Raw genomic sequence first — 72,089 nt, 5'->3', positions numbered from 1 at the left:
AAGGACTGATGCTGAGGCTGAAACTCCAATACTTCAGCCACCTGATGCAAAGAGCTGACTCACTGGAAAAGACTCTAACGCCTGAAAGATTGAAGACAGGAAGACAAGGAGGCCACAGAGCATGAGATGGTTGGATGGCATCATTGACTCAATGGACATGAGATTGAACAAACTTTTGGGGGATAGTGAGGGACAGGGAAGCCTAGGGTGCTGCAGTCCAAGGGGTCACAAAGAGTCGGACATGACTGAGCAATTGAACAACAAACAGATGAGGAAACTAAACTCAGAGGTCAAGCCAAGAAGTCCAAATCCACACAGCTCAAAAGTGGCAGAGCCACTATCTGAACTGAATTCTGGCTTCACACCTGTATTCCTTTCACAACATCTTTATTAATATTTTCCCAAGAATTCAATATATTATATCATATACACCCACTTTTATTTTAAATCAAGAGATGGATGGATGGTGAAAGAGGAGCATGGAACTATTTTTTGGTTGGGAAAAATAGAAAGAAAAAGCATTCAGGTAATTTTTCAAGCACAAACAAAACCTCTACAGCAAAGCCTAAATTAGAAGCCAAGTATCAACAGAAATACTCTTCAAGTTAAAAACACTTAATTTGTACCATTTGTACCCCAACTGACACAGAAAATACTATTTTCCTCCTTATTCTATTCATTCACAGGGCCCCTCAACAAACAGTAGCCATACTAACCAGGACTAATGGTCCCTCTCATGGGGGTTGGATAAAGAATATTGGATCCAGCTTATTCTATACCACTTTGCTTTCCCATGGAGAGATCATTCATCCACTATAAGTTCCTTATCTTCCCCATCACTCACCACAAAAATCACACATACATTCACGCACTCATACAAATCTTCCTCATCTCCACTGAGTTAGTTCTATCTCTGGATATTCTACCTCAAGAAATCTCTTAAACATACATTTTCTGCAAGTCTTCTTTTTCTTCATCTGCCAGGGTGATTTGTAAGTAAAAAATGACTCAAAATATTGTTGACAAATGTTAAGAAGAATCTCAGTGAAGCACCTCTGTCACATAGAAGAAATGTCATGTGTTAAAGGATCAGAGATACAAGCTATTTCTACTTTTTAAAAAGCTTTTTATCAGTAATGTAACTGTATTGCTTTCTATTTTTTTATACAGAAGTAAATATTTCAGTCATGACAAGGTCTTACGGACTAGCCTAGTAACCTAATTTCTGTACTGACCCAGAGAATCAACTAATCAACCTACAAATTAACTTTCACCTTAAAATATTTTTTCAAAGTTGGGAATAACTAGATAGTAGCTGGACCTTACTTTCCAAAATAAAAACCAACTGACAACATGGAAAAAAATTATGAATTTCGTGGACATACAGCTATTGAAAGAAAACTTGGTATATTAAAAATATAAATATCATATTTGTGAAAATGAGAGATGACAACTAGGGATGCCAAATCCCTCTTTCCTGATTAGCCCCTTTCTGCTTCGATATTCTACGCTCACTTGAAACATAACCTCTAAATCAAAATCATCACTTTTGCCCTTAAAGCGGCTCACTGTCCAAAGTTCCTAATTCTGTTCCCTACTCCAGGTTTAAAGACTTAGTGTCTACCGTAACACTTCCTCTTTCCTGCCAAGTGCAAATTGGAGTGAGTGCTAAGGTACAGAGATCAATAAGTTTTACGCCCTGTTCTTTTTTTATATATAAAATTTTACAAAATTATTTATTTTTGTCTGTGCTGGGTCTTCGATGCTGCGTGGGCTTTTCTCTAGCTGTGGAGAGTGGGGGCTACTCTTTAGTTGCGGTGCGAAGGCATCTCATTGTGGAGCACAGGCTCTAGAGTGACCAGGCTTCAGTACTTGTGGCACATGGGCTCAGTAGTTGTGGCTCCGTATAAAGCACACGCTCTGTAGTCGCGGTGCGTGAGCTTAACTGCTCCAAGGTATGTGGGATCTTCCCAGACCAGGGAATGAATCTGTGTCTCCGGCAATGGCGGGTGGATTCTTTACCAATGAGCCAGGGAGGAAGCTCTATTCTTACAGAACTTTAAAAATCTACACTAGAAAGCAGGGAAAGCAACATACAAATAACCATAATACAGATATCCTACCATGAAAAACACACAAAAGGGAAAAATCACGTGAGGTAGGGGATCAAAACAGATTTTTATGAAGACAGCAGTTGACATATGCTTGGAAGATGGGTAGGACACTGACCGACAGGAATTGCTAAGCACTGAGAGAGCATCACACTGAGAATAAACAACATAAACAAAGACTTAGAGATGAGTAAAGAGACTACAGATTATATTTAGGAAACGGAAAAGTAATACAGAGGGGCTGGAAGGTAGATCCATGTAGGGAAAAGCAGGATCAAAAGTTGGAAAGATAAGCCAGAGGCATGTTGCGAAGATTAAGGGCCTTCTGTGCTATGGTAGATGGAGGGTCACTGAGGGTTTCTGGTCCAAACATACGCAGTGGTTAAAAGCCAGGACTCTGGAGCTAGATTCAAATCTCAGCTTTCCCACTTAGCAGCTGTGTGACCCTGGGCAACTTACTTAATTTCTTTGTATCTCTGTGGGGCTAATAGCAGCACTTAGGCATGTTGTGAGGATTAAATTGGTTCACACATGTAAAAAATGTCTAGAAAAGTAGCTGTCATAAAGCAAGCACTTATAAATATTTGCAACTATTTAACATCATGAGAAATGCTGGGCTGGAAGAAGCACAAGCTGGAATCAAGATTGCTGGGAGAAATATCAATAACCTCAGATATGCAGATGACACCACCCTTATGGCAGAAAGTGAAGAGGAACTAAAAAGCCTCTTGATGAAAGTGAAAGAGGAGAGTGAAAAAGTTGGCTTAATGCTCAACATTCAGAAAACTAAGATCACGGCATCTGGTCCCATCACTTTATGGGATATAGATGGGGAAACAGTGGAAACAGTGTCAGACTTTATTTTGGGGGGTTCCAAAATCACTGCAGATGGTGACTGCAGCCATGAAATTAAAAGATACTTACTCCTTGGAAGGAAAGTTATGACCAACCTAGATAGCATATTAAAAAGCAGAGACATTATTTTGCCAACAAAGGTTCGTCTAGTCAAGGCTATGGTTTTTCCAGTGGTCATGTATGAATGTGAGAGTTGGACTGTGAAGAAAGCTGAACACAGAAGAATTGATGCTTTTGAACTGTGGTGTTGGAGAAGACTCTTGAGAGTGCCTTGGACTGCAAGGAGATCCAACCAGTCCATCCTAAAGGAGATCAGTCCTGGGTGTTCATTCGAAGGACTGATGATGAAGCTGAAACTCCAATACTTTGGCCACCTCCTGTGAAGAGTTGACTCATTTGATAAGACCCTGATGCTGGGAGGGATTGGGGGCAGGAGGAGAAGGGTATGACAGAGGATGAGATGGCTGGATGGCATCACTGACTCTATGGACATGAGTCTGAGTAAACTCCAGGATTTGGTGATGGACCGGGGGGCCTGGAGTGCTGCAGTTCATAGGGGTGCAGAGTCGGACACGACTGAGCGACTAAACTGAACTGAATATTACCATCCTATCCTTCAGAAAGATAAATTTAGCAGTGATGTATAGAGATGAACTGAAATGAATCTTCCCATACACTTTAGAGGTTCCTCAAAGATAAAATACTTTTTCATTCACTTAAAAGAAATCCCTCAGAATATTTAGTACAGTTCCTTACAGACCACACATATCTTAATAAGCATTTACTGTGAGACTGTCTGTAATAAAGTACAGTGGTATAGGAAATATCTATGTGAAGATTTAAGAAATATTCACAGTAAATGAAAGATTTATTAAAATGGATGGTACTTTATAAGTGAACTGGTCATAAATGAAATGGCCTTGGAGATCTTTGCCTTACTTTGCACATGTCATATTTTTGAAAAAAAATTTCTGTATTATAGCTGAAAGTGGACCCAATAATGTTCCAGGTAAATAACTTACTGTGAATATACCACAAATGGGGAGACCCAATGAAATTCCCCTCTCCCATTTTCTTACTTGATCCAACCAACTGCATTTTCTTTACTTTTTTTAATCTCTAATGATAGCAGTATACGGTCTCTGTTGAACAGATCTATATTAAAAGTCAACAGCTGCCTTTTTGCTCAATATACACAACAGCAAGTGTCAAAATACCAAATGTGACCTTTTATTTATAGCAAAGCTAGTAAAAAGAGACCTACAAAAAGTGCAGTCTTTTCATCTCAATTAAAAAGAAAAAAAAGCAATTTAAAGAACTGTCAGTTTGCTTAAAAACTGAAGTCATAAACTGAAATGTCATGTAAGTAAACTATATATTCTGGTTTATACATACTCATAAGTACATGTAAGTATCACTGATAGCAACACCCAAATCTTTATGCTTCTTTGTCAACTCTAAAGCAATAAATCCCAAAGGACCATTTCATTCTACTTGCCCATGGCATATCCAGTAAGGATATTCAATTTAGCTGGGATTTACAGCTAATGAGAGAATACATAATAAATTTTAGAGAGGTATGTTATTGAAAAGTGATTTTGATCCAAATACTTAGTTTTGGGTACTTTGATTTTCAAGGATCCTTAGGTTCCCTCATTCTCTTATCTAACCTCTCTACTATTTCAACAATATGCTTGCTAAATATTGGGTGTCCCTGATGGCTCAGACTGTAAAGAATCTGCATGCAATGCAGAAGACCCAAGTTCGATCCCTGGGTCGGGAAGATCCCCCAGAGGGAGTGGCTATACACTCCAGTATTCTTGCCTGGAGAATTTCATGGACAGAGAAGTTGGTGGACTACAGTCCATGGGGTCACAGAGTCAGACTCGACTGAGCAACTAACAGTTTCATTTTTTTACCTTGATTTTCAAGGATCCTTAGGTTCCTTCATGCTCTTAGTTAACCTCTCTATTTCAATAAGGTTGTGTTAGTTAGCTATTTCAACAATAGCTTTGCAAAATATTACCTTTTCATCAGTCTACAGTCAATAAAGAATAAAATAATGTTACCACTACCCATAATCTATTGTTACCAAGTGGACCATGCTTTTTAAGTATCAAACTTATCAGCAGTTACTTGCTAGCTGGGCAAAGAATTCTAGAAAGTACCTGGAAAAACATGTGTAACTTCAGAGCTTGACAATAAAACATTCTGACAACCAAAAAAACATGGATGCTATGTTTATGTGAATAATCATAAATAAGTAAAAAACATGAATGCTATGTTTATGTGAATAATCATAAATAAGGAAAGTTGTAGACAGGAAATTTATGCCTATATATTATCACCGCTGTCACTGTACAGCCTAATTTCTTGGGTTATTCAGAGGATATAAAACAGGGTCACTATGTAAACAATTATCCATTCAAGTTGCATGATTAAGCTATTTATAACTCAATAACAATAATTTCATGAACAGCAATACTTTATTACATGTCTAAATTTCCCCTGTAAGATTATGAAATATAGCCCACTGCTTAAGTATGCACTGAAATGGGGTATGGAAAAATTCATAAACTCACAGGTACACTGAAGAAGCTAATGACAACTAGAAGAAATTCTATTTCATAAACAAAAACTGAAGAATTTTCAGTTGCACTACTTGCCAGGTTTCTATCAAGAAACTATCTCATATATCTCAAACTTATTTTCAGCCTTTGAGGTGAGACTAATTGACTGTACTCTAACTGAAAGCTTTACAGATCACTATAGTCCTTTAAAAATAATTTGGGAAATATATGATTTTCACAATTCACTGCAGATACTACTCTTTAATATATCTATCGTTCAGTCACTCAGCAAACCAGTCAATCTTTAATATATAGGTGAATAGAAAGTTGGGGTCTGAACCAGCCCAGCAATTGGAAGTTCTACAACAGGTATTAACCACATCTGAATGATATAACTTGGATTAATAAAAAATCGTCAACTACAACTTGTCTAAGATCACTTATATGGCTAGCAAATTGTGGGACTGGGATTTGACTACATGTTGATCTAACCCAAACCCTGTGTGCTCTTTCCACTATGGTAGGCTGTCTTTCACTTAGAAAACCTCTTTAGTCTGTTTCAGAAACATATAAACTCATGCATTCCTTGGTTTTGGTACTTACATATATCCCATGAAGTTTACATCAGAACTGCAATTGACTTCACAGTCTGTATTCCTGGAAAGCTCCCTTCCCCAAGCTGGATTTCAGAAATATTCACCAGACACAGTATTGCCTTAAATCTCTTTTTAGAACAAGATAGGACACAGGTAAATAAATAAAACAGATAATACAAAAGGGAAACATTTTTAAATTAGGATGTTTTGACCTTTCATATAACAGTGACTAACACTTGAGCATTTGCTATATATTAGGCCATGTGCTAATTCTTCATATGCCATATTTTCTCACAACCATCCTTTGAGATAAATATACTATTCCCAATTTTATAGCTGAGAAATCAAATTACATGCCCCAAACCATAAAATTCATAAAAAGGGAGTTAAAAAATCAAATCTAGATTGACTCAAATCTCATGGGATATTTTACTACACTGCAACTCCAATACAAACTCCACATTTATGAGGAAAGGGGTTAACAACAGAACTATTTTAGGTTTATACTAAGCTGAACAGTGGAGGACTGATGTATATTACTCTTACTATGCCAGCTGTGAAAGGGATTCTGGCAGCCAAGTGAGGAAGAACTCAACAAGTCTGGTCAGTCTAATAAATGCAATGGCTCGCATCACTCTGTAATACCTTTTTCAGAATTTCCTTCCTCTTAGATTTTTCCACTCTCTCATGACTTCTGTCTATGTTCTTGGTCCCAAATTTCCCCCCATCAAATCTTTTAGGTCAACTAGCTTACATCCTTCATCCTGAAGTGCCTACATCTCTGTTGATAATAGTAAAAAGAGGGGCTTTTTGGAACTAAGGTTGTAAAATAAATAAATGCTTTTTGTTCAGGAAATCTCATCTCATATTGGAAAATCTGGACTATGATGTGAAATTCACAGTATTATAAATTATTTCAAGTTTCAAGTATGACCTGTGAACACTGTAAAAAGACTGGCCTTTGAATTTTTATTCAAAGTTGTTATTTGATATGCTGAAATAAATAATACTGATGATGTTACTTTTTAAAAAGCCAAGGAAAAAATTTTATACCACTTTACCATTATGAAGAAGTGGTATTCTTGGAAGGCAAAGAAATTAACTGGCCCCAATATCCATCAACTGATGAATGGATAAATAAATGGGGATACACCACACAGTTTGGCAATAAGAGGAAATGAACTACTGGTATTTGCTATAATATGGATGAACATTGAAAATATTATGCTAGGTGAAATAAGCCAATCACAAAAGACCACACATTGCATGATTCCATTTATATGAAATGTCTAGAATAAGCAAGTCTACAAAGACAGAAAGCAGTCTGCCTAAGAACCAGGAAGTTGGGGGGTGATGGCGAAGGGATCTGGGGTTTCTTTTTGGAGAACTGAGAATGTTCTAAATTGACTGTGGTTATACAAACCACTTCATTGTACACTTTAAATAGGTGCATCTTAAGGTTAATGAAACTATATCTCAAAAAAGCTGTTTTAAAAAAGAAATTTACTGGAAAAAGACTCAAAAGGCCATTGAAGAAGTTTTGTTAATGCTTTTTTAAGTTAAAGAAGAGCACAATCTCAAGATTTTTGCTCTCTGAGGTAAGCCAGTTCTGTCCTTCTCAACAAGTCATGTCCAAAATGATTAACACGACAAAGTTCTAGATAGTTTAGTTTGTTTAACAAATGATGTTACAAAGCTCCTTCACACCAAACCAACTCTGATTACTGAAGCTGTCACAGTTCAGGAGAAGGGCTTAGCATTTAATAATTTTCTACTATTTAATATACAGATGTGCTTCGGAAGCTTGTAATTTAAATGTTTTAAACCAAAGGCTACCAACTTATAGGCTAGGATCTCCCTAAAGATCTTGAACTCTTATGTGACAGATGTCAAGCCCACAGTGTCCATCTGAGGTTTGCCAGGATTTTTTGTGGAGAGCGTAGTGGGTAACAGAATGGGAAATGAAACCCCTCCTCATCTTTTTCAATCATCTGCCAGTCTTCGTACTTGAGAAAAAAGAAAATCCTTCCTTGCAAAAGGCTAGCCATCTCCTAGGTTTCAACCAGCTAAGGCTTTCTTCCCACTTCTGATGTTTTTATCCATGAGGGGTGGGGTGGAGGTACCGCTGTTAAGAATATCTAAGTTTATCTGTGTCCCCTCACTCAATCTTTCTCAGGTCAGGAGGAATGTCATTTGACTGGCAGTTTAAGATAAAAAACTGGGCATAAGTGGTCCAACTTTTTGCCCTTGGGAGCAAGTTGCCTAAAGGGAGCACTCATCTCTTTCGTTCTTTCCCACTGGAAGTCCTACAGAGCAGGTCCCCCAATCCTGCCTGGGACTGGAGAATTAAGTCTGTTCAATTTTAAGGCCCAGTAAGAGGAAGCTGGAGAAGGGAAAGGCTACCCACTCCAGTATTCTGGCCTAGAGAATTCCACGGGGTCACAAAGTCCATGGGGTCACAAAGAGTCGGACATGACTGAGTGACTTTCACTTTCAAGAGGAAGTTACTTGTCCAAGGATATAAGTCACATTTTCCAATATCCTCTTTATCAATATTAAATAATATTTTGGCTCCTAAATATCTTACTCTTTTTTTCTCAATTAGTTCACAACATAAATAGAGACGAGGATGATAACGAGACTCCTTAAAAACTCTCACATCCAATCTAATTTTAAAAAGAACAAGAGTAAAGATATTTTCAGGAACAAATACACTATGACAGACTATAATCTGAATAAGAGAACCAATTCTAGAGAAAAAAAATTTTGCTTAGATATAAGGAAGAAGAAAAAAAAAAAAAAAAGATATAAGGAAGAGGTTCAAGTTCCATAATGTGCTGGAAGACTCCTGGGAAACACTTGGAAATCTTCAGAAGAACACTAAGTAAATCCATCTAGGATGATACAGGATGGTAATAATCTTCAATGGTTGGGCTGAGCCACTGGCTCAGCTGTAAAAAATCTGCCTACAAAGCAGGAAACACAGGGTTGATCCCTGGGTCAGGAAGATCCCCTGGAGGAGGGCATGGCAACCCACTCCAGTATTCTCGCCTGGAGAGGAGCCTGGCAGGCTACAATCCATAGATACAAAGAGTTGGTCACGACTGAAGCGACTGAGCATGCACAATCCTAAATGGTCACTGAAATCTGTGCCATAAAGGGATGATGCCTCAATAAAAGGATCTCTAGATCACTTATATTTATCAGGAGCATCTTTGTTGATCTTGTTAAAAATCTTTCTTTTTCACTAAAGATTTGTCTCTTGAGGGATGAGAAAACAGTAACTGTGAGGTTAAGGTATTTGTACAAAGTGCAGGACATCCCTTTAATCCTGAAACCCAAATCTCCTTTACCTCTTCTGTTCTGGCAAAAATTTAAGCCACTGATGTGTGCACAAATTCCTACATAGGTAATACTTCAATGAAGAGTGTTCCTGAAGGGAGACTTTGCAACCCTGAAATTCAAATCTCATGTGCAAAGCACCAACCTATAGGGGAAAATGTAGAAATGACTATTTAACATTGGCCAAATACAAGAACCCTAGGGAATCAAATCAAGTCATAGATGTCAAAGTGCTTCAAAAACTATAAAGCACTACATAAAATATTGTCTTGATATTGAGTTCCAGTAACTAGTAGAAATTTGACCCTAGTATAGCAGAATTAATGTAATTCTGCCATTATATTTACCTATCATTTAATACTTTTAATTACATTAATAGAAACTCCTAAGGGTCCTTACTAAAGTATCCCCCCCAATGTATATTCCCCATACAAATGACATCTATTTCTGTTACACTCTAGAGTTCACTGGTGGTCCAGTGGTTAGGGATTGGGGTTTTTCACTGCCATGGGCCTGGGTTCAATCTCTGGTTAGGGAAGTAAGGTCCTGCAAGCCACTTGTCTTATGGCACAGCCAAAAAAAAAAGGGGGGGGGTGGTAGTCATCATATCTTTAAAAGTTTGTGCATAATCCACAAGCTATTAGAACAAATTCAGGAAATGCTATCATACACAGATGAAAATTAAAGGAATACAGTTTCTCTGTATTTGGGCCAATACTATAAAAACATATTAAAAACTGCCAGTATGACTTCCCAAGTGGCTCAGTGGTAAAGAATCTGTCTGCCAATGCAGGAGACACTGGTTCAGTCCCTAGGTTGGGAAGATCCCCTGGAGGAGGAAATGGCAACCCACTCCAGTATCCTTGCCAGGACAATCCCATGGACAAGAGGAGCCTGGCATGCTAGAGTCCATGGGTTTGCAGAGTCAGACATGATTGAGCATGCCAAAGCAGGGGACATGGGTTTGATTCTTGCTCCAAGAAGATTCTACATGCTGTGGGGCAACCAAGCCTGTAAGCCACAACTACTAAAGCCCACATGCTCTAGACCCCAGGCTCTGCAACAAGAGAAGCCACCCCAATGAGCAGCCCACGCACCGCAAGAAGAGTATCGAGCTGAAGAGGAGCCTCTGCTCACTGCAACTAGAGAAAGCCTGTGTGCACCAATGAAGAACCAGCACAGCCAAAAAAAAAAAAAAAAGTCTTAAAAAATGGTAAATTAAAAAAAAACACACAAAACTTCCAGCATGAAACATGGCTTATAATCTTACAGTAATATAGTTTATTAGTTGGGATTTAAGGAAGTTATTTTACTCAGCTTTTTGTTTTGGGATATTTCATTTCCTTTTGGGATATTTCATTTCCTTTCAGAAGCTGAGGAGTACAGAGACTAGAAGTTGGAGATGAGAGACTAAAAGAGGAGAAACAGTGATGGAGAAGTCCAAAGCCAAAAAGGAAGACAAATTTATCTGACTTGTGCTAAGCCTTGATGTTTCCTCACTTCCAAGCATCTAATGAGATTGTGTCAGTTCTCAGTAGTAAGTTCTGAGCTTCAGTTTCAAAACTGGGATTTTGACACCTGTTATAAACTTGAATAGCAATACAACGATATCTAACTTTCAATGAGCACTTACTATGTATCAGGCATTGTTCTAAATGTTTTACATGGATTAACTGAATCATTACAATAACTCACTGAGATGTTATCTCTATTTTACAGAAGGGAAACTTTGGAGAAAGGCCAGGCAGATTAACCAAAGTAACAGAGCTACTAAGTGCTAAAGTTTGGATTTGAATCCTAAACTTTCCCTAACTAGTTTATGGCAGTGGTTTTCAAACTCCATTCTGAGGAACCTTTCAGCTCCAGGAATTCTATTTTCAAAATATACTTTGTTCACTTAAAAAGCTGCAGTAAAAAACATCGCAATCAAGACTTTTGTACAATGTATAATGCACCAAAGGGAATCAACAACACATTAACTTTTTGCTGCCAGGTAAAGTCACTGTTTTTGCAGATCTTAGCATAAAGCCAATCCTGCCACCTTTGAAATCTTAACTGAACTTCCTGTAAATGTTTCATTGATTTGGAAAGTGTAACTCTGCACTGATTTTTTTTTTTTTTTTTTTTTTAACTCAAGACTAGATCTGTCTGTTCAGGTAAAAAGTACAGTGAGCATACAAGCTCAAACACTAGGCAAGATTCAGGTACATCTTACCACAATGCAAAGGTACAAGAGTGAACAAAGAAACATACTACTTCATTCATTTTAAGTTTTGGGGAGCTCACTGTCTGACATATTTAACCTTAAGAAATACAGCTTAGGGAATTCCCTGGTGGTCCAGTGGTTAGGGCTCCATGCTCTCACTGCCAAGGGCCCTGGTTCAGTCTCTGACTGGAAAGTAAAATCCCACAAGGCATGGCCAGAAAAAAAAAAAAAAAGGAAAGAAATACCGGGTAGATATGATTTTGAAAACATCTCCAGTGTTCTTAGTATCTCCTCTTATTCCTCTTGCTAAACACAGAATATTTAACTGAAAGGTATCTTGAGATGGCAAGGGAAACTGTTCGAAATAAAAGAAAAAATCACCTACTCCACCCCCACTTCAGCCACACATCACCGGACCCTGTGCCCCCAGCCCCCTGCCTTTCCACTCTGCTGTATCAATAACTCTCAGCGAAGTCTTCAACTCGACGGGTCTACGTCAACTATTCCACTGACCATATGCCATCTGGTACTCAAAGACTAAAATATATATATATATATATAACAGCTTTCTTTTTCACTTTTACTCTTCATCCAGCTGAGATTTAATGAGCTATCATTACAATATTTTGACCAATGCCCTAAACACTTTTGCTTCTCTGTTATTTTCTTGCATGTATCTGGCAAACCACAACTCTGAATGAAGCTGTCTATTGGCTTTCATCACACACTGGTGCCAGAGTAGCTGAGCACCACCAAAGGGTCAACAAAGCATAGATCGCTTATCACACTTTCTGTTCATGACCACTGGCTTCAGTGAAGTTTCCACGCTGCTAGATAATCCTATGGTCTCCAGCTGTCTCTCACAACTATTATTTCAAACATTTTCTACTTCTTTCAAACCTTGGTCTTCTGTCCCTCCCATCTCCAAGGCAACTCACAGCTGATGACTTTGCCTAATTTGAAGGAGCTGTATTCATCTTATTCTTGTCTTCTTTCAAATATAATAGAGTATAACATCTTCTCAGGAATGTTATGAGATTACTCATCTCTCTCTCCTCCCTCTCTAAGCTGTTCCCTTTCCATGGACATTCAGTCTATTTTATATACTGGGATTCCACTTGAAACTTCTTTACAAAAGGAGTCACTGCACACAGTCAGATTAAAAACAAGTCAGGAACTGGATGTCACACACACAACTAGTAACACTGACATTACTAACATTTCAGAAACAAAGCCTGCAGTTTCACCAAATTTGAAATCATTCTGGTATTTTCTTTATATGCTTTACAGTTTTAAAAAAACAGATATAATTAACATATAAGAGTGTATATGTTTAAGGTGCACAAAGTGTTTATTTGATACATTTATAAACTGCAACATCACCACTGTAGCAATAGCTAACACTGCTACAGGGTCACATAATAATCATATATGTTTTACAATTAAGAGCTCTGCTATGACTATATAGGCAAGAAAAGGAGCAGAAATTTTTCGAGTGTTATTTTAATAACCAGTAAACCTGACAGCATGATTTTGTGTTACTAGGTCTAGATGGGGGAAAGAAAGGCGGAGGAAGCAACAAATGTCCCAGCCACGGCTTTTTTTAAGAGCTAAAAATACTGCAGGATAAATACAGAATCATAAGCAATACTTAAGAAGTAAGTCTGACAGCACAGTGATACATGCTTACAACAAAATATTCATGGAGGGAGTCTGATAGTCCCAGCTCTCATTATTCGCTTCACCTGCACTGAACAAGCAGTTAGAAAAAAAGTTCATTCCTTTACTCCATCAGCTCTCCTGGCAGTTGTTACATTAATTAAAGTTTTGGTTTTACAGGTCTGGGTGAGTGTGAGTGTGAGTGAGTGTGTGTATGTGTGTGTGTGGGAGGGGTGTAGTTGGTGGCCCAAGCCAGGAAAAAGGCTGCAAAGGCATTCACCTGGGATACCCTTCAGAAAGATGCCCACCTCTTTCCTGAGGGCACCACCTCGTCGCTGCTGCCCACAGTTCGGTGGTGTTACAGCACGCACTGTTTGCTACTGGGCTGCCTACAACTCTAATGCGTTACTTAATTTTCTAACTACTATTAGGATCTCGAAAGCGTTTTGTGATGCGCTGGAATGAAAGATGCTCCATAAAATGAAGTTTATTATTAGGATTATTACAGCTCCGGGGCCTAATATAAAGCAAAATTATAACCACATAGACTTCAAAGGGAAAATAAGAAGCCACATGTATCTCAAACACTGCCAAGTGGGCAGGGGCTGGGCAGGGGCGCGGGTCCGAGGCTCTCATCCGGCGCCCCCCACCGCCACCAGCTCTCGCGGCACCATTAACCCGGTCCTGCCCGGACCTCTATCCCGGACGCCGCTTCTTAGGGTGGGGAAACGAGGGTCAGCGGTCGGCCCCGACTCCTTTCGGCCTCTCGTCGCCCGTCAGCTCTATGGGGACTCTCACACCCCACAGGCTGCCTCGCTCCGGGCCCCAGTCTCACCGCCTGGTTTCTAATTCCTTCACAGGCGCCTCAGTTTCTTCCAAATCGGTTTCCTCCTGTCTCCCACCTTGACTTTTTTTTTTTTTGAAATCCAGGACGACACTCTTTCCTCCCTCCGCTGTCCCTCAGGTTGGCGGCTGTCTCCCTTCACCCTCTCTCCCGGTCCAGGACCACCAGCCCGGTCCAGATCTTCTCGGCCACTTCGCATTCAGCCCGCGGTGCCGCTCCCCTCCGTCCGGGGGTCTGGCTCGCGACCCGCGTGTCCCCTTCGCCAGCCCCTCGGCCAGGCAGCCCGGGTCGCCTCACCGCCCCCTTCTTCTCAGGCTGGCCGCCGCCGCCGCCGCGCATCCTCCAGCCCCGTCTTCTCCTGAGCCGGGTCTCCCCTCCCCTCCCTTCGCCCTCAGCCAATCCCCCGCCCGGCCCCGCGCGCCTGCCGCTCGCTCACCCGCGGACTCCCCGGTGTTGATCCAGTCCGGGTTGGCGATGCTGGCGATGGCGAAGATATCGGCGGCCAGAAAGAGACATCCTGAGATGATGGTCAGTTTATCCATCTCCCCGCCCCGCTCCCCCCACCCCCCGAGCCCCGGGCAGGCCGCGGCCTCACGCCTCCCGCCCCATGGGCCGCCGCCGGGGCCAGAAGACCCCACGCCGCCGCCTCGCTCCCCCTCGGCCCCCTGCGCGCCGCTCGCGCCCTCCGCGCGCCCGGGACTAGCAGCCGCGGCGCGGCCCGCACAGCCGGAACCGCCGCCCGCCCCGGAACTGCTCCGCCCGCCCGCCCCTCACCCGGAAGCGAAGCCGGGGCGCTGGCGCGGCCGGCTCCGGCTCTCGGCCCCTGACGACCCCGTTCCGTCCTCTCGGTCCAGCCCAGGCTGGCAGCCCCAGTCCTTCCTCCCGCCCGCCTCAGGCCTTGCTCCGCCCGGCTTCTTCTCGGTCGCCCGCCTCGCTGCCCTGGACTGGGCAGGAGCCGCTCTTCTTCCGGCAGGAGGTGGCCTCGCGACCGCCGAGGGAGCCAGTGACAAGCACTTGTCACCTTGTATTATCGTTGCTTCTGCCGTATCCGTCAGCCCGGGACTGCCCCATTTAGGGAATGATTAGGGACTCCTGCTTGCAGCAGGCACTGTAGGTGCTGGGGGTGCCGGAGTGGACAGGAGAAACAAGTTTCCTGCTCTCAGAAAGCTTACCTTCTAGTGGGGGAAGAGACAGAAACTTTGTTAAAAATTCATCTTTAATGCTAGGTGTTAATCTGTTAATTAAATTGGGGGTAGATCTGATGAGAGGTCTAGGGGGTGGCGGTTTTATGATACTTAGCATGACTAGGGAAGGTTTCACTGAGAACGCCACGTTCATAAAGACCTCATGCGTGAAGATCTGGGCAAGACTGTTCCAGACAGAGAGAAAAGGAAGTGCAAAGAAGGTTAGGGAAGCGGGCAAGGAAGAGGTTGGGCTGTTCAAGGAACTGCAAAACGGCCCGTGTGGCTAGAGAAAAAGAGAGGTAGGCAGAGATCAAATGTAGGACTTCGAGAGCCGTGATAAAGAGTTTGAATTTTGTTCTAAATGCAACAGGAAAGCACGGGAGGGTTTAAAGCAAGAGGGTGACAGGTCTTATTTAGTCTGTAAAGAGAGTATAGACTGTAGGTGGGGAGGGGAAAGAACAAAAGCAGGGATACCAGTTAAGAGGCACAGTAGTCCAGGAGAGAGAGAAATGTAGCTTTAGCTAGGATAAGAGTAGTGAAGATGGGGGACAATGGGCAGATAGGGTTGTTTTGTAGGCAGAGGAAAGGGCGTGCTGATAAATGGGAGGGTGGGGGCAGTTGAAAGAAAGAGAGGATTCAGGGAATGACTCCTAAATTTTTGGCCTGAGTAACTGGGTGTTTGATGATACTGTTTACTGAGGTGGGATGTGGGGAGGGGCTTAAGTTGGATGGAGAAACAGAAAAAGAGACGGTTGGCAGAATTTGTTAGCAACACATATGGTCTACCACATACGATTTTGTTATCAAGCGGAGGTTTCCTTTTCTTCCATGACTCATGTACTAAATCATCATTAACCCTGACGTTGAGTCCAGCTCTTTCTTTCCCAGATAGTTCCCCATGCAGTGGACAAGAAATGAGATGCTCATTTTCTCCATAAAGGCCACCTAGGTCATCTCTAGAAAGAACTAGAAGAGTGATATCTGTCTCTATTTTTGGAATGCCTACATGTCCACAGAACTCAGCAGGTTTCAAATTCCACCAGTCCAACAGCCTTGCAGAAATGCACAGAGTTATCAGTATCACCACATAGATTGGGTAAGGAAGTTCAATTGCTTGCCGATAGACTTTCCTGTCCAAACATTGGTCTCTTATGGGGGAGGTGGGGAAGGGTAGGGTTTTTATTATTATTATTAAATCATATGTTTTTCCTCTGCCACAGAAATTGACACAAGCTGATTTATATGTTCCAGGGATTTAGACATAATGCATATCACATTACTGCAGGAATTTTTCACTGTTTGTTATTGTTTAAACATTGGAGAACTTTGGCGGAGTCATTTTCTTGGCTTCTTTCTGGTGTTTCTGCTGCCAAGTAATAGAAGAAACTCCAACTGTACAGTTCTAAATTCTCAAACAATGTCCACGGATGTTCACCATTGGGCCAGTTGAGAATCTTAGGGTGAAATATTGGAACACTTGCCTATTCTGACTCCCAACTAAGTGGAATTATGACTTGATTCTTGTGTTTAAAAAATACAAGTATAAATTCCTTCTTCTACCCAGGCATCCCTTCCTGTCCCTCCTACCTTTGCCCCTTCATGAGAGGTCTGAATCTAAGCCTAAAACACAAAAACAACTATTACAAAGTTAAAAGAATTTAAAAGTTTTTTTCTACCAGATTAATACCTGCACATCACTACAGACAACAGCCACCTATCCTATTCCTTACCAATCAGGATGTGGGATGAGAGGGGTGGGCAGGAACCAAATACTCTGTTTACAGATTTCCTATTAGTCCCAATAATTTGGGGCTGGTTTTAGCCCCCAGTTTGATTCTTGCTTGCCAATGTAGTGTTTCAGAGTCCCAAGACTCTCAGGACAGGACAGATCAGTCTGTTCTCTATATCTCAGTCTAGATTTTCGTAGAGGCAAACACTCGGGGTTAGGGAGACATGGTGTAATGGAGTAAAAAAGAATACAGAACCATATTTCAGTCCCACCCATGCTACTAACTTGAACCTGGGAAAGTCACATCACCTCTCTGGGCCTCTGTCTTCTATCTGACTAATAGACTCCCAGAGTCAGGCACTCTGTTTCAGTGATAGAACCTCCCCATCCTCTCACCTCTATGCAGAGCAGCTAGAACTTTTGTATCCAGAGAGAAGATGAGCCATGAGTCTCCAAAAGACAGAAAATCCTTAAGGACCCAGGAAAACAGAAGGTGCCCAGGAGGGAGCTATGCTAGCAGCCCAAAATCACAAATAGTCATTCTGTGGTTTTTAAAGGGCTCTGGACATAGCAGGCCTTGTCGTGATCGATGTTAGTCTTCAGCCCAGCAGAGGCTGAATCCAGAGGAGCCCTCAAGGAAAGCTGTGGAAGGGACAGTGCAATCACTCTTCTCTTTAAGGAGGATCTTTGGCCTGACAGGGTAAAGAACGCACTGCCTCCCTGGGGATCAGGTTTACCATGCAGGCTAACGATGTGGTGAAAGCACCATACATGTTCATCTGGGGTTTCTGGGATTAGATGAAATGAAAGAGCTAAATCCAGAGGCTAGTAACTTGTGCGGGAGGTTCAAATATCATTTAGTCTCTTGGATTGGGTTCTGTGGAAGCTGACTTAGAGACAGATTATTGATTACAGTGCAAGAAGTTTACTGATTTAATGATGACAGTGCAAGAAGTTTAGGGAGTGCTCTTAGGATCAACTCCTGTGGAGGAAGGGAAGGAAACAGGACTGGGCAGAGGAAGCAGTTTGACTCTGATACAGTCACAGGAGGCTTTGAGCCCACAGGGAGCTCTGAAGTGGTGACGGCTGTTCTGAGTTGTTCTGAGCTGGGGTTAAAGGGCCAACAAAGCCTTGATATCTCTGCTTGGACTAGTCATTGGATGCTAGTCACGGGGCATGACCTTGGATAATGTGGCTCTTCAGCCAAAGACAATTCCTTGAGAGGGCTGACAGCTGAGAGCTGTCAACCTACAACCTTCCCAGTAACTGGGGCATCAGTCCTCCAGTCCTGAAGGGGGACTAGGTAGGACAGTGCGGCATTTGCAACAGTGCACCCACGGTGCCGCATAGATCCACTTGCTTCTTCTTAGTTCTGAGGGCAGCACCTTCAGGACCCAGTGGAGTCTTTTCCTGTGGGAAGCTTACAATAGGAAGGTTAATGGGACAAAATAGAACTCTTGCTGCCGTTGCTGTAGCTCACCTTAATGTATGACTGACATACTCATCATTTCCTGCCTCTCCTATCCATCCTAGATTCCTCTCACCCTCAGCACCTCTAGGTGGCTTACATGGTGGCATGGCCCAGACCTCCATCCCTGAGGGGGTTGAGCCTCTGGTTGCCATGTACCTCTGAGGCTGTGGCTGCTGAATTTGTCTGTTTACTGTAAAATAGGGCAAAGGAGAACTGAGGCACCCAGGTAGATCATGTGGGTGCCAAGCCATTTTACTGCCGGTGAAAAACTGAACAATCATAGTGCTTCCCTGTGCCCAAGGCTATGTATGCTCCTCCTCTACAGGGGATGGGGTCCTCATTATTACCTGGGCAGCAGGTCCAGCTCCAGAATCCCGTCTTGGCATCTACTCGTTCGTGCTGTCCCTGGCATAAGCTGTTGCAGGTTGGGTTCTCTGGGAATACGCTGAGATGCAGGGCATTTACTGGGGAGTACTCTCCATCTGTGGACAGAAGGAAGCAAGTCTTGGCAGAGGGAGAAGTCCGGTTGCCGAGCAGCGATAGAAGGACCTCAGCAGGTCCTTAGGGAACTCTGAAGCTGAGATGGCCCTTTACAGTTGTTCAAGTTGGGCTGAGGGAGCCAGGTTTTTTACCCTGCATCGATCGGTCACTGGTTGCTAGCTGCCCTGGGTAGGTGTGATCTCGGGCAAGGGCTCTCTTCAGCTAGTGGCAGGTATGAGGTGGAAGAGAAGGAATAGATCCTTCAGTCCTGAAGGGGGATCTGGGCAGCACAGCATAGCATCCACAACAGTTGGTACCTTTCAGTTCTACCAGTCAGTGTGATCTTGGCATTCACTATAAAGAGTTTTCAGTCTGGGATGGAGGGAGGGTCCAGGGACCCCGTGCGCCAGGTCCCTCACAGGACCTTGAAGGCTGATGTACTTGATTCCTGCAAATGCTCACCATTCTTTACTGATAGGAAGATGGAGGGAAAGGATGCATTTTATGATAGAATTAATTTAGTGTCTGGACAGAAGCCTCGCCAGACTGAAGGAGGAATCAGGCAATCTATCACAAGGAGCTACCTGCAGGAGATGCCTTGAGGCTGAGAATAACAGGGAACAGGATGACATTTCCTTCTGAATAAGCCACCTGAGCACAAAATTTATCCAACAAGAAGTCTTCCGTGGTTAACTGGGTAAAGCCACAGAAGCAGCTGAATAAGCTGGGACCTCCCAGTTTACCATGGAAATCTTTGGACAGTGCTACACCTCACAGGTGCTTGATTACTGTTTGTTGAAGGCATGAACACAAGAGACTTTGCCTTTTAGTTTTATCAGAGTCCAGATGACAGTGCATGCGTGCGTGTTAAGTCACTTCAGTTGTGTCTGACTCTGCAACCCTGTGGACTGTAACTCACCAGGTTTCTCTGTCCATGGGATTCTCCAGACAAGGATGCTGGAGTGGGTTCCCAGGGATCTTCCCAACCCAGGGATTGAACCCTTGTCTCCAGCATCTATCTGCATTGGCAGGAGAGTTCTTTACCATTAGTGCCACCCGGGAAGCCCAGGGATGACAGTAGTACTGCATTATTACATTGTTTTCTATTTCTTATAGAATTTATTTTTGATAATTTATACTTTCCTAAAATTGTTCACTTCATCTGTTTTTTAAATTTAAGTTCCAGGAGGATAGAGCCTATGTTTGTTTTCTCTATTGTTGTGTCCTTTGCATCAGCAAAAACCATGGAGCAGGCTTCCAGTAAATATTTGTTGTGTGAGTGAATGTGTGTGTGGGCGGGGGGGGGGAATGGACTATTTTGGAAAAAAAGAAGGAAGAATTAATTCCTCTCCTAATCGTGACTCATTTTTTTCAGGCCACCCTTGGCCTTTTCTCATTCAAAACATTCATGAATAAAGTGCAGTTCCAAAGCAGTTGGCGCTGTTGATGTAACAGTGTTTGAAAATACCATTATTGGGAGCTCAGCAGGACATCTGTGCTCATCTATGAACTAGTCATGATATTCTGCAGACCATTCACATCTCTGAGGCCCCCTCCTCCAGGTTTCCTCCACCCTCTCCATTTCAGTAGTTTCCCAAGAATGGGTGATGAACCCACTGTGAGCCAGGCACTGTGTTAGTCCTGCAGAAGTTTTGTTTTTCTGCACCAAAATTTCCACATACTGCATTCTCCAGGGTCTGCTGAAGCATTGTGGTGACCGCACTGCCGCGCAACGTCTGGGAGGCGGCGTCGCAGCGCCCCCTGGGGGCCAGCTCGAGATCTCGCCACCGGCTATCGATCCGCAGTGCGCCGGCTCCTGGTTCGAAACAGTTGGGAGATGGACTGACTCCAGCTTCCGCTCAGGGAGGCCCTCCTGAGCGGCCTGGCCTCCCAGGGCCATGAAGAAGTCCGTCCCGAAAAAAGTTAAAGGTAACTGGGTATGTTCTGGAGACCAAGACTCCTTCACTTTTCCTCATCTGTAAAATGGGGACATCACACTCTTGGCTTCTGAGATAGCGTCTCACCATCTTTTGTTTACCAAACTATAATTTACATACAGGAAGAGCCCCCCCCCCCTTTTTTTTTTAGTGTACAGCTCTGTGAATTTTGATAATCACATATCCGCATTTAACCCCCTACAGTCAGGACGCGGCGCTTCCACAACCCCTAAATTTACCTTGTGATGCCCGTTTAATGCCAACCCCTTTTCCACCCCAGCTCCCGACACTTCTGATCTGTTTTCTATAGTTTTGCCCTTTCTACTGAGAATGTCACAAAAACGGAAGCATACAGTATGGAGTCTTTTGAATCTGGCTTCTTTCACTTAACCCTGCTGTCTTTTGTGACTGGGCTTCATAGATTTTATCAGGAGCATGTTTAATTTGCAAGCTGAGGTTGGAACTCAGACCCTGTCTATGATGCCAGTTCTCTGTTTGCTCAGGAGCCATAGACTTGAGGAGGTAATGACCTGTTCCAGATGGCTCCCGTAATCCTGAAAAGTCTCAAAGATGGTGCCTTCTTTATACTAGGATTCTTGCCTGGAGAATCGCCATGGACAGAGGAGCCTGGCGGGCTATAGTCCACGGGGTTTGCAAAGAGTCAGAAATGACTGAGCGATTTAGCACACACTTAATTTTCCTTCCAGTCAGAGAGCATCTGTGGTTGTGAGGAGGGTGAGGTTGGAGACAGGCAAGGACACTTGCTTGAAGTTGAAAGGACTGTGAAACCCCTGGAGATGTGGGAAGCCCCACCCCCAACAGTGGGGAGGACTCCTGGACCCACTCCCCCACCCCCAAACACTACAGTCACATGGATTTGGCAAAGGTTTGGCAAGTAGCGGTTTGTCACTTCTTAAGGAAAAGTGCTGGCTGTGTGAAAGGCTGGAAGAGTGTGCTGAAAACAGGATTCCCCAGAAGCTTCCTGTGAACTGAAAATGAATCTCAGAAGCATCCTCTTGGAAAAGTAACTTGTTGTTCTAAATCACTCCTCAGTCTTTGAAACTTTTCTTATGAGATTTAGTTCTGTATAAAACATATTTCAATTCCTCACTACCCATTTTCCTGGATTTTCCTCCCAAATGCTTATTTTCTACTGTCCATTTCCATTGACATTGTCATGACATGCTTGGGTGAATGCAGTAACACTTTCTCTTCCAGTCTGGACCCCACAATCCATACAGCAGCCTGAGGTGTTTGTTTCTTTCTTTGAAGGCGATCTTAGCTTGTCCTGCCAAGATCATTTCTAAGCTTTTTTAAAATTTATTTATTTATTTCACTTTACAATATTGTATTGGTTTTGCCATACATTGACTTGAATCCGCCATCGGTGTACATGTCTAAGCTTTTCCAGTGAGGTAAAATGGCTGAGCAGGCTGTCTGTGACGGCTTTGCTCCTCCTGTCTGTCCCCTACTGGTCTCCTTTTATGTTCTTTCCTGTCTCAGAATCTTAGTTGTTCTCTTCCACCATACTTTGCTTAAAGCTCTCATATTGGGCCTTTCGACCTCAATTCAAATTTTACCTCCTCTGTGAAGCCTTGACCCGTCTTCCTCACAGGAGACTTAACCTGTTGGTCACCCTCAGAGCTCTCTGTATTTTTCCTTCATAGCATGTGTTACAGTTTGTTGTTCAACATATGTTTACACAGCTCATTGATATTTGTCTCCTTCACTCGGCTGGAAGATTCATGAGGGCAAGAAACACTTCAGTTTCTGAGCACACTGCCTGTATCAATAAATATTTGTTAAGTGAATGGATAATAATAACTAACTTTAATCAAACATTCACAGTGTGCTAGGCACTGGGAAAAAGCCCTTTAACTGTCTCCTTTAATTCTCATAACAACCCTCTGAATGGGTATTTTTATTATCCTCACTTTACTGATGCGGAAACTAAGGAAGAGAGAGGTTAAGTCAAGGCCCTAAGATTCTGGCGTTAGAACCCCAGTTACTACTGTCATGCTGCTATCTAGCAGAAAGACTAAAACAAATCTCTCCATTTTTAGGAAAACAAGTCAACCTCAAGGTCAAGCCATCTGTACACGACTTGAGCAAAACTCTTCAGACCAAACTCACTGTGGGTAGTCTGGGATTAGGCCTGATCATCATCCAGCATGGGCCCTACCTTCAGATCACCCACCTCATTACAAAGGGAGCTGCAGCCAGGGATGGAACACTCCAGCCAGGTGACTCTGATTTCCCCAGGCCCCTCCCGACCCGTCTACTCTGCCTCCCTTTCATCTGCCTGCAGGGAGACTCAGGTTGTTAGGTTCCAGTGTAACAGTGATGATGGTGACATTGTTTGAGAGCTTTCAGTGGGCAAGCCAGCTGCTACTACTTGTATAACCCTCCCTGTATTTATTCGTTGAATTCTTTTATTTATTTATTTTTGGCTGCTCTGTTGCTGTGCGGGCTTTTCTGTAGTGGTGAGCAGGGGCTCCTCTCCTGTCGCAGTGCTTGAGCTTCTCACTGGTGGTGGCTTCTCTTGCTGTGAAGCATGGGCTCGAGGGCGCACATGCTTCAGTCGTGGCTTCCGGGCTCTAGAGCTCGGGCTCAGTAGCTGCGGCACACGAACTTAGGTGCTTCACGGCACATGGAATCTTCGCAGCTCAGGAATTGAACCCAGGACTCCTGCTTTGGTAGGCGGATTCTTTACCACTGAGCTGTCAGGGAAGCCCTATTTATTGAATTCTTATAATAACCCTTAAGATAGGAACTGTGGTTATCATCCAGCTTTTACAGATGAGGAAACTAAGGCTCAGTGAGACTCAGTTCCTTGTCCAGGTTCCCCCCATCTAGAAGGGATTCATATTCAGGAATAGTGTCACTCCAGCACTTATGGCTCTGTATGGATAAGGCTTTCTTCTTTCGTAGGCAGTGTGAATCATCATTAACGTTTAGATGTGTGACCTCATTTCACCCGGCTGACAATCCCCAAGGTAGATTCTACATTAAACTGATATACAGATGAGGAATCAGATATTTAGTAACTTGTACGTTGTCACACCAAGGAGTGAAGATTTGAACGCTGTCTTTGTCAGTATTGCCCTGCTTCTCTTGTCTGTAGATGAATGAATTTTCCATCCAATTCAAGACATTTTCCCAGTGCCTTCTCTGGGCTGTGCTCAGGAGTCAGGGACACACAATGGGATGGAAAGGTGGTGGAAGGAAAAACCATTCAGTGCGAGCTGGCCTGAATTCAGGCCCAGGCTGTACCTCTTTTGGGTCCTTTAACTTTCCTGGCCTCACTCACCTCATCTCTAAATTGGGATAACACCACCTTTGTCAGAAGTTGCTAGTATTTGATGAGATAATCTTTATGAAAATGCTTGGAGAGCCACAGTGCTATGGAAATATTGGCAGTCCTTTCTCTAAGGCTGTTCTTAGAGATTCTCCAGACTTGTATCTTGTTTTGTTGTTAACCAAAAATGATTGTGTATTGGCCAAAGTATTGGCTAATATTTTTGCATCAGGTCACCTGATGCAAAGAGCCGACTCATTGAAAAGGACCCTGATGCTGAGAAAGATTGAGGGCAGGAGGAGAAGGGGATGACAGAGGATGAGATAATAGGATGGCATCATCGACTCAATGGACATGAGCTTGAGCAACCTCCAGGAAATGGTGAGGGGCAGGGAAGCCTGGCATGCTGCAGTCCATAGGGTTGCAAAGAGTGGGACATGACTTAGTGACTGAACAACAACAATAAAAATGATTGTAGTACCACAGCCCTAGTGGATTAAACCACTGGTTTGCTACTCTGGTTACTTACTCGAATCACCTGGAGACCTTTTAAAATAAAAATGGTTTGGTCCCATCTCCCCAGAGGTTCTGATTCAGTTGGTTTGGGGACAGGGCAGTTCATGGTTTAAAAGCTTCTCAGGTTATTCTAATTGTAGTTAGGGTTAAAGGCGGTGGATTAAAGAATTAAGTGGATCAATGATGCTGTTATGAAAGTTTACCTCACCTTAAAATCCAAAGCATTTTCTCCACATATCACTATTTGGTGCTGGGGAACAACCTGCTAGAAAGAAAGTTCTGGACTTTCCATCCAACAGAACTCTAGGCCAGGCCCCATGGGCCTCTTCTTCCTGTTTTCCTTAGATTTTCTGGAGTCAGGGGACAGACGCTGGTTGATAAGCAGAGTGCACACTCACTGGAGTGGGATGGGCGTATGCTTTCATGAAACAGAATCTCCTGGTGGGGTCATAGTTAGTGGGCTCCTGGAGGTCAGAGGCAGTCTTGAATTCATCTTTTAATGAATTCAGGGGACTTACCATTAGCACTGGTGCATTTATTATGTCTGTGCTTGATAAATGAAGAGTAAGTGAGCATTTGTTCTAGGCATTTTGCAAGGTGTTTCCACATCTATTATCTAATCTTTGCAACACTCCTAGAAGGTAGATAACAAAATACAGAGGCTCAGAGAGATGAAGTAAATGTTTAGTACAGAGCTAAGTGGGTGGTCTAAGCTGATTTGAACCCCTGTCTGCTTAGAAAGCCCATACCTTTGACTAGAAAAGAGATTGCAATATGGAGTAAGTCCAGAGCCCCAGATCTCTTCATGACAAGTCAGGCACTTCTCTTCAAGGTCTGGGATTCAAAGGTTCTGTAACTCAGTCCCTTTGACAATGATTATGAGATTTTTAGGGCTGATGGTCCTAGAAACCTGATTTTTTTTTTTTTTAACCCCGTTACCTCCCAGCCCCCTTATTTCTTACGTGCTTTGAATTTCTCTTCTTTTGGTGTTTCTTAATAGGGGTTCATCTTGATTTCCTAATTTATTTTGGCTAAACTTTAAAATCCTTTTGGCCAGCATAGTTTTTAGCAAACTCTGATATCCAGAATCTTAAGAAGTTAATATAGCATTTTTCTTTTCTTGGAGAAATTAATATAGATTTGAAGGTAAAAATTATGTACTGGTCACCAGCCTTACTAGGCCACATTAATTCAATAAGCATTTCCTGAATGCCTGCTGTGTGCAGGCATCAGGCACTGTGGTGTAATGGTGAGCCAGTCATACGTGGCCTCGAGTCACACAGAGCTTATGGAATTTACAGCCTAGTTGAGAGAAATGGGAGAAAAATAAAAGCTACTTTTTGGTAGTGGCTTGGCTGCTGAAAAGTTGATTAAATATAGATAACTGGGACAGTTTATACAATGTGGTTCCTTCAGCCCATTAAAACAAAAAGTGTATAATATTAATATTTATGAATGACAAATTGGTGCTTCTTTATGAAAGACAGTGTTAATGTCTCTTGCTAGAATGATCACATTCATACAATGACACCTTTGGTTTATAGCCAGGATGGTCAGGCAATTAAGCTGTTTATTTTCTGCCCTCTCGATACGTCACGTTTTTAACAACATAATTAAGTAGCATGTCAAGCCATAGGTTTCAGCTCTAAACACCCCTTTTAACATTAGGCAAGTAAGCTTATCCCATGAGGGTTTCTTTTTTTTTTTACATTTTAATTAACCTCTATAGGGTGAACAGCTGTTTCAGATTACACAATCTGCAGGTAGCTGGGAGAAGCCCTGTTTCATTCTGAAATTAGCCACAGCTGTCTTTAAAGACCAAAGTAGAAGCTTTTCTCCACCCATCTCAGTATTCATTTTCTTTAAAACTGTGACCTTTGTTTCTGATAGAATCAAGCACTATGGAAATTTGTCTTTGGTGTTCCTTGGAGGCTTCCTTTAGGATCAGCATAATTTCCAATTATAGCAGAGTAAGGAATAGTGCTTCCCAGGTGAGACTCAGTGGTAAAGAATCCACCTGCCGATGCAGGAGACACGGGAGATGCAGGTTTGACACCTGGGTTGGGAAAAACCCCTGGAGGAGGAAATGGCAACCCACTCCAGGATTCTTGCCTGGAAAATTCCATGGACAGAGAAGCCTGGTGGACTACAGTCCATGGGGTCACAAAGAGTTGGGAAGTAGTAATAGAGAAAATACTTCATCTTGACTCTCTTCTACTCTGAGGTTAGACCTCAGCTGTCTTAGAATGAGGTGATTGAGGGATCCCTAGCTTCCCACGCACAGCGGGGTAAACATTCTTTGGGACTTATTAGGGTCACTTTATCTGATGTTAGCTCTGAAGTCTCCATGACCATTTGGCAGGATGATAGTACTTGTACGAGCTGATAACTAAGATTTTATTTACCCAATGTGACTCTGTCCTTAAAAATCAATTTCCCTGTATTCCTTCTTCTCTTGCTAGATGCCCTTATACCAGTCAGGGGTCTTAACTGCAATCAATAAAGAAGTTCTGTTGTTGTTGTTGTTCAGTCTCTTTAAAATGTCATGTCCAACTCTTTGCAACCCCATGGACTGTAGCACACCAGGCTTCCCTGTCATTTACCATCTCTCAGAGTTTGCTCAAACTCATATCCTTTGAGTCAGTGATGCCATCCAAACATCTCATCCTCTGTTGTCTCCTCCTGCCTTCAGTCTTTCCCAGCATCAGGGTCTTTTCAAATGAATTGACTCTTTGCATCAGGTGGCCAAAGTATTGCCCTTCCAGCATCAGTCCTTCAAATGAATATTGAGGATGTTGGCAATTTGATCTCTGGTTACTCTGCCTTTTCTAAATCCAGCTTGAACATCTGAAAGTTCTAGGTTCACATACTGTTGAAGCCTAGCTTGGAAAATTTTGAGCATTACGTTGCTAGCGTGTGAGATGAGTGCAATTGTGTGATAGTTTGAACATTCTTTGGCATTTTTTATCTTTGGGAGTGGAATGAAAACTGACCTTTTCCAGTCCTGTGGCCACTGCTGAGTTTTCCAAATTTGCTGGCATATTGAGTGCAGCACTTTCACAGCATCATCTTTTAGGCTCTGAAATAGCTTAGCTGGAATTCCATCACCTCCACTAGCTTTGCTCATAGTAATGCTTCCTAAGGCCCACTTGACTTTGCACTCCAGGATGTCTGGCTCTAGCTGAATGATTACACCATCGTGGGTTATCTGGGTCATTAAGATCTTTTTTATATAGTTTTGTGTATTTTTGTCACCTCTTCTGAATCTCTTCTGCTTCTGTTAGGTCCATACTGTTTCTGTCCTTTATTGTGCCTGTCTTTGCATGAAATGTTCCCTTGTTATCTCTAATTTTCTTGAAGAGAGCTCTAGTCTTTCCCCTTCTATTGTTTTCCTCTATTTCTTTGCATTGTTCACTTAAGAAGGCTTTGTTATCTCTCCTTGCTGTTCTTTGGAACTCTGCATTCAGATGGTTATATCTTTCCTTTTCTCCTTTTCCTTTTGTTTTGCTTCTTTTCTCAGCTATTTATAAGGCCTCCTCAGACAACCATTTTGCCGTTTTGCATTTATTTTTCTTGGGGATGGTTTTGGTTGCTGCCTCCTGTACAATGTAATGAACCTCCGTCCACAGTTCTTCAGGCACTCTGTATCAGATCTAATCCCTTGAATCTATTTGTCATTTCCACTGTATAATCATAAGGGATTTGATTTAGGTCATACCTGAATGGCCTAATGGTTTTTCCTACTTTCTTCAAGCTCTCCCTTGAAGTTTAAAGAACTTACTTCAAGTTCTATAAAGGCACTGAATTTAGAACATTTAATCTGACAGAATTCCTGGAAAGCCTTGAGAACCAGGTTTGGAAAATGACGAGAGAACAAAAGGCCATGGAAACTGGATGCTCCTGTCTCTTCTCTGTATCGCCTGCTTCAGGTTTAGTGACCCAGGGGGACTGACCAATAGCTGACCTAGTCTGCATGTCCAGGCCTTAGCTGCTGGGTATAAATGAATAAATTGGGTCTATTTAACATCCAGTTGGGAGGTCCAGGGATGTGACTGTCAAGATGTGGTTCTCTTTCCATCTATTGGGGGCTCAGAAGCTGCATGGCTGGCCATCATACTCCCCTCCCTCTTCAACTCTGTCCTACGATAGGGGACCTAGGTGTCAAATCCCTTTGAACTTCCATACTCTCTGCATACACATCTTCAACTTAATTAAAGCGTGCTAAATGTCCAGTGTTATATGTAGAATTACTTGCTCAATGAATACTGCATAAGGAAAGAATATTAAACTGAAAGGCTTGATGTTTAATATGGTCTGCTTACTGTGGAGGGCATTGGCGATGGCCAGGCAGGTATAATAGAAAGTAGGTAATTTGTTCACTTAGTGTAAGTGATTTTTTCCTTTAACAGTAGTAGCCATTTATTTTACTTGAAACAAGCACATTTTTAGAATCTTCAAGGATGGTTCAGATTATAAATCATTTTTAGCCTCTGTCACACCAAGGACTTCTGAAATGTTCTAAAAACATGCTATAATATCTACCGTTACACTGACTATTAAGAAATATCTTGCATGTATTCATTATTCACTGAGAGGATCATTTTTTTTTTTTTATTAAATAAAGTTTGAAGCCTGGTTTTGGTTCAAAATGAACCAACAATATGAACCTATAAAATGAAATACCTCACCAAAAAAAAAAAAAAAAAAACCCACAGGAAGAAACATTGCACATTGAAGACAGAAATGGCATGATCTTTTTTAAACCATCATCTTAATTTTACTGAATTTTTTCCCTTTTTCAGGTGATGTTTTGATTAGTGTTGGCTATGCAAATGTGTTAGGTTATACTCTTCGAGAATTTTTAAAGCTTCTGCAACATATCACCATAGGAACAATACTACAAATAAAAGTTTACCGAGATTTTATAGACATACCCCAAGAATGGCAAGAAATATATGATTTAATCCCTGAGACCAAATTCCCGATCACACGGTAAGTAGTTAAGTTTAGGAAATCTTTGTTATACTACAGAATTCCTTGGGGTCTATGAAGCACAGAGTCTTACTTAAATGTGAGAATTATCAGTTGGACCTTGTAGGAGGAATTAATGACACTGTCACTGTGCAGTGGGTTTCTAAATCCTTTTACAATCTGTAGGACCTAATATGAGGCAGAATGATAAAGGCAAGAAAGAGCCTTGGACATGGAGTTTAAAAAGGACCAAACTACATAGTGGCAACTCTGCCTTCAAACCTAGATACGTGACTCCCCCTTTTCCAAAGTTAGCCCTTAAACATGTGCTGTGAATCCCTTTCCTCATTTGTTTCCAGCATATTCAATTCTCTCTCTGGATCCTTCTCAATAACCGTTAAGCCTGTTTAAAACTCTTCCATCTTAGCAAAGCCCACTTTAATTCCACTCCCCTCTCCTTTCCTTACCTGCCACTGTCCTGTCCCTTGACTCCAAAGCTGTTGAAAGAGTTGTATTAGACATTACCAGTTCCCCAGGAGACACCACATCCCACCTTGGTGCAGACCTTGGTTGAGAGCCCTTTACCCCAAGGTCACCTGCAACCTTCATACTGCTGATTTCAGTGGACTCCTCTCAGCCTCTAATTTTGCCTGGCTTCTGAGCAGCAGCAGGCACTTTACAACCTCCCACCTCAACTCTTGTTGAAATATAATTTCCCCAGACTTCTGGAATACCATATTCCCTTATCTCCTTTTGTCACTTCCTCGTGATTGCCTTTTACCAAGCCTTGTCTTTGGCTTTCTTCTCTCAATCTGCTAAGCAAACTCCTTGGTTTCTATTAGTATTTATACATTAATAATTTCCAAATTGTATTATCTCTAAACTTGTATAAACACCCACTTGATATCTGTATCATAAACCCCTTAAACTCATTATGCCTAAAATAAAAAGCCAGTTTGCCACTGTCTTAGTGGGAGAGCATTTGCTTAGTCAAACAAGTCAGAAATTTAAGGGCTGGCTTGATTTCTCTATCTCCTTTTTCTTTAAGTGGCACATTTAGTGTTCTGATCCAAGAGTTATTGTTATTAATTCTGACCAGATCCCTAAGCACTAACTGTACAGCTGTGTACCTTTGCTTATTGGGATGTGCTCAAAGAAGTATGGCTAGGGGCTCTTTACTAAGATTAAAAAATGGCCCATATTACTTCAGAGTCCAGCTTGTGGCCACGGGGACTTTGCTTATCTCCCTCACTGTTTCAGACAGTGTTGAGAGCAAGGAGGATATATAGGAGAGCTTTTTCCAGGGGCCAGTAATACTCTATTACTTGACCTGCGTGGTAGCTACCAAGGTGTTTAGAATTTTTTTTCATTCAACTTATTTGCATTTTTCTGTTTCAAAAAATTTTTAATGAAAAAAAATTGAATTGCTAAATTTACAAATCTAAGATTTCATGGAAAGAATCATCATCTCTGGTTTCTCCTGAAAAACAAAAGATGGGCTCGCGTCCCCACATGGTAACAGTGGACTAGAGCTGGATAGCAGTTGTTCCCTTCAGATCAGATACAGAATGGGGAAAATTTTTCTCCCAATAACTAAACCAATCCTGCTTTGATTAAAAATCATTAATGATAATACTGAACTTATTGTTTACTATGTGATGGACACCGCTTTACAAGCATTGTACCACTTAATCCTCATGACAGTTCTATTTATCCTCGTTTTACAGATAAGAAAACTGAAGCCAACAGAGGAGTATGTAAACTTGCCAGAGGCCACAGGGCTAAGTAGTATATGTCTGTTTTCAGAGCAGCAACATCCAATAAGAATTCTCTATGCTAGTGGAAATGATCTGTATTTGTGCCATCCCGTGTGGTAACCATTAGCCACAGGTGGCTACTAAACTCCTGAAATGTGAAGACTTGTAACTGAGGAATTTTAAATTAATTCAAGTTTAATCAGTTTTAAATTTAGCAGCCACACATAGCTGGTGGACCCTGTATTGGAGAGTTCAGCTCCCGAAACTGAGCTCTTCACCATTTGCTTATGGAACAACTACATTCTAAGTAGAGTTTGAGATTCAGAATATTAAAAATCTAGGCATGGCAGGTTGACCATTCAAAAGCAAACACAGAATACCACAATTTAAGTTATGAGGCTAAAATCCACAAACTTAGAACACCACCAATCATGTTCTGAATCCCTTAATTAAGCAAAGGGCTTAAAGCTAAGGCATGTTAGCACCTTATGTGGAAAAGGGTGAGGAAGGGGCAGAAGGGGAACGAAAAGGTTTATTTTGCAAAGTTCTAAGGCTTCTTTCAGGAGCAGATAGCACTGAGTGCACAATTGGCCATGTGATGCTCTGGGCAGGCCTAGTGATATTAAAAACTGTTTCCAGCGAACCCTGACCTATGCTGGCTTGTGGCATTTCTATCTAATGCCAGTTAAATAAGAACCTGGCTCTGCCACCTGTCTTTATGGTGATCTAATAGAGCTACAAAGAAGGTCCTTTGAGTCTGAAGGCAAACTGTTCTAGTCCTGAGATCTGCTGAATCTCCTTGCATGGCACTACATCAAGGATTACAGAAAATCGTACAATTTAAGACTAGTGGCTTTCAGAAAAAAATGACTCAATACCAAATGCTATTACCAGAAGAGACAAACTTTAGGGAAGATCTGTTCAGATCCTTAGGAGCAAGCAAACAAACCAAAAAACCCCACAAGCAGGCCTCCAAGGATGTTAGGGAAAACACTAGTAAGTCTGATAGGTTGGAGGGACTGGGGTAGGCAAGAACCATTTCCTATTAGCAGGACAGAAGGTAACGGAGGTTCTTAATTACAAAGATCTAGTTTTGGATCTGCTGGCTAATAGCACCAGAATGAGGGGTAGCGCATGACAGCATTTGTTCGGGAAAATAATAGCAGGTGCAGGTGCTACAGGAATTAGAAAAGTTCAAGAACTCTGTTGGCAAACTAAAAAAAAAATAGAATCTTCACAAGTTTTTGGATGGCAACAGCAAGGTGGAACAGTGCATGATGAAACATCTGGGTGGAAGGGTATTCTACAGATCCACATTTGTAAACCCAATTGAGAAGCAAAGAATGATGCTCAGGAGCAAAAATAAAGATTCAAAGGAATAACCAATGATAAGCATATTGAAAATCTTTGAGGCCCATTATTTCTGGACACCTCCTTGGAAATCAGTAATTTTCTATTATTTCAGATCCCATGAGACCCATGAAAACTGATTCTGTGGGTAAGATGGCTACACTGACCTGTTATTCTGTGTGAGGGGAAATCAACCCACCCTTTAAGGTCTGCTTCTGGTCAGTAGTCTCTTAAGTCTGTGCAAAGCTTTTTAAAGTAATGTGAAATAATTTAGGGCAGAATTTGATTTCCATTTAGGAATGTAAACAAATTTAAAGGTAATTTAAACAAATTTAAAGAGGATCTTAGTTCTACCAGGCACTGAACCTGAGCCCTTGGCAGTGAAAGTATGGAGTTCTAACCACTGGACTGCCAGGGAATTCCATAAAGGTAATTATTAAGAGAAGATTTTCAATAACACAGACAGGTAGTGCTAAAGCTATATTTTTTCTTTTATGATCCAAAGCAGGTTTTAAGACATCTTTTGATAATGAATGTGTAGACATTAAGAATCCATTTCATTCACTAGTCTTTCCATTTCAGCACAACAAAGAAAACTGAGGAGGCAAAAGATGGATCTGTCACAAGCACTGATGATGATGAAGCTTTTGATACAAGACTTAAGTACTATAAATATCCACGGTCCACTGGACATTACCCTGTAAGGCGACCAATGTCTATCTCCAGAGAATGGCATGGATATAAAAAGAAGAACCATGTAATGCGTGTAGGAAAAGACATTAACTGTGATGTGATGATTCACAGAGATCAGAAGAAAGAAGTCAGGGCCCCTTCTCCCTACTGGACCATGGTGAAGCAAGACAATGAAATCTCCTCCTCCTCATCAGCTTCCTCCACCTCAGATGCATTTTGGCTGGAAGACTGTATCCCTGTTGAAAAGGGCAGTGGTGAACCAGTATCACGAGTTGGTTAGGCAGCAGTTTTCAAATCTGTGACCACAGAAGCATTTATCTTGAAAACACCCATTTTTTTGGTGCACTTTTGAGTGTTAGGTTGATAAATACTTGAAAGAGACAGACTAGAAACAGAAGAGGGAGAAGATGAGGGGGAAAAAAAAAAAAACCACACCAAAATTGTGCCACAGTGAAGATAAACATAAAAAACGAAGCAGTGCAAATATAGGCTATAGCTAACAGGTAATATATATTTCGCATAGATAACTCTTTTGGAAAAAAGGCAAGAGGGGGTAAAACCCAGATCATTTAACTGTTCTTACCTAAGAATACACACTTTTAACTGCTTTTATCTTTAAAAGCCAATAATAATCTGGAGATAGTTACTCTGATAGCCACTTAAGCCTTAATTTTAAGTTTCTCATGCTTCTGTACTTTATAATTATATTCCTGTTCTCCTTAAAAGCATCTAAAGCAAAAACTCAACATAAAACAAATACCTGATGATTAACTTATTAGGAAAGATGCAAGAAAAACATTTAAATAGAATGCTTTATTGACTTTAGGTTAGTTGGGAACAATTACCTACATTTATGCTTTATGGTATTTCATCTCATTGGAAAAAAAGATAAATGTTACATTAGAGACTTTTCACTTTCATGTATTTGCTGCTCTGGGTTGACAAAATGTTCAGTTCTTTCCTGCAATATGGGATTCAGTATTAAAGGTCATCAATGAAAGGTGTATGCCCCAAATTTCCACTTGTTGCCATTGACTTCCGGCCAGAAACAAACTTCTTTGCAGCCTTTAAGATAGAAACAAAGACAGAAAGTTAATACAAATAAGCAAATAGACAAACTTCTGTTACTCTGAATATTTCATCCTTTGTGTGACTGAGCAAGCGTGATGCTCTAACGATGACAGTAGCTGTTAAAGAGCGAAAGGAATTTCTGACACTGCAAAATGGGGCAGTCTCCTGCAGCAGGGCTGTCCGCCTCTGGGTCTGTATTGCGATGGCAGGTAGTCCGAGTCAATGAGAATACACCGACTGTTAACTTGTCAAAGTTACACCACAGCCTGGTGTTCTTTATGCCACTACTTTAGAGTTCAGTCTGTTCGTTCACGTCAAGTGCAGTACCATGAGCAGCGGTGCTTAGACCAGCTTTTTAAATAAAGATGGTGTTGGAGGCAGCTGGCTTGGACTCGTGACAGTACAGTACATGAGACAAGGACAACCATTCGGAAGAGTGTACAGTGATGAAGCCTCTGTACAGCCAGCAAAAACAAGACTTGGAGCTGACTGAGGCTCAGACCATGAACTCCTTACTGCAAAATTCAGACTTAAACTGAAGAAAGTAGGGAAAACCACTAGGCCATTCAGGTATGACCTAAATCAAATCCCTTACAATTATACAGTGGAAGTGACAAATAGATTCAAGGGATTAGATCTGATACACACAGTGCCTGAAGAACTATGGACGGAGGTTTGTAACACTGCACGGGAGGCGGTGATGAAAACCATCCCCAAGAAAAAGAAACGCAAAACAGCAAAGTGGTTGTCTGAGGCCTTACAAACAGCTGAGAAAGGAAAGGCAAAGGAGAAAAGGAAAGATATACCCATCTGAATGTAGAGCTCCAAAGAATAGGAAGGAGAGGTAAGAAAGCCTTCCTCAATGATTAATGCAAAGAAAGAGAGGAAAACAATAGAATGGGAAAGATTAGAGCTCTCTTCAAGAAAATTAGAGATACCAAGGGAATATTTCATGCAAAGACAGGCACAATAAAGGACAGAGATGGTATGGACCTAACAGAAGCAGAAGAGATTCAGAAGAGGTGGCAAGAATACACAGAACTATACAAAAAAGATCTTAATGACTCAGATAACCCACGATGGTGTAATCACTCAGCTAGAGCCAGATATCCTGGAGTGCAAAGTCAAGTAGGCCTTAGGAAGTATTACTATGAGCAAAGCTAGTGGAGATGATGGAATTCCAGTTGAGCTATTTCAAATCCTAAAAGATGATGCTGTGAAACTGCTGCACTCAATATGCCAGCAAATGTGGAAAACTCAGCAGTGGCCACAGGACTGGAAAAGGTCAGTTTTCATTCTACTCCCAAAGAAAAGAAATGCCAAAGAATGTTCAAACTATCACACAATTGCACTCATCTCACACGCTACAAAGTAATGCTCAAAATTTTCCAAGCTAGGCTTCAACAGTATGTGAACTGAGAACTTTCAGATGTTCAAGCTGGATTTAGAAAAGGCAGAGTAACCAGAGATCAAATTGCCAACATCTGTTGGATCACAGAAAAAGCCAGAGAATTCCAGAAAAATATCTACTTCTGCTTCATTATACTACGCCAGAGCCTTTGACTGTGTGGGCACAACAAACTGTGGAAAATTCTTAAAGAGATGGGAATACCAGGCCACCTTACCTGCCTCCTTTGAAACCTGTATGCAGGTCAAGAAGCAACAGTTAGAACTGGACATGGAACAATGGACTGGTTCCAGATTGGGAAAGGAGTACATAGGCTGTATGAAGCACAAGCTGGAATCAAGACTGCCGGCAGAAATATCAATAATCTCAGGTATGCAGATGACATCACCCTTATGGCAGAAAGGGAAGAACTAAAGAGCCTCTTGATGAAAGTGAAAGAGAAGAGTGAAAAAGCTGGCTTAAAATTCAACATTCAAAATACGAAGATTATGGCATCTGGTCCCATCCTATCACTAATGGCAGACAGATGGGCAGACAACGAAAACAGTGACAGATTTTATTTTCTTGGGCTCCAACATCTCTGCAGATGATGACTACAGACATGACATTAAAAGACGTTTGCTCCTTGAAAGAAAAACTATGACAAATTTAGACAGTGTATTAAAAAGCAGAGACATTACTTTGCCAACAAAGGTTTGTGTAGTCAAAGCTATAGTTTTTCCAGTATTCACGGATGGATATGAGAGTTGGACCATAAAGAAGCCTGAGTGCTGAAGAGCTGATGCTTTAGAACTGTGGTACTGGAGAAGACTTTTGAGAGTCCCTTGGACTGCAAGGAGATCAAACCAGTCAATCCTAAAAGAAATCAGTCCTGAATATTCATCGGAAGGACTGATGCTGAAGCTGAAGCTCCAATTACTTTGGCCATCTGATGCAAAGAGCCGACTCATTTGAAAAAACCCTGATGCCGGCAGAGATTGAAGGCAGGAGGAGAAGGGGACAGCAGAGGATGAGATGGTTGGATGGCATCACTGACTCAATGGACATGAGTTTGAGCAACCTCCAGGAGATGGTGAAGGACAGAGAGGCCTGGCGTGTTGCAGTTCATGGGGTCACAAAGAGTCGGACACAACTGAGTGACTGAACTACAACGTCGATGATGAACTTAGGCGCCAAGTGAAATCAAGTCAGGATTGCTATCTTCCAATAGTCTGCATTTTTTTTCTACCCACAAGGATAGACCCCTTGGTGAGAAGATGGTTGAGACTGTGACATGAAAGGGGAGTTGGCATTTTTAATACGGAAAGGACTGATTTAGGGTTCATTTTGTAGTTCATGTACTTGTTAGGCATAGTAGGGAATACAAAGAGGTATAACACATAGTCCTTGCCCTCAAAACCAGTCAATTTTATAGGAAACAATATGTGAAGAAAAAAAAAAAGAACAAGGGCAGGAGAATGTCTTAGGCTGAGAAAACTAAAGAAAATCTTGAGATGGTGGACTGTGAAGGATTGGCAGGATAGAAAGTTTATTTTGGAGTGAGGAGGAAAAACACCAAACTTGACAATTAATGAATCATATGAAACTGCCAATATTTGATTCTTCTTGACCCTTAAAAATATTTAAAATAGTTTAACCTAATGGTAAGTTAGTTGAATGAGGAAGATACACAGACTTCCTGAGTTGACAAGGAAGCTATCTGCAGGTCTGATGGGATTGAGCCTCTGCCTCCACACCAGGCAGATAAGATAACAAATACCCTGAGAATAGCATATACACTCTTTATGCATTCCTTCTGAAATGGCATCATTAAGGACAAGTTATGTGATGTTAAACAGATTTTCATTTGCTTACATTTATGACATCAGCGTCAGCTACTGCATCAATCTGCTGAAGGACTGTGGATGGCGGAGTGTATGAACCAGCAGCTAGAGCCTGAGAACCAACTTCATCCAGGAAACCCTCAGAAGACTCCAATGACATCAGGTACCCAGCTTTCAGCTTGTTCCTGTCCATGAAAGGTGTGTAAGTAAGGCAGAAGGCAGTTTTATGGAGCAAGTTAAAGTATGTTCCCAAATCCTTAAACATGTTTGAATAAATATGCAAACTAACAGCTTTGAAATTTTAAGAGTGCTAAAGGTCTCCATTCCATTTCTTCAGTTTACCAACTATTTTATTATTTACATTATCATTTTGAAAGCTGTCATTATAAGATTATACTAAAAACCCAACAGAATGCATTTTAGTTTTAGACTAGAACTCAGATCTAGTTAAAAATATTTTAGTGTGAAGTCTTGATTACTGAAGGAATTCTAGCCTCCTGATACACTTTTGGTGATAATATTAGACATCTCTACTAAAGAAAATACCTGTGAAGTCTCTTCTCATTGTCCCTTTTAGCAGAATGCTGTGGACTGGGATTTGTCTCATTGAGGACAGAACAAGTGGGGAAGGAGAATATAGGTCTTTATAAGTGCCTATAGCTTAAATATGGGCACAAAAGCATCAGTTTGAAATAAAATCCAATTCATAATTATCCCAGAAAGAAACTGGTGTTCAATAAGGTACTTGAGTTATTTAACTCAAACTCAGTAGCAAGACATCCATTTAAACAAAATTATAATTTAATGTAGCAATTTTACCACACTGTCAGCTTAACTGAAAAAAAGATTTACCTGCAGTAAACTTTACCAAGAGATTATTAGTTTGTCCCTTCAGCAATGACACCTCACTTTCTCTTTCAATACAGGAAGACTAAGAACCAAAATGTTTTTGAACTAAAAACCTATCAACTCCATCAAAGTAGCAGGAAATAAACAGAACTTGACATTAACAACCAAAATTCTACAATTAAAAATGTTTTAATCTTCTGTATGAAAATGCAAGCTGCTTTGTAACTCTGTCCACAGTCTCTTTTAGAGAGACTCCCAGAACTACTGAGTTAACAGGTGTTTGTTGTTAGCACTTGCTGTTAGCACAGTGAGGACAGTGGGATTTAAAAAATCACCAAATAGATGGATGTTGCAATTTTTTAAACAGGTGTCTTTTATTGTCTATCAAATCAGTAAAGAGGAAAAAAAAAAGCTGCTAGTGGTTATGGTGGAACAGGCACTCCTGATGATGTGATTATAAACTGGTACAACCTTTTAATACTGTGACTGCAAAATATATAAACACAAACATATATTTTAATGCAGAGCCTTTCATTATAATATTTATAACTCTTGGCCCAGTTGCAAATCTATACCAAAAAGTAATGTGAAATATGAAATTTTTTTAAGCCCAAAGATATCCTTTATAGTTGACAATTTCCAACTGCCAACAAGTATATTCTGACATACCAATTACTTCAATAATCTGAATAAATGAAAAGAGCTTTATAAAGAGGTTGGTAATGATAATTATTTATTAACAACTATATATGTTAATTATTTATTAACAACTATATATGCAGTATTAGCAATTATGTTTAAAAATGGTGAAGAAAATATTCAAAATGTTAACAATTATATCTCCGGGTGGTAGGAATATATTTCCCTCTCCTTTAAACACTTTTTTGTACTTTTCAATCCTATTGTACCTTTATTACAATAGTATTTTAACTAGAAAAAAATACAACTTTCAAATAATTGAAAGTTAATACTGAGACTTACTTGGCAGCTTGGACATCTGCATTAGAAAGGTTTCCTTGAGCAACTGTTTTTACTTGGTTATAAGCAGCCTTGATAACCTAGGACAGAAAAGTAAAAGCTGGTCATCTTTGACCAGTGCCAGAGTCTCCTGCGGTACTCCAGATGCTCCTCCATGAGGCAGAAACAAGATGGAAACAGCTGTGTCCATTGGAATTTGTAAGTCACTACGTGCTGCTTGTACTTCCAATAAAGTAGCTGTTTGTACAATATCCAAGTAGCCAAGCTTCTTATAAACATTAAGGGGCAGAGGGCAGAGGATGGCAGTAGGGTTTAGGAAAAGAAAACTCAGGGATTTATAATTGCTTATGAAGAATAAGCGTCTTTTAAATTTCCCCAGGCTCTCAAAGTATCATGTAATTGATACTGCTATCTCTTACTATTCACTAAGAAGAAAGCAGTAAACCATACAGAGCCAATCTGTAAAGACTGTCCATGCCTGGAATGCTGGAGTCATGAAGGAATCAAGTTCTAATGATGTGAGTGGGTGTAATAAACCTGGCCCATGATTTGCTCCATCCCAACCTTGGCATCATTCGGGGTCTGTTAACTTACTTTACCCTCCAAGTCAGCTGCCTATTTCCATAGCCATACCCCAGACTTGAACACTGAAATCCTCAATTCCAAGACCTCTGGCCTGTTTTTAATCATGCTATCCATATCTTCCATTTTTGCCAACATCTCTAGTTCCTTGATTTGTCCACTTTCAATCTGTGTCCCTCTGGCTTTACTTCTTTAGCCTAAACCCATGAATTATTCTTTCAGCCACTCCTACGAGTGTTTCCAACTCCTGCCACCTCTTCATACTTCTGACCAGCCTACTTTGCAAGACTGCAACCTGGGATCAACCCTACAGCTTGCCTCCTCCATTTTTCCATTAGGCTAGACATCTGACTATGAATCCGCTGCTCTGCTCATTCTGTGTGCATCCAGGCACTCCTCTGTCCCCAACCTCTTAACTTTCTTTAAACTCTCCTTCTTTCTCTTATTCTCAAAACATGATTTAGCTTCCTGCCTCACCAGGGATGTACTTCCTCATCTCCGATATCCTGTTCTCCCATCAGCCTTTATGTCCAAGGATAAAATGTCTATTTATACTTTGGATCCTGCTTGCTCTTGCTTTTACAGATTTAATTCACCTATACTTTCCTATCTCCTATATTCACTCCAATTTCTTTCCTTTCAGTATGAATGTCTGTCTCTTCCTACTTAATCTCTCAGTGTAAACTCTACTAAAATCCCACCCACTCCCCTACACCTACACCAACTTTGCATTTCTTTCTTCTCATTCATTTCTTAATATTAAAATAAATTTTAGTTCACTTCCAGTGTCTTGTAAAAACTGATAATTGCCCAAGTTTGCTAAAACTACCAGACTTCCCTGTGGTAACTAAAGGGATGTTAATACAGAGTAGATCAAAAAATTGTTAACAAGTCTCTCTTTCTTGGTCTTCAAATATACCAGTTTCTCTTCTTTTTGTTTTCTTGGCCATTTCCCCTAGCTTGACCTTCAGTTTTCTTCTCCTACAAACTTTTGTAACCCTGATTTCAACACACTTTTCTGTTGAGGACTCCCAGTATACATTTTGGCCTTGACCTCACTTGAGTTCTCCATTTAGATGCCCTAGACGCAACTTAATGCCACATGTCCACACAGAACCAAAATACCAAGGAGGTGTTTCCTCCCTCTTTCCTGGAAGGATTAATATATACATTTTCCATTTTTAATTTTCCTGCATAGCAGGTAACACTTTAATGATATTATACTAGACAGAGAGCTGATAAATCACAGTATTCAAACATTCTATATTTTCAGTAAAAAAATGTTAACAGGAGAGAAAAATCTTGTGATAATTTTTCAGTTTGCAACTTACATCTCCAGCAGATGCAGCTTGTGAGATAGTGTAGAACCCAAAGAGTCCAGAATCTGAGTAACTGGCATTAAAAGCAGAAACCTGAAATATAATGAAACTTTACTGTACGTCATTCTACCAGGTAAAACAGGGTACAGTTTCCCTAAGGTTGTCTAGAGAAAATATGTACCTTCACAGTATAAGCAAAGAGATGAATTAATATTTCACTTAACTGGTTCTATTAAGGACTGAAGTGTACACAGGTTACCTTTTTCAGAACTATAATGGTTTTAACTTTTCTCATTTAACTCTTTCTAAAATGGATTGCTCACTTTCCTTGGTATTTTCTAACCTTTTGATGATTAAGGGTTAATGCAAACAGTAACCTGTAAACATTACTACATTACTAGTATAGATTCAGTACAGCTGAGTGATGCAGATCATGGTCCTTGACATTAGACAAACCTGCTTTCTTCCCTCTGCTGTTGGTGGTGACTTCCTTTTCACCAATTCACTTTTACTTTTTCTACAGACCAAAGTCAAACGGTTAGAAAATTTTTTCTGCTTAGAAGCAGGTGTCCAGGGGAGCAAGAACTTTAGCCTCTGGAAAGCAGGGCTATTTCTGTGTGTAGTCTGAGTAGAGTGTAAGCTCCCTGAGGTGGATATGACATCCTAGTGAAGTGCTTCTCAGTGTTTATGTAGACTGGTAACCTAAGGGTCACTCGTGTGTCTGAGCACTATGTGCTCAGCTGTATCTGACTCTTTGCAACCTCATGGATTGTAGCCTGCCAGGCTCCTCTGTCCATGGACATTTTCTAGGCAAGAACACTGGAGTGGGTTGCCATTTCCTATTCCAGGGGATCTTCTGGACCCAGGGATTGAAACCACATCTCTTGCATCTCCTGCGTCTGGAGGTGGGTTCTTTACCAGTAGCAATACCTGGGAAGTCCAAGGATCACTTGAGTTGTTATAAAAAACACACTTTCAGATTCTCACAACCGATCCACTCACTCAGATCACTACAGATGAAGCCCGAATTTTAAACTATATTCCAGGTGAAATTTGAAAACCATGGGTTTGGTCCATATGAAGCACACAAAGATATGCACTTCAATCACTTGAACTTTAATTACAATTCTGAGACTAACCTAGTCATTCTCCAAATTTCTGGCCAAATTCTAAAGTAGGAATTTCTGTTAAACTATGTCACTAGATTAAACTCCAACTATCCAAAGCATCATTAAGGTTCAATGGAAAAGAGTAAAGCATGAAAAAAAGAAAACAGAGTAGACCACAGACCCGAAGAAAGACCATTTGGAGGAACTCTAATTTAGGACTAATTTAAGATAATGGTTTGAAAACTGTGCTCCATGGAACCCTAAGGCTCTGTTTAGAAGATTCCAAGGGTTCCACTGTCAAGTAAGACTTCTACTTTTTTAAAAGCAAAAGCTTTTGTGTTGGGCATTGCAGCTGGGAAATGGTATTGGATTAAAAAAGGCTCCTCTGCTTAAAAAAAGTCTGATGCAACCACTCAAGTATTAAAAGGAAGGATAAAAAAAGAAGACTGATTTTAATTTCCACTGTTAAAGGTCAAATGGCCAAAGACTTACTAAAGCATAACCTACCTGTGCCATGAGCTATTGCTGAAATTATGAACAATATTTAGCTCTACAATTTTGTGTTACTTTTTAAAGATATCATTGAGTACAGCACTTTAACAGCATCATCTTTTAGGATTTTAAATAGCTCAGTCGAGTTCCTTCATCTCTACTACCTTTGTTCGTAGTAGTAATGCCTCCTAAAGCCCACCTGACTTCACATTCCAGGATGTACAGCTCTAGGTGAGTGACCACACCATCACGATTATCCAGTCATTAAGACCTTTCTTGTATAGTTCTTCTGTGTATTCTTTCCACCCCTTCTTAATCTCGTCTGCTTCTGTTAGGTCCTTACTGTTTCTGTCCTTTATGGTGTCCATCCTTGCATGAAATGTTCAGTTAGTATCTCCAATTTTCTTGAAGAGCTTGCTGGTCTTTTCCATTCTAGTGTTTTCCTCTATTTCATTGTTCATTTAAGAAGGCCTTCTCATCTCTCTCCTAGTCTTCTCTGGAACTCTGCATTCAGGTTTGGGTACACCTTTCCCTTTCTCCCTTGCCTTTCACTTCTCTTCTTCCCTGAGCTATCTGTAAAGCCTCCTCAACCACGCTGCATTCCTGCATTTCTTTTTCTTTGGGACGGTTTTGGTCACTGCCTCCTATACAATATTACGAAGCTACATCCATAGTTTTTCAGGCACTCTGTCTACCAGATATAATCCTCTCAATCTATTCATCACCTCTACTGTGTAATCATAGGGGATTTGATTTAGGTCATACCTGAATGGCCTAGTGGTTTTCCCTATTTTCTTCAATTTAAGCCTGAATTTTGCAATAAGGAGCTCATAATTTGAGCCATAGTCAGCTCTAGGTCTTGTTTTTGCTGACTGTACAGAGCTGTTTCATCTTTGCCTGCAAAGAATATAATCAATCTGATTTTGGTATTGACCATCTGGTGATGTCCATGTGAAGAGCCTTCTCTTGTATTGTTGGAAAGGGTGTTTGCTATGACTAAAGTATTCTCTTGACAAAACTGTTACCTTTGCCCTGTACTCCAAGGCCAAACTTGCCTGTTATTCTAGGTATCTCTTGACTTCCTACCTTTGCATTCCAGTCCCCTATGATGAAAAGGACACTGTTTTTTGGTGTTAGTTCAAAATTGGGAAAGGAGTGCAACCAAGGCTATATCTTGTCACCCTGCTTATTTTACTTATATGCAGAGTGCATCATGCAAAATGCCAGGCTGGATGTATCACAAGCTGATGATACCACCGTAATGGTAGAAAGCAAACAGAATGAGGGTGAAAGAGGAGGATGAAAAAACTGGCTTAAAACGCAACGTCCAGAAAACTGAGATCATAGGATCCAGTCCCATCACTTCATGGCAAATAGAAGTGGAAAAAGTAGAAGCAGTGACAGACTTTATTTTCTTGGGCTCCTAAATCACTGTGGACGGTGACTGCAGCCATGAAAGTAAGACGCTTGCCCCAGGGCAGGAAAACTAAGACAAACCTAGACAGCTATTAAAAAGTGGAGACATCACTTTGCTGACAAAGGTCCATATAGTCAAAGCTATGGTTTTTCCTGTAGTCATGTACGGACGGATATGAGAGTTGGACCATAAAGAAGGCTGAGTGCCAAAGAATTGATGCTTTTGAATTGTGGTGCTGGAGAAGACTCTGAGAGTCCCTTGGACTGCAAGGAGATCAAATCAGTCAACCCTAAACTATTGCTGAAGTTTAAGCTCCAATTAAGTTCACTGAACTGAACTGAAGCTCCAATACTTTGGCCACCTAATGAGAACAACTGACTCAGTGGAAAAGATTCTGATGCTTGGAAAGATTGAAGGCAAAAGGAGAAGGGGGCAGCAGAGGATGAGTCTGTTAGGCAGAACCACTGACTTAATGGACATTCAGTTCAGTTCAGTCGCTCAGTCGCATCCAACTCTTTGCGACCCCATGAACTGCAGCACGCCAGGCCTCCCTGTCCATTACCAACTCCCGGAGTTCACACAAACCCATGTCTGTTGGGTCGGTGATGCCATCCAACCATCTCATCCTCTGTTGTCCCCTTCTCCTCCCGCCCTCAATCTTTCCCAGCATCAGGGTCTTCTCAAATGAGTCGGCTCTTAGCATCAGGTGGCCAAAGTATTAGAGTTTCAGCTTCAACATCAGTCCTTCCAATGAACACCCAGGACTGATCTCCTTTAGGATGGACTGGTTGGATCTCCTTGCAGTCCAAGGGACTCTCAAGAGTCTTCTCCAACACCACAGTGCAAAAACATCAATTCTTCTGTGTTCAGCTTTCTTCACAGTCCAACTGTCACATCCACACATGACCACTGGAAAAACCATAGCCTTGACTAGACGGACATTTGTTGACAAAGTAATGTCCCTGCTTTTTAAGATGCTGTCTAGGTTGGTCATAACTTTCCTTCCAAGGGGTAAGCGTCTTTTAATTTCATGGCTGCAATCACCATCTGCAGTGATTTTGGAGCCCAGAAAAATAAAGTCTGACACTGTTTCCACTGTTTCCCCATCTATTTCCCATGAAGTGATGGGAAGTGAAGGGACCAGATACCATGATCTTAGTTTTCTGAATGTTGAGCTTTAAGCCATTTTTTTCACTCTTCTTTTTCACTTTCATCAAGAGGCTCTTTAGTTCTTCTTCACTTTCTTCCATAAGGGTGGTGTCACCTGCATATCTGAGGTTATTAATATTTCTCCTAGCAATCTTGAAACCTTCCAGCTTGTGCTTCTCTTCCAGCCCAGTGTTTCTCATGATGTGCTCTGCATGTAAGTTAAATAAGCAGGGTGACATGAACATGAAGTTCATGAACATGAAGTTAATGGACATGAAGTTGAGCAAACTCCAAGAGAGAGTGGGGATTTTGGATTTTTTAAGCATTCAATTCTTCTTTTTATATTAGAATAACAGTAAATTTCTGATAGACCCACTAAGGTCTTCAATTTTACAAAGATTTTCTTTATGTCATCTTAAATTTTAAAAGCAGATTAACATTAAGAGCAAGTTCCCAGGACAACACTGCAAACACTAGGCCTTTGAAAACAAAAGGAAAGATGTTCACGGTTCAGACTCACATCAAACGGCTGGTGAACTCCCTTGGCAACAGCCTGGTACAGACAGCTGGTGGCATTGCTGCCCCTCTTAATGTGCGGTCCAGCACCGAGGACGTGCTGCAGAACACTGAACGCGTTTGCTTCCGCACTTCCGATGGCCGCACTCTCTGCTACGAGAGCAGCATGGACGAGACTGTCTCCGTTCTGTTCTCGAATTTCACCTGGGGCCACGTAAACAAAGAGCAAAGAAGAAAGCAGGTTTTGGTTTTATTCTTCAATATTCTCTACGAGACAGTATTACTGCATTAAGATGAAGCTTTTCTCTGGCCTGGTGCTCTCCTAGATATCCTTCCCTTCCCCCAACACATTCACAAACATACTTAACACATAATACCCAAGCAACTGATACTTTCCACAATGGTACGATCTCTTTCCACATTGACACTGTTTGGAAGTAAACAATCAGGCCTATTATACTCCAATATGCTATTGTGGGGGAGAGGCGGCTTCCTGGTAAATTAACCTTAACAGAACAAAATGCTTACCTCCATGGTACTTGGCTTTTGCACCAGATAAACCAAGGCCACCCCTTATGTTAAGAAACTGTTCAGCAACTTGCTTTAGGACAGGATGACTCACACCTATTTCAGTAGAAACAAACAAAAAAAAACTATAGAACCAGAATTTCTAAAACACAATTGTAGAATACCTACTATTTTAATATAAGTAAAATATTATAATGCTACTCTTACAGAGATATGCATTTACAGTTTTATTATATATTCATCTAGAACCTTTTTTCTATCTAAATATTAATATTATCCTTCTTATTTTTAAAATGGTATCTTCTACTGATACTGTTTCTAACTTGTCTTTTGTAATTTACTTCTGAGTGGACTACACCAAACATTTAATGGTTATAAAGAATTCTATTATACCGATGTACCATTATTTGATCAATCTCTTCCTGATGGACATCAGTATATTTCTAATAACTGGCTATTAAAACAATACTGCAATATGCATCAAGAGGCATTTTCAAAAGGAACGAAGAGATACTCCACAAAATGGGAAAAATATTTGCAAATCATGTATCTGGTAAGAACAAACAACCCAATTAAAAATGGCCAAAGCACTTGAATGAACATTTCTCCAAAGGAGACACATAAACTGCCAAAAAGCACAAAAAAAAGATGTTCAATGTTATCAATCACTACAATCAAAAACCACAATGAGATACCACTTCATACCCATTAGGATGGCCATAATCAAAGACATATGATAGTACATATTGGTGAGGATGTGGAGAAGTTGGAATCCTTATACACTGTTGGTGGGAAAATAAAATGGTTCAACTGCTTTGGAAAACAGTCTGATAGTTCTTCAAATGGTTAAATAGAGAGATATCCTATATCCTAATCCTAGCAATTCTACTCCTAGGTATACACCCAAAAGAATGAAAAAGATATTTTGTTGAAAATTTACACATGAATGTTTATATTCTTAATAGCTAAAACATGCAGGAACAACTCAAATGTCCAACTGGTGAATGAACAAAATGGGGTAATGAAATATTTTTCAGCCAGAAAAGGGACTGGAACATTGGTACATGCTATAATATGGATTTACCTTAAAAACATTATGCTAAGTGACTAAGTGAAAGAAGTTAGTTACAGAGGCTATTACTGTATAATTCTCTTTGAAATGTCCAGAACAGTCAGCTCTCTACAGATAGAAAGTAGGTTGCCGGTTGCCAGATGCAAGGTGGTGGAATGAGGAGTGACTGCTAATGAGTGTGGGGTTTCTTTCGGGGATGATGGAAACGCTCTAAGATTAGATAGTGGCAACAGCTGCACAGCTCTGAGTGTGCTGAAACCACAAACTGCACACTTTAAAAGGTGGATTTGACACAATGCGAATTATACCTGTTATTATTTACAAAACAAATGAGCAAAATCCAACTACTGCAAACAATATTCTCATGCAAGTATTTTGTAAACTTGCCAAAATATTTCTGAAGGGTAAATTCTTAAAACAGACCTCCAAAAATCTACCAGTTTACACTCCTGCCAATAATTTTTGAGTGCCTATTTCTCCATACCTTGGTTAATACTGGGTAGTGTCAATCTTTTAACTTTTGCCAACTTCACAGATTAAAAATTTCTTAGTTATTACATCTTTTACAATAGTTGTATACACACATATAACACACTTTCTGCATGAACTGTTTGTTCTTCCTTTTGTCGATTTTTCTATTAAACTGTACTTAAAAGCTCTTTGTTCAGAGAAATTTGCCCTTTGTCATAGGTTTTGCAAATACTGTAATGAATTTAAAAGTTAGTACTTAAAAAAAAATTGACTAGCTTTTTTCTTTTCACAGTTGTGGAGGATTTATTTACATGCTATAAAACTGTTGGGGATATTTTAAACATTTTATTGATGTACAGCTGATTTACAATGATGTGTTAATTTCTGTTGTACAGTAAAGTGATTCAGTTATACATATACTTTTTCATTATGATTTATCACAGGAAATTGAATATAGTCCTCTGTAGCTTATATAGTAGGACCTTGTTGCTTATACATTCTATCTATACTAGTTTGCATCTACTAATCCCAAACTCGCAATCTTCCCTCCCCGACAACCCTCAGCAACCACAGTCCTGTTCTCTATGAGTCTGTTTCTGTTTCACAGATATGTTCATTAGTGTTGTATTTTAGATTCCATGTATAAGTGATATCATGTGGTACTTCTTTCTCTTTCTGACTTACTTCACTTCGTATGATAATGTTTACATCCAGTCATGTTGCTGCCAAGTGGCATTATTTCGTTCTTTCTAATGGCTGAATAATATTCTATTGTATGTATGTACCGTATCTTCCTTATCCATTCGTCAGCAGACATTCAGGTTGTTTCCATTAAAGACTAGCTATTAAAATCCTATCAGGGCTTCCCTGGTGGCTCAGTGATAAAGAATCTGCCTGCGAATGCAGGAGACACAGGTCTGGGATCGATCCTCGATCCGGGAAGATCCCAAACGCTGTGGGGCACCTAAGCCTGTGCGCCAGAACTACTGAAGACTTACAGGCTGTGCTCTGCAACAAGAGGAGTCACCACAGTGAGAAGCCTGTGCACGGCAACGAGGGTAGCGCCGCTCTCTGCAACCAGAGAAAAGCCTGTGCGGCAACAGAGATCCAGCACAGCCAAAGAAATTTAAAAAATTATGTATATAAAAATCCTATCACATACTGACTTTCTGACATAACACAGGGGAAGTTCTCAAATTTTGTTCAATCCAGTATTCACATAATTATAGCTTAAGGGACTATTTTTTTAAGTAACTCATACAGAGACAGTGAAACAGTATCTTTATTCTTAACTGTAAGTGCAACATCTACTAGCAGTGCACCTTAGTTTTTCTTTTTTCAATTAACCGCTTTCTAAAATGAGACAGAATGGAGACTTGTGTAATCAGAATTTAAGAAAATATGCAAGTGAGTATGTTTTTTTTTTTTTTTTTTTTGCAAGTGAGTATGTTATAAATTGAGGCTGGTTACCAATATAGTGATAGAATTACAATGCACTGGAAAGGTATCCCCTTCACTACCGCAACAATTACAAAAGGAAAAGTCAGCAACCTCAGGGAATTTCCTGACTATCTACCACTTTCTCTGGGAGCCAAGAACCATGGAACTGTAAGTTATCTAGATATTGATATAACTGTAAAACATGTATATATGATACATATATACATATGACAGTATCTGATTTTACAGTTTCAAGGATGACTCTGCCTTCTCATGGAATATAGTTTCCTGTGCTATGACAGAGGATCTTGTTGCTTATCCACTCCATACATAACAGCTGCATCTGCTCTTCCCAAACCAACCCTTTCCCGCGCTCCCCCTTGGCAACCGTACGTCTGTCTTCTATGTTTGTGAGTTAAAAGAACTACTCTTAAAAGCAGCAAACTGACACGCAGGTAATTGCCAACTTACCAAGTCCAATCAAAGCCATTCTTGCACTTGTAAAATGATTCTGTACAAAGTCATGTAACTGAGAAAGTGAAAACATTTATCAGGTTATACTGGTAGAAATATAAAGAACTATAAAAACATCAAAGTGCAGTTTAGCAGAAAATAAACAGTCAGGCTTAAAAGCTGCTGTAATGAACTATAAGGGACTACCTAGTACTGAATTAAATTGAGCTTTTAAATTCCATTGCTAGAACTGAATTGGTGATGGTTATGTAACTCTGTGAACAGAATAAAAACCTGAATTGTGCATTTTAAATGGTGAACTGTATGCTATGTAAATGACATCTCAATGAAGCTGTTAATGAAAAAAAAAAACACAACAAAAATTAGAGCACATATTGGCTTGAACTTGAAGAAATGGGACTAAGTTTGTGATTTTTATTATAATGTGATTTAAGTAGTACATCAGGTTCGTCTTTATACAAGTAGTAATAAAACACTGTTGTTAACATTCTATAGTAGAGCTAATAGTTATATCACTATGTTCCTCTTGCCTGTCTTTGAAGATTTTTTTGCTACTAAGTTACTGTCTATACCAGGGTTTCCAACCTGGATGATTACAGAATTATTTTGGGAGCTTAAAAAATATTCGTCAATGTCTCCCTACTAATATAAGCTAATACAGTAGATTCAATGTGAAATCTTGGAATCTTTATATAAATAAAGTAGGGCTAAAAACATGCATTCTCAACTATACTACTGCTCCCAAGAAAGTGAAAATTACTTCTTGGGGGAAGAAAAAAAAATCCTTTATATATAAAGTACAAATATACATACAGTGCATATGCAGATATACAGTATATCTGTGGTGTTAAAAATTCACGGGGCGGGGGGGGGCGCGGGTGGTGGTGGCTAAAAAGGTTTAGACTAATGTTTAGACTTGCTGAAGCTCAGTTTATGTAGAATTTGTGCCCTAAAATGAATGCTGTCTCCATCTATGGAGCCATCTTGGAAAGTCATATTTTATTTTTTTCCTGGTGATGTTTTTCTACTGAATGCTGCTTTTGGTCAAAGTGTTCCAGCACCAATTTCCTTAGAATTTCCTTTAGCCTAGGGATACATTTTAAAAATGCTAGTAACTTTGATAATCATGGTTAATATCTTGGTATTTGTCTATGATACACACACCTTACTTTTTGAAAAGTGGGACCCCTTAATACATCCTATTCATAAATTATTTTGATAATATGCTATGAAATTTTCACCATCAATCATTATTCTTGAATAGTTGAATAGTATTCCATTCTACAGATATTTAATATGTTCTTTAACTAGTTCTCCAATATTGGATATTAAACTTGTTTCTAATTTTTCACAATTATATACAATGCTACAATAGACATCCTTGTAGGTGAATGTTCTCTTATGTGCATTCTTTTAGCTACCTCAGTAACATATCTTCACAGAGTGAATCTGATTTCTGAAAAGCTTCAGAAACTCACTAGAGGTCAGTCTTATGAAACATACTGGCTGTTCCAAGTTGGATGATACCAGTTCTAATTTTTTTAAAAAGTGCCATATGAATGATAGGCATTAAATTGATAACTGAATAGTTTTCTTAACCAGGAAATAAGTCAGAAGAGGAAAGGGAAACAAAATTCAGTTTTCTATAGTGGATAACAAGAAATGAGAATTAAAAAAACCCTTAATTTCTGAGTCACATGTACTTTGGAAGTGTTGATAATTCCCAGTTTTTCTCTTAATGTCTTTTGCTAAAAAAATTATAGGGGAGGGGGGCTGAGAGTGGTAGGAGTAGGAAATTAAGATTATATACACAAGTCTACACTTGCAGATTTAATGCTTAATGTTCCGTATTTTGGAAGCCAAGTTCTATGATATATACATGACTGTGACGTGACAAATCTGTACTGTCAGCGAAGCGAGGCAGGTATACAGGAGAAGTAAACGGGCTGGTGAGCTGGCTGATGGCGGAATGGGAGGCAAGGGTGTGGAGTGAGTGGTCAGTCACAAGACTATGGTATTTAAATACTTATATACTATTTACAAGATACATATACAAAGAAAAGGGTTTAGAAGAAAAATATACCTAGGTGCTAACAATGAGTGCCTTCAGACAGCTGAGATTTTTTTTTTGTCTTTATTTTGCCTGTCTTTATTTTCTGAAATTTCTGTAATGAACGTGCCCCTTTCATAATAAACACTTTTTTTTTAGTTGAAAGATACACAAAAACTGTTCAGACAGAATTTTAGTTAAAAAGCAAGCTGATGAATGGGCAATCCCCTGGTGGATCAGGACTCTTTGCTCTTTACTGCAGGGGACATGGGTTTGATCCCTGGTAGGGGAACTGGGATCCCACAAGCTGCATAGTATAGCCTAAAAAAAAAAAAAAAAAGGCAGCCAAGTGATAGAAAAAAAAGCAAGCAAGAGAATCTCTTAAATTAGAGGATAAGAAAATTAGCAAACAAAACTGAATGGGAGATGAACATTCAAATTAATGTGAAAATGAGCACATTTAAAAATGTTAGGTGTTTTATCAGTACCTCATCTGGTGTCACTTTTCCAATCCTATAATCAGGACAATATAAGGAATTAGCCAAGGCATTTCTGTAAGCAGTAGCATGTAAATTTTCAATGATGTCTGTAAAATAAGTAAAGAAGCAGTTACAGAAACATTATTTAAATAAAGACAACACCATGTAAAGAGCCTTGAAAACAACTATACAACTTTGGTCATTGCATTCAAGCATTGAAACTTTACTATCATTTAACCTCTAGCAACTTCTAAAATTCTGCCAGTCGAATGTGCTGAGAAAAATAAGATTCTCTGATAGCAGCCTGTAAATGTCAGAATCCACCTCAACATTTCTCAAACTTTAATCTACCTAGCATCATCTGGAAAGCAGAATGGCCTGGGCTTCAGATTCAGAAGTCTGGGTCTAATTACAGTTCTGCAATCGACTTGCTGTGTCACCTTGATTAAATCAGCTAATCTGGATTTTGTTCACTTCTAGGTTCCCTCTCTAGGTAATGAGGGAGTTGTCAGGATAAGAGAAGATATGAAAGTGTTAGTGTTAGGTCACATTGCTAGCTTCCAGGGGTCAAATGCTACTGCCAAGCTGCACTCCTCCCTGGCACTGTTCCTACTTCTCTGGTTCAGTGTCTTTGCTTGAGGTGTTTGTCTTTTATCTGCTTATTATTTGGGCAGTCCCTCTATGCCAAGCACTGAGTTGGAAATACAGAGATGAGTTAAGACACACACCTCCCCTCAAAATGTTGAGGGGGAAACACTATAAAAGTATTAGGGTGTGATGTTAGTAGTATATTACTAGGGAAGGGCACTGAGAACTGGAAAGGAGTTAAGAGAAGTAAAATCTGGGATGAGTAGGTGTGTCCCAGGTGAAAGATCTGGGAAAAACATTTCAGACAGAGGAAACAGACAAAGGCATGAAGTATGACAACAGTTTGATTCAAAGAGGAACTGCAGCTAGGAGAGAAAGAGAGCAAGAAACAAGGGAGCTAGGCAGGTGCCAGATCATTGGAGTTAACATATATGCGAAGTTAAAAGACGCTGGGCCTCATCTCATGGATAATAAGAAGCCTTTAAAGGATTTTCACTGGATTTTCATGTCAGAATGATCAACTATCATGGAAACATGGAAGATGGACTGAAGAGGTATGCCTGAGCAGAGAGACACCAGTCAGCAGACTATAACAACTGCTCATGCACAAAGGATGAGGGCTGGAGCCTCACTGCTACCAGTGGGGAAGGAAGCTACTCAGGACACAGAAGTCATCTTTTCCACAATTTTACTATTCTATCGCTTTTATCAAAAGTCTGGAGTGACAAAGTTATCACCATGAAATATAATATGAGCAAACAGGAGTCAAGCACTCACTATGTTCCAGACACTTGGCAGGCCTGCATATGAATGAAGTCCACGCCGTTCTGAGCCCCTGCAGTTGGTCACCCGCTTATACCTCAGTGGTCTACCTGCACATTTCTGCTCCTACCAGAAGTTCTTTGACTTCTGAGAGTCAGTGGTGCTTTTTTTATCTTACAGATTTGTTCTGCCAGATATGCTTGTCAAGATTATATAACCAAACATTCTATAAACACAAACATGAATATAAAAAAGGTTTTTTTAAATTAAGTTGATTGCTTTGGAAAAACCCAATAAAAAGGAGTTGGCTAAACAATAATAGCAATATATAATAGTAAAAGTAGCAGCAGCAGCAGCAGCAATAAACTGCTGCCAGATTTGGTATAAGTAGAACAATCATTAAAAAACACCAGGGGGTGCTCTGACACAACCTAGAGGTGTGGATAGGGAGGGAGGTGGGAGAGAGATTTAAGAGGGAGGGAACATATATATACATATGGCTGATTCATGTTGATTTAAGGCAGAAACCACCACAATACTGTAAAGTAATTATCCTCCAATTAAAAATAAAAGACTGTTAAAAAACAAAAAACACCAGGGAACTTCCCAGGTGGTATAGTGCTAAGCATCCATCTGCCAATGCAGGGTCCATGGGTTTGATCCGTGGTCTGGGAAGATTCCACATGCCGAGGAGCAACTAAGCCTGTGCTCCATAACTACTGAACCTGCGGGCCTAGAGCCCACGCTCCACAGCAAGAGAAACCTGCTCCCCCAAACTAGATAAAATCTGTGCACAGCACTGAAGATCCAGTGCGACCAATAACTAACTAACTAACTAAATAAAACAAAAAAAAATCAGCGGTGGGAGGACGGGCATAAAACACAGGTGAAAGGCCTAGGATTCTGTAATAAATTTACATATTAACATGATGAAAAATAATCAACAATACAAATGTTTAGAAATGAACAATGTTTTAAAAAGTGGACACATTTTTGGAAAGTGTTATTTTCAAACCCAAGGCGAAAAAGAATGTCAACAGCAATTTTATTCCTCTACAAATTGATTTTCTCGAAATCCCAGTATCTTAGAAACAACGGAATATAATCTGAAAGTGCACTTACGAGCCTGTGGATTCTGAAAAGCCACAGCTTTGTCAATCCTTAGCTGAGACTGAAGGGCAGCCACCTCCCAGCGTCGAAATTCTGGTGCTGTGGTGACATTGAGCAGGAACTCCATTAGAATATCACTACAGAAGACATGAAGCTCAGAGTTACCAGTCAAAAATGTAAAACGAACATCCATTCTACACAACTCTAATGCTCTTTTTATTAAACTTCAGGCAGCTTGTGAGTGATAATCCAAAACCAACATCAGAGGTCATGCCACATAAAAAAACATAAGAGCAGAACTGAGCGACTAAGTATTTCTTTAAAAGCAGATCTTCTAAATAAACACACACAGGTACTCACACATCATCCCGCAGGCATTCCACAGTATAGGCCATGTTTTCCCTTGTTGAAGTCACGCTGAGTCAAAAATAAATTACAGTGAATTATCTAAATCAGAAGAATAAGCTTTCTCTTATATCTTCATTAAATCAATCTTTTGGAAAAAAATATTTTGAAGTATAAAAAGTATAAGTAATAGTGAAGAAAAATATGCACACTCAACTAAAGCTTTTAACTATTTAAAAAAATCTTAAATAAGAAAACAGTTAAGTATTTCAACTTGACAAAAAGGAAGAAAGTCCTGGCATATCACACTTGGATAAACCTTGAAAACATTCTTCTCAGTGAAGTCAGTCAGTCATAAAAAGGTAACAAATACTGTGTGATTCCACTGATATGAGGTACCTGGAGTAGTCAGAATCATGGAAACAACACAGAATGGTGCTGGCCTGGGGCTGGGGGAAGGGAAGGTAGTGTTTAATAGCTACAGAGTTTGGGCTGGGGAAGAGGAAAACGTTCTGGAGATGGGTGGTGGTGATGGTTGCTCAATGACACTATTGTTATAGAACTACACATTTTAAAGGTGGTAAATTTTATCTTATGTGTATTTTACCACAACTTAAAAAAGAAAAGGCAAGTTTAAAGTTGAAGATCTCTTTGTATCCTTCCCAGGTTCTCACACTTTCTCCCACTTGAGACAAACATAATAATAAGCATTACATATTATTTTGTTAAAAACCTCCTACCTTCAAAAAATCTTAAAACTTGTTTTCCACAAAACATTTTGTTAATTCTGCCATGTTGATACAGACTGAATTCATTTCTTTTTTTTTTTCTGAATTCATTTCTTAACTGCTATTCATTCCTAACTGTAGTAGTCCCAGCATATTATTGTATCATACTTTACTTATCCACCTCTTTAAAGACAGGCATTTAGATTGTTTCCAGTCACAATAAAGAACTCCTTTGTGCATGTGGATTAAAAATTGTTAGGTTGTAGAATATGCTCATTTTTAATGTTAACTGGTATTTCTTGATTCTTTCCTAAGTAGCTGTATCAACTCATACTCCCACCAGCAGTATAAAATGGTACTGAACTGTTGATTATAAGTGAAGATCATTGTTTCTGGCCTCTTCTTCTGGGAACAGCCTATTCCTATCTTTGTTCCTATCCATTTACTCTTTGGTTGTTTTCCTAATTTGTAGTTTTTTATTTTTCCAAATAATCCTCTCCATATTACATATGTTGCAAATACCTACTTTTAGTTACTTAGATTTTTACTTTAAGGCATAAAGATGTTTTACATTTATGCAGTCAAATTCATCAGTCTTTTCCTTCTTGAGCCTTAAGAAACTGTTAACCACCTTGATAACAGAGAAAAGTTCCTTTACAACTGATCATCTTCTGGTGTTTTCAATATTTCTGATTATTTATTTTTAACAAACCTTAATTTACCACCAACTGCTTCAATTCCACGGGTTATCTTGAAAGATGAAGCTCCTTTTGTAGTCTTGGAAAAGAAAAAAACAACAATTTTTGGTAATTTTTAATGCCTGAGTTTGCCAAACATCACTTTATGTCAAAATCTAATGTTTGTCATTAAATTCAAAAGGAACACTAACTAAAAATACTACCTCCTTTTAAGAAATACCCAACGAAGTTAACCCAAAAGCACAAGTATAGATTTTTATATAAAGCACATTTAGATAAAAATTCAATTATCAAATACATGCTTGTTGGATTCATCAATCTACTGTGAAAGAGATTTGCATATGGGAAAAAAATAATTTTCTTTCAATTTCTGGCACTTTTTAAAAATTAAAAATGTCCTTTTTTGGTACATGATTCTTTTATTTTTTAAAAAATTAATTAATTTATTTTAATTGGAAGCTAATTACAACATTGTGGTGGTTTTTGCCATACACTGACATGAATCAATCATGGATGTACATGTGTCTCACCATCCTAAAAATGATATCTTTTTACTGATTTCTTATGCTCCAGCATGAACATCCGGATGGACACTAATTTACTGCTTCTCTGCGATAAGTATCCTGTGATTTTTCACATTATATTAGGGGACTGTACTGGGCTGAAAACTGATCCCCAAAATTCATGTCCACCCAAGAACCTACAAAAGTGACCCTGTTTGGAAACAGCCTTTGCAGATGTAAATATTTAAAATGAGGTCATGCTGGATAAGAGTGTGCCCTTCAGTAAGAGGGATGTTTGGATACAGAAACACAGACAGACAGGGCCACGTGAAATCAGGGGCAGATACTGGAATGATGCAGCTGCAAGCCAAGGAATGAAAAGGACTGCTGGCAACCACCAGAAGCTGTGGGAGATAAAAGCATGATTCTTCCTAGAGCCTTCAGAGGAAGCATGGCTCTACTGACACCATGACTTTGACTTCTAGCCTCTAGAACTGCGACAGGATAAACTCCTGTTGTTTAAGCCACAAGGTTTGTAGTAACTTGTTATGGCAGCTCCACGAAACCAACACAGGGGTGTTGCTTTTAGTTTTTCTCTTCTGTAGGACCAAGACACCACAGATTTCTAAACACACAAAAGTAGTAAAGATGCTTACCAAACTGGATGCAAGACGAAGCAGATGAGACGTTCCTAAATTGTTGGAGTTCTCATATCTGCTGCCTGCTTTAATGAATAAACCAATTCTTGATGCAGGAACATAGTTTTCGAGAGACGCAATCACTAAACCATTTGGTAACCTGGTAAACTGTGTATAAAATAAAGTAGGGATGTGATTAATGTCTTTATGTTACCAAGAACAGTAAGGCGTGTATGTGTCCAGTGAGTACCTCAGGGGGACTAACCTCAAGGTCCTGAGGATGTAGAGGCACTCCTGCAGGGGCTGCTGCGGCTTTAGCTTTAGGAGCGACTTTCAGGGAATAAAATCTCTAAACACAAAAAAAGACAGGTTACCATATTTCTCAAAAGAATAGTGCATTGTATCTGAGTTGGCCCAAGCAATAGAGGGTGTTCAGTGGTAAAAAACTCCATGGGAGGATTCAGCTGATTAACCTATTAACTAACCCACCAGTTTACCCATGCCACTCTTAAATCTCTATTTGTGATCTGCAGGGCTTGAAGGAACGCTGAGTTGAACATGTTCATTTCTTATATAAAGATTCACTACATTTTAACTACCTTATTAGAGCTCCAAGTGGTCCTTTCTAGGCTCTAATGCTTTGGAACTTTTAAAAGAAGTGTGGAATAGCCACATTCAGACCTTTTTATAGGTTTTAGCATTACTGCTTCTCTTATCTGCCTAAAGAGTCTCATCTTTTTAGTCTACTTTCCAATATGACTTCATTTCCTTAATCATTTTAGTAACCTTTAAAAAGCATATCAAAGAAAACTTCATCCAAGCCCCCAAATATTTCCCAGAGTATCTTCACTCTCTTTTGTGCTACATTAAGACTACACAATTAAAGGTTTTTTTTTTTTTTTAATCTTCTTTGACTAATATACCCTGAGATTAACAACAGCTTCATTCACAGCAGATTCTCAGAATGTAATATGCAGCCATGGGACGGGATCCTCTTAAACGTCAGATAATGGATCCAAAATGTGTAATTTTATTCAGCTTTCTTCTTGGCGAATGATATACAATGCCACAGAATTAATTCTGATTATGTTTAAGGATCATAAGGTTACTAGTGGAGATGCTGAGAATTAAACCTTAGTACGCCCAGGATTAAACGAACATGCTGCCTGAGTTTCCCAAGAAGCCCCTCAGAGGCTGCAATGTCCCTACTTCATGTTGTGCAGGAGGGCTGCTGGTTGTGCATTCAGCTTCAATGCTGTACTATTGAAAAGTTGGTTCCTCGTTTTCATTTGCTGTTCAGTTCAGTTCAGTCGCTCAGTTGTGTCCGACTCTTCGCGACCCCATGAACTGCAGCACACCAGGCCTCCCTGTCCATCACCAACTGCCGGAGTTTACCCAAACTCATGTCCATTGAGTTGGTGATGCCATCTAACCATCTCACCCTCTGTCGTCCCCTTCTCCTCCTGCCCTCAATCTTTCCCAGCATCAGGGTCTTTTCAAATGAATCAGCTCTTCCCTTCAGGTGACCAAAATACTGGAGTTTCGGCTTCAACATCAGTCCTTCCAATGAACACCCAGGACTGATCTCCTTTAGGATGGACTGGTTGGATCTCCTTGCAGTCCAAGGGACTCTCAAGAGCCTTCTCCAACACCACAGTTCAAAAGCATCAATTCTTCTGTGCTCAGCTTTCTTTATACTCCAACTCTCAAGTGCACACATGACTAATGGAAAAAACATAGCCTTGACTAGACAGACCTCTGTTGACAAAATAATGTCTCTGCTTTTTAATATGCTGTCTAGGTTGGCCATAACCTTCCTTAGTGCTTTCAAATTATAAGTTACAAATAGCTTTACTTTATCATCATCAATTTCATTCGCTGGGTGTGGTACAGTTAACTCTACTAGTGATTCTAGCTTTTGATTTTTCCAGAAAGTAAAAAATTTAAGATATGTGGGCACATCAGTTGCTAAGGTAGATTTAGGTGCTCTCCTCTCAAATGCGCCTGAGCAGTGACACTTCGTCATAATGTACTTTCTGTAATTTGTTCCATTCAAACCTGTTGCAACGAATTATCCTAGTAACTGTCCATACAATTACTATTTTGTTTTAATAACAAAAGATGTATAAATTTATTCTTAAAGTAAGTGCTGTAAGTAGAACCAACAATTGCTTTCAAGCTTACTGCAATTTGTTTACATTGGTCCTCTTCAACTCTGTTATCTTTGAGTTCTTTTTTCTACTGAAAGGTGAGGATGGAATGAATGAGGAGATGGTTTTGAGGTTTTTTGCCAGTCCAACTGGACTTCCCTCTAAGGGTTATTAAAATCATCGGTTAATTTAGGGGTGCTAAGAAGGCTAAGAGAATTACAGTCTAAATCAAGGTCATTTGTATAATTCATAGTTTATCTATTTAAATATTAAGTACCGGGAAACTCCATTCCCTGGTTTTTCGAACCTTCTTCTAGTAGATTACTACGTTTCTTAGCAACCCAGGCTCTCTTGGTATTTTGAGCTGGATAATTCTGTTGTGGGTGGCTTTGAGCACTGAAGGATGTCCAGCAGTAGCAGTCCCCCGCCCCTCAGGTTGTCACAACCAAAAATGTCTCTAAAGTGAAGTCGCTCAGTCGTGTCCGACTCTTTGCGACCCCATGGACTGTAGCCTATCAGGTTCCTCCCGCCATGGGATTTTCCAGGCAAGAATACTGGAGTGGGTTGCCATTTCCTTCTCCAAAAAATGTCTCTAGATGTTGCCAAATGTCCCCTGGGGGCAAAATTGGCCTCGAAGAGTTGTTTTAATCTCAGAGGCTGAGACTGTTCCCTCTTGATAACCACCAGTCCACAATGATATAACACTGATACAGGAGTTTTCCCCAAGTGACAGCTATGTGTCACTCGGACATGGAGGAGGAGCCTTAAGAAGCTCCAAAGGAAAGGCCAAGAACCCCTCCTGGATAAATATTAAAACGAGATCAAGAAAAGCACACTTTATGCAGCCAGGACACGACAGTAACAATCAAGTTCAAGGTTCACTGAAAAACGCTATACAGGTATTAGCTCATTTCTTTCTTATGATTTTACTCATAAGCCGCTTAACAGTTGGAGAAGCTGATGCTACATGATATGCCAAGAAACACAGGCAGCAGCTGATAGGGTAGGGATGGGGGCCTAGGTCTACACCGGCCTCCCGCGACACAAATTTCGCGGTCTCCTTCACCTGCACGCAAGAGCAGCAATGACCTTCAAAGATGTCGCCACCGAATCGCTTCACCTCTGCTCTCAAGGCCCCCCTCTCTCTCTGCACGTTTTCCTGCACTAGGTCTCCTCTGCTCAGAGCATGAGCGGGCCTTCCAACGCCTGACCCACCCAGCCTGGAGCCCAGTTGGCCCGCAGGGTTCAGCTGAAGGGCAGAACGAAGCCCAGCGCCCAGGGGCCCCAAACCAGGCAACTCCGGTCCGTATGACCTTGCTGACCATCTGCTCTCCAACCCTTCCCCAAGCCCGCCAGCTGTGCTCACCGAGAGGGGCCCGGCTCTGGTTAACAGCTTCATTGCTCAAGATTGTTCTGAGCCTCGGTCACTGCCGCCTTAGAAAAAGCAAGATGGTGGCGGACGGCGGCAGTGGCCCAGCTTTCCCTGCGACACTCTTTCCCACGTCTCTTACGTGAGGGACTCTCTAGACGACCGGCTGCGCTCTACTGCTCCTTGGAGGTTGGGCCAGTCTAATTCCTCCAAGACATAGGATAGGGAGACGCATGATTTCGTAAGGGAGTATTTAGAAGATAATTTAAGTTACCGCTTTTTTAGTTCTCTTCCTGGCCTTGATATCCACTCTGTAATCTTCTGACTACTCCTGCGACAGCACATCGCAGCCTCTCCCCCCCCCCCCCCCCGCCACTTTGGATTCTCCCGGTCCGGACTGTCCAATGAAAGAGTCGGTTTCCCCGGTTTTCACCCGCGGCGTCTGGGCTCAAGCCATCTGAACTCCAGGACTTCCCGCTCCGTGGAAGCCAGCGGCTTTAGAAAACCTTCGTCTGTCTGCCCTTCTGCAGAGACTTAGGCTTCGAAACCGGGTGTGATCGCCTGTTGCTTGGTGAAGTCGTCGTTAGATCATTAGCTCCGTGAGGACATAGGCCTTGTCCAATCAATTCGCTTCTTTAACTGCCAGACCACGCCAGGGATACACCTGGGTGAGACGGAAGCTTAGGAAATCAGTACAACTAAGGTCTCTGCTGTCCTGGAGTTAATAGTTTAGGCTGGGGTTACTTAGAAAATAAAAACTGTACTATAGTTTTGTTTTAGAAAAATTAAAATGTTTTGAATAGTAGTGGTGTGAGTGGGTGAGAAGTGGAACTTCTAAGGTGAAGCTTGCATATGGAGAGTCACGTGACTGCTGAGAAAGTGAAGTGAAAGTCGCTCAGTCGTGTCCGACTCTTTGTCTTAGTCGTGTCCGACCCCATGGACTGTGCAGTCCATGGAATTCTCCAGGCCAGAATCCTGGAGTGGGTAGCCTTTCCCTTCTCCAGGGCATCTTCCCAAGCCAGGAGTGGAACCGAGGTCTCCTGCATTGCAGGCAGATTCTTACCAACTGAGCTATCAGGGAAGCCTCACGTGACTGCTGAGGAAAGAAAATTCTGTGCTCTTTTCCACAAGTATTAACTAAGAAGTTGTCCGTGCCAGACACTATGCTGAAGATTAAGGCATGGTCCCTGCCCTTCAGGGACTTATAGCCTTGTACCTTGCTGCGTTGCATGGTTGGGTAACTAACATTAACATCACTTAGGAGTCTGTTACAAGTGAAGAATTTTCAGATCCCATACTGGATCAAAATCTGCATTTTTACAAGATCTCGAGGTGATTGGTATGCACATGAAAATTTCATAAGGCGTTACAGAGCAGAGAAACTAATCCTCAGCTCGTGTCTGAGTTTCTCTACACTCACAACTCTGTAATAGATTACAGGGGACACCTAAGACCCGGTAATGGAGAATATGGCAGGAGTTCCTTGCTGCCTAGTGGTTAGGATATGGTGCTGTCGCTACTGTGGCCCAGGTTCGATCCCTGGTTGGGAACTGAAAGCCTGTAAACTACCGGGAGGTACAGCCAAAAAATATTTTTAAAAATGCGAAAAAGAATCTGGCACAAAAACTGTGGTAGGCTTACATAGCGGTGCATGAGATGATTTAAAGTTGGTACATAAGACTTCCCTGGTGGTACAGTGGATAGGAAACTGCCCCCTGCCAATGCAGAGGACACAGGTTCGATCCCTGGTCCAGGAATATTCCACATGCAGTGGAGCAACTAAGCCCCTGCCACAGCTAATGATCCTGCTCTAGAGCCTCACATGGCAACTACTGAAGCCCCTGTGCCTAGAGCCTGTGCTCAGCAAGGGAAACCACTGCAAGGAGAAGGCCGTGCACTACAACTAGGGAGTAACTCCCCACGCCCCTACCCTTCCCCACAACGCCTCCCCACTGCGGCCCCCCCCCCCCCCCCCCCCCCCCCCCCCCCCCCCCCCCCCCCCCCCCCCCCCCGCCATTGCAGCAACTAGAGAAAGTGTATGCATAGTAACAGACACCCAGCACAACCAAAAACTGAAATAAATTAAAAAATAAAGTTGGTACATAAATGAACAATTGTTCTATTTTAATGGTTATATATTATTTTGAATATTGTGGCAAGCAATGCTGGTAATGAGTTTCCTTTTGGTATATGTTTATAAAAGAATAAAAGATTGATGTAAACAACATTAAATAAATTAACTATAGGTGATATTGGAGAAGGCAATGGCACCCCACTCCAGTACTCTTGCCTGGAAAATCCCATGGATGGGAGCAGCCTGGTAGGCTGCAGTCCATGGGGTCACTATGAGTGGGACACCGAATAAGCGACTTCACTTTCACTTTTCACTTTCACACATTGGAGAAAGAAATGGCAACCCACTCCAGTGTTCTTGCCTTGAGAATCCCAGGGACAGGGGCGCCTGGTGGGCTGCCATCTATGGGGTCACACAGGGTCGGACACGACTGAAGCGACTTAGCAGTTAGCAGCAGATATGGACATATGGAAAAAATAATGAAGGTGTTAACAAGGAGTAAAATTTGAGAAACATTTCGCTCATCCAGACTCCCACCTGGTTAAAATTTTTCAATGATTTCCCATGTTTTTCAGGATAAAGTTCACATTGATTAACAGGATATACAAACCTCGTCTCCAGTACTTTTTAATCACTACTCTCAAATTAACTGCACCCCTGAGCGTCCAACCATTGGAACTTCATCATCCAGTTGAGGTTAGGTGGGGTACACAAATGCACACGTCCATGAACACACTGCTATTTAGAATGTTTCCTTCTTCAGTTATAACACCACCAATGCATCAAACCATAATTGTGACCCAAATTAAAAAATCTGTTCAAAATGTGGTAGTGTATGAAATACAATTCACGCTAACAGCTACGTAAATAATAAAATACTGTTTATTAAGTATTTTGCAACATCGCAATATTGCCTGTTAAGTTTTACAGTATGAAGAAAGACTGCCATCTTGTGGAAATATCTACTACCACCACCTACCTAACTCAGTGACAGCTGTTTGTATGTGGAGGAAGGGTGTGTGTGTGTGTAGTTCAGATGGGATATCATTGTTAACATGTATTTGTGACATTGGTTGGTGCTGTGCATTTTCCACCTCACGATTTTTTTCAGCTCCCAATCAGCCTTGTAAGGCTGATTATATAATTATATAATTATAGAGAAAGAAGAGGCTGGCTCCATGAGCTCCAATTCTCACTTAGAATATATAAGGATATAATTTGGGGACATCAACAACTGAAAGGGCTGGGGATAGAGGTGCGAAGAGTAGAGTTTTTGTATGCTATTGAAGATAAGCTAACTGTTTAGTTGCTCAGTCATATCTGACTCTTTGTGACCCCATAGACTGCAGCATACCAGGCCTCCCTGTCCCTCTCCACCTCCGGAGTTTGCCCGATTTCATGTCCATTGAATTGGTGATGCCAGCCAACCACCTCATCCTCTGTTGTCCCCATCTCCCCTTGCCCTCAATCTTTCCCAGCATCAAGGTCTTTTCCAATGAGTCGGCTCTTTGCATACGATACGTATTTATTTAGTAAGCAGTCAAAAATGCTCAACACCACTAATCATTTATTGTTGTGCAGTTGCTGAGTCATGTCTGACTCTGACTCATGGGACTGCAGCAAGACAGGCTCCCCTTTCCTTCACTATCTCCCACAGTTTGCTCACATTTATGTTCATTGAGTCAGTGATGCTCTTTAACCATTTCATCCTCTGCCGCCTGCTTCTCCTCTTACCTTCAGTCTTTAACAGTGAGCCAGCTTTTAGCATCAGGAGTCTTTGCAAAGTATTGGAGTTTCAGCTTCAGCAACAGTTCTTCCATTGAATATTCAGGGTTGATTTCCCTGGTTTGATCCTCTTGCAGTCCAAGGGACTCATTCTAGGGTCTTCTCTAGCACCACAGTTTGAAAACATCAATTCTTCAGTGCTCAGCCTTCTTTGTGGTCTAACTCTCACATCTGTACATGACTACTGGAAAAATCATAGCTTTGACTATATGGATCGTTGTTGGCAAAGTGATGTCTCTGATTTTTAATACACTGTCTAGGTTTGTCATAGCTTTTCTTCCAAGGAGTAAGCGTCTTTTAATTCCATGGCTGCAGTCACCATCCACAGTGATTTTAGAGCCCAATAAAATAAAGTCTGTCACTGTTCCTATTTTATCCCCATCTATTTGCCATGAAGTGATGGAACCGGATGCCATGATTCTCGTTTTTTGAATGTTAAGTTTTAAGTCAACTTTTTTACTCTCCTCTTTTCACCTTCATCAAGAAGCTCTTTGGTTCCTCTTTGCTTTCTGCATTAGGGTGGTGTCATCTGCATATCTGAGGTTATTGATATTTCTCCCAGAAATCTTGATTCCAACTTGTGCTTCATCCAGCCAGTGTTTCTCATGATGTACTCTGATAAACTAGTACAAATTCAAATTAGAATGTTTTAACTTTACAATTTAAATATGGTCCCAATGGTGGCCACAAAGAAAATAGCTGTAGAGTATACACAAACGGAAAAGAGAAAGGAATTTAAGGATTTTACTACAAAATTCAACTAAAGACAAAAGAAAGCATTAATGTAGGAAATAAGGGACCAAAATAAAGTTGTAAGGCATATAGAAATGAAAGAGCAAAATGACAGAAGTAAGTCCTTGTTAGTAATTACTTTAAATGTAATCAAAAGACAGATTAGCTGAATTGATAAAAACATATTTCAACTATATGCTGCTTACCAGAGACTAACTTTAGACCTTAAATACAATGGGTTGAAAGTGAAAGAAATGGAAAAAGATACTCCATGCAAACAATAACCAAAAGAAACCAGGGGCAGCTCCATTAATATTGAGGCAAAAATAGACTTAAATTTTTTTATATTGTGTTGGAATATAGCAAATTAACAATATTGTCACAGTTTCAAGTGAACAGAAGAGAGTCCGCCATACATATATCCATTCTCCCTGAAACTCCCCTTCCATCCAGGCTGCCACATAATGTTGAGCAGAGTTCCATGTGCTATTCACTAGGTCCTTCTTGGTTATCCATTTTAAATATAGCAGTGTGTACTTGTCCATTCCAAAGTCCCTAACTATCCCTTTCCCCCATTCTTCCCTCTGGCAACTGTAAATTTGTTCTCTGTGAGTCTTTATGTTTTATAAGTAAGTTCATTTGTATCATTTCTTTATAGATTCCACATATAAGGGATGTCATATGATATTTCTCCTTATCTCCTTATCTGTCACTAAGTATGACAATCTCTACATCCATCCATGTTGTTGCAAATGGCATTATTTCATTCTTTTTGGTGGTTGAGTAATATTCCACTGTAAATATACACCATATCTTCTTCATCCATTCCTCTGTCGATGGATATTTAGGTTGCTTCCGTGTCTTGGCTATTGTAAACAATGCATCAATAAACATTGGGGTGCATGTATCCTTTCAGATCATGTTTTTATCCAGATATGTGCCCAGGAGTTGGATTGCAGGGTCATATGGTAGCTCCATTTTTAATTCTTTAAATAACCTCCATACTGTTCTCCATAGTAGCTGTACCAATTTACATTCCTGCCAACAGTGTAGGATGTTTCGCTTTTCTCCACACCCTCTCCAGCATTTATTGTTTGTGGATTTTTTGATGATAGCCGTTATGACTGGAGTGAGGTAATATCTCATTGTAGTTTTGATTTGCATTTATCTAATAACTAGCAATATTGAACATCTTTTCACTTGCCTCTTGGCCATCTGCATGTCTTCTTTGGAGAAATGTCTACTTACATCCTCTGCCATTTCGTGATTGGGTTGTCTGTTTTGATCCTGTTAAGCATCATGAGCTGTTTGTAAATTTTGGAAACTAATCCTTTGTTAGTCACATCGTTTGCCAATATTTTCTCCCAATCTGTGGGTTGTTTTTCCATTTTGTTTATTGTTTTCTTCATTATGCAAAAGCTTTTGAGTTTGAGTCAGTCCTATTTGTTTATTTTTATTTCCATTATTCTGGAAGGTGGATCAAAAAAGAAATTGCTGTGATTTATGTCCGAGTGTGTTCTGCCTATGTTTTCCTCCAGGTATTTTATAGTGTCCTGTCTCATGTTTAGATCTTTAATGCACTTTTTAAAAGATTAAAAAAACTTTTTAAATTGAAGGATAGTTGCTTTACAGAATTTTGTGGTTTTCTGTCATACAGAAATCTGCCCAACAAAAATCAGCCATAGGCACACCCACATCCCCTCCCTCCCTGATGTCCCTCCCATCTCCCTCCCCATCCCACCCTTCAGCCTGTCACAGAGCCCCTGTTTGAGTTCCCTGAGTCATACAACAAATTCCCATTGGCTATCTATTTTACATATGGTATTGTACATTTCTATGTTTCTGTTTCCATACATCTCCCCTTCTCCCTCCTCTCCTCCCCCCATGTCCATAGGTCTGTCCTCTTTGTCCGTTTCTCCACTGCTGCCCTGAAAATAGATTCATCAGTGCCATCTTTTTGGAACATGCTTCCTTTGTAGCTCAATTGGTAAAGAATCTGCCTGCAATGCAGGACACCCAGGTTCAATTCCCAGGTCCAGAAGATCCTCTGGAGAAGGAAATGGCAACCCACTCTAGTATTCTTTCCTGGAAAATCCCGTGGATAGAGGGACCTTGCAGGCTACAGTGCATGGGGTTGCAAGAGTAGCGACTAAACCATCACCATCTTTTTAGATTCCATATACATGTGTCAGTATACGATATTTATAGTTCTCTTTCTGACTTGCTTCACTTGTATAATAGGCTCTAGTTTCGTCTATCTCATTAAAATGGATTCAAATGCATTCCTTTTTATGGCTGAGTAGTATTCCATTGTATATATGTACCACAGCTTCTTTCTGTCAATGGACATTTAGGTTGCTTCCATGTTCTAGCTATTGTAAATAGTGCTGCAATGAACACTGGGATACATGTGTCTTTTTCAATTTTGGTCTCCTTAGGGTATATGCCTAGGAGTGGGATTGATGGGTCATATGGTGGCTTTATTCCTACCATTTTAGGGAATCTCCGTACTGTCTTCCATAGTGGCTGCATCAGTTTACATTCCCACCAGCAATGCAGGAGTGTTCCCTTTTCTCCACACCTTCCCCAGCATTTATTGTTTGTAGATTTTTTGATGATGGCCATTCTGACTGGTGTGAGGTGGTAAATTTCATTGTACTTTCGATTTGCATATCTCTAATAATGATTGATGTCGAGCATCTTTTCGTGTGCTTGTTAGCCATTTGTATGTCTTCTTTGGAGAAATGTCTCTTCAGGTCCCTTTCCCACTTTCTGATTGAGTTGTTTGCGTTTCTGATATTGAGTTGTATGAGCTGCTTGTATATTTTGGAAATTAATTCTTTGTTAGTTTTTTCCTTTGCTATTATTTTCTCCCATTCTGAGGGCTGTCTTCTCACCTTGTTTGTAGTTTCCTTTGCTGTGCAAAAGCTTTTAAGTTTAATTGGGTCCCACTTGTTTGTTTTTATTTCCATAACTCTAGGAGGTGGGTCATAGATTTATGTAGTCGAGTGTCCTGCCTATGTTTTCCTGTAAGAGTTTAGTAGTTTCTGGTCTTACATTTAGGTCTTTAATCCATTTTGAGTTTATCTTTGTGTATGGTGTTAGGTAGTATTCTAATTTCATTCTTTTTCACGTAGCTGTTCAGTTTTCCCAGCACAACTTATTGAAGCACCACTTAATTCTCTCCCATTGGGAAGCTTCCATGGATTTCCAAGGCCTCTTTTCCTTGTCCATTGGAGGGTAGACGGAATGAGGACCACAGTCACAGAAAGCTGATCAAGCTGATCACATGGACCACAGCCTTTTCTAACTCAATGAAACTATGAGCCATGCTGTGTAGGGCCACCCAAGATGGACAGGTCATAGTGGAGAGTTCTGACAAATCACGGTCCACTGGAGAAGGGAATGGCAAACCACTTCAGTATTCTTGCCTTGAGAACCCCATGAACAGTATGAAAAGGCAAAAAGATAGGACACTGAAAGATGAACTCCAGAGATCAGTAGATGCCCAATATGCTACTGGAGAAGAGTGTAGAAATAACTCCAGAAAGAGTGAAGAGATAGAGCCAAAGCAAAAACAATGCCCAGTTGTGGATGTGACTGGTGATGGAAGTAAAGTCCAATGCTGTAAAGAACAATATTGCGTAGGGACCTGGAATGTTAAGTCCATGAATCAAGGTAAACTGGAAGCGGTTAAACAGGAGATGGCAAGAGTGAACATCGACATTTTAGGAGTCAGTGAACTAAAACTGGCTGGAATGGGTGAATTTAATTCAGATGACCATTATACCATTATATCTACTACTGTGGCCAAGAATCCCTTAGAAGAAATGGAATAGCCCTCATAGTCAACAAAAGAATCCAAAATGCGGTACTTGGTTGCAATCTCAAAAATGACAGAATGATCTCTGTTCATTTCCAAGGCAAACCATTCAATATTACTGTAACCAAGTCTATGCCCCAACCACTAATGCTGAAGAAGCTGAAGTTGAATGGTTCTATGAAGACCTACAAGACCTTCTAGAACTAACACCCAAAAGAGATGTCCTTTTCATCATAGGGGACTGGAATGCAAAAGTAGGAAGTCAAGAAATACCTGGAGTAACAGGCAAGTTCAGCCTTGTAGTATAAAATGAAGCAGGGCAAAGGCTAACAGAGTTTTGTCAAGAGAATGCACTGGTCATAGCAAACACCCTCTTCAAGCAACACAAGAGATGACTACACATGAACATCACCGAGATGGTCAATACCCAAATCAGATTGATTATATTCTTTGCAGCCAAAGATGGAGAAGCTCTATACAGGCAACAAAAACAAGACTGGGAGCTGACTGTGGCTCAGATCATGAACTCCTTATTGCCAAATTCAGACTTAAATTGAGGAAAGTAGGGAAAACCACTAGGCCATTCAGGTATGACCTAAATAGAATCACCTCTAATTATATAGTGGACGTGACAAACATTCAAGGGATTAGATCAGATAGACAGAATACCTGAAGAATTATGGATGGAGGTTTGTGACATTGTACAGGAGGCAGTGATCAAGACCATCCCCAAGAAAGAGAAGTGCAAAAAGGCAAAATGGTTGTCTGAGGAGGCCTTACAAATACCTGAGAAAAGAGAAGCAAAAGGCAAAGGAGAAAAGGAAAAATATACCCATCTGAATGTAAAGATCCAAAGAATAGCAAGGAGAGATAAGAAAGCCTTCCTCAGTGATGAATGCAAACAAATAGAGGAAAACAGTAGAATGGGAAAGACTAGAGATCTCTTCAAAAAAGTTAATGATATCAAAGGAACATTTCATGCAAAGATGGGCACAATAAAGGACATAAATGGTTTGGACCTAACAGAAGCAGAAGATATTAAGAAGAGGCAACAAGAATACACAGAAAAACTATACAAAAAAGATCTTCATGACCCAGATAAACCACGATGGTGTGATCACTCACCTAGAGCCAGACATCCTGGAAGGTGAAGTCAAGTGGGCCTTAGGAAGCATCACTATGAACAAAGCTAGTGGAGGTGATGGAAATCCAGTTGAGCTATTTCAAATCCTAAAAGATGATGCTGTGAAAGTGCTGCACTCAATATGCCAGCAAATTTAGAAAGCTCAGCAGTGGCCACAGGACTGGAAAAGGTCAGTTTTCATTCCAATCTCAAAGAAAGGCAATGCCAAAGAATGTTTAAACTACCATACAGTTGCACTCATCTCACACACTAGCAAAGTAATGCTCAAAATTCTCCAAGCCAAACTTCAATAGCACGTGAACCGTGAACTTCCAGATGTTCAGGCTGGATTAAGAAAAGGCAGAGGAACCAGAGATCAAATTGCCAATGTCTGTTGGATCATAAAAAAATCCAGAGAATTACAGAAAAACATCAACTTCTGCTTTATTGACTAAGCCAAAGCCTTTGACTGTGTGGATCACAATGAACTGAGGAAAATTCTTAAAGAGATGGGAATACCAGACCACCTGACCTGCCTCCTGAGAAATCTGTATGCAGGTCAAGAAGCAACAGTTAGAGCTGGACATAGAACAATAGACTGGTTCCAAATTGGGAAAGGAGTATATTAAGGCTGTATATTGTCACCCTGCTTGTTTAATTTATATGCAGAGTACATCATGCTAAATGCTGGGCTGGATGAAGCACAAGCTGGAATCAAGCCTGCTGGGAGAAATAGCAATCATCTCAGATACGCAGATGACACCATCTTTATGAAAGAAAGTGAAGAAGGACTAAAGAGCCTCTTGATGAAAGTGAAAGAGAGTGAAAAAGTTGGCTTAAAACTCAACATCAAAAACTAAGATCA

The 72,089-nt window shown here is 40.6% G+C and overlaps 2 protein-coding genes across 3 annotated transcripts; one reads left to right on the top strand and one right to left on the bottom strand.

The window, feature by feature from the left end:
- The first annotated feature begins 14,331 nt into the window (after positions 1-14,331).
- PDZD9 (PDZ domain containing 9) lies at positions 14,332-33,969 on the top strand. 2 transcript variants are annotated; one of them, XM_043455388.1, is made up of 6 exons: positions 14,332-14,711; positions 16,256-16,463; positions 20,742-20,976; positions 23,048-23,227; positions 29,601-29,790; positions 33,459-33,969. In XM_043455388.1, exons 3-6 carry the CDS (start codon positions 20,946-20,948, stop codon positions 33,847-33,849), a joined length of 792 nt encoding a protein of 263 aa, XP_043311323.1. In that variant the 5' UTR covers positions 14,332-14,711; positions 16,256-16,463; positions 20,742-20,945; the 3' UTR covers positions 33,850-33,969. The 2 variants fall into 2 exon arrangements, with proteins under 2 accessions (XP_043311323.1, XP_043311324.1); XM_043455389.1 differs by lacking the exon at positions 16,256-16,463 and having other exon boundaries at positions 14,620-14,711.
- Positions 33,970-34,363: 394 nt separating this feature from the next.
- Positions 34,364-61,842, bottom strand: LOC122432998 (cytochrome b-c1 complex subunit 2, mitochondrial). The gene is made up of 14 exons (XM_043455387.1): positions 61,685-61,842; positions 58,434-58,517; positions 58,187-58,336; positions 57,042-57,106; positions 55,617-55,673; positions 55,269-55,393; positions 52,806-52,903; positions 50,265-50,322; positions 46,811-46,906; positions 46,287-46,486; positions 41,612-41,692; positions 39,702-39,778; positions 37,903-38,056; positions 34,364-34,634 (listed from the first exon to the last, which is right to left on the bottom strand). The coding sequence occupies exons 1-14, from the start codon at positions 61,715-61,717 to the stop codon at positions 34,551-34,553; spliced, it is 1,362 nt and encodes a 453-aa protein (XP_043311322.1). The 5' UTR covers positions 61,718-61,842; the 3' UTR covers positions 34,364-34,550.
- Between the last annotated feature and the right edge of the window lie 10,247 nt (positions 61,843-72,089).

This window comes from Cervus canadensis, chromosome 32, assembly GCF_019320065.1.
Source record: "Cervus canadensis isolate Bull #8, Minnesota chromosome 32, ASM1932006v1, whole genome shotgun sequence".
Taxonomy (NCBI): domain Eukaryota; kingdom Metazoa; phylum Chordata; class Mammalia; order Artiodactyla; family Cervidae; genus Cervus; species Cervus canadensis.
This window is presented reverse-complemented; position numbering and strand designations above follow the sequence as displayed.

Coding starts and splice junctions, on each gene's coding strand:
- LOC122432998 (XM_043455387.1), bottom strand. CDS start 61,717: ATGAAGCTGTTAACCAGAGCCGGGCCCCTCTCG. Junction 58,337..58,433: donor TACATCCTCAGGACCTTGAG/GTTAGTCCCCCT, acceptor TTTTATACACAG/TTTACCAGGTTACCAAATGG. Junction 55,674..57,041: donor GCAGTTGGTGGTAAATTAAG/GTTTGTTAAAAA, acceptor TTTTTGACTCAG/CGTGACTTCAACAAGGGAAA.
- PDZD9 (XM_043455388.1), top strand. CDS start 20,946: ATGAAGAAGTCCGTCCCGAAAAAAGTTAAAG. Junction 20,977..23,047: donor CGTCCCGAAAAAAGTTAAAG/GTAACTGGGTAT, acceptor CTCCATTTTTAG/GAAAACAAGTCAACCTCAAG. Junction 29,791..33,458: donor ACCAAATTCCCGATCACACG/GTAAGTAGTTAA, acceptor TTTCCATTTCAG/CACAACAAAGAAAACTGAGG.